Genomic DNA, 60,948 nt, shown 5'->3' on the forward strand with positions numbered 1-60,948 from the left:
TCTAGAGACCAAGTATTTTCTTTGAAAATTTATCATTTGAATTGCAATGTGATGTGAGAGTTAACTGAGTGTAAATAAAAGGATGTGAACTGCTTCATTGTTACATGATGTTTACACTGATCACATGTAAAATGATACCAGTTTGGATACACTGGGTTAAGTGTATTACCAAAGTTACATCCCTCTGATTCTTGTGGCTTTTTAAACATGGTTGCCAGAAAGCGCTGAGGGCTGAGGGCCACATGCGGTTCAAGCTTCCCTGGGCCTGGTGGAAACAAGTGCAGCTGGACTAAGGTGAGGACAGAGGAATGAGAGGCAGGCAGGGGTGGGTGAGAAGGAAATGGAATCTGAGACCCAGAGGCTGCCTAGCAGCAGACCTACCCTGAGGATCCTCACAGCCATGGGAGGGAGCAGGCTCAGGAGCAAGCTGTGCTCAGCAGCAGAGCAGGGCCAGTAGGTATGGCCTCAGGCAAGTCTGGCCTCAACCTGCTCCCACCCAGACCTGGAGTTAAGCCCTGGCTGCTGGACACTGAGGGGTGAGGAAACCTAACCCCTCAGGCACCTCCCGTCCACCAAGAGTGGTCCTCCCAATGAGGGGATGCAGTCCCAGCCCTATCCACACAGTGTTGAGAGGCACTGGGCTCTTGCCTGGCTCCACTCACCCTGGAGGGGCCTGAGCAGGAAAGAGCTTGCTCTGTACACGTTCAGCCTGGGGGACTGTGAGCTGCCACGTGGGGTGTCCAGAGCCGCAGGGCATGGAGGTCTGAGCCTGAGTGCAGGTGAAGGGTGGAAAGTGCAGTTTTTGCAGGAATCGACCTGCCTTGGGGGAGGACGCAGGGGAGCAGAGGTCAGGGGCCAGCACCTCAAGGCACCCGGGCAGGCACTGTGTGCAGAGGGTGGGGAGCAGGTAGGAAAATGAGGAGCAGCGAGAGGAGGGGAAGCCCCAAAGCCAGGGAGACCAGCCAGAGGCGCTGCTGCTGTGGCTAATGCGGTTTCTGCAGCATGTGCAGGAGAGCGGGACTGCGTGGCTGAGAGGTGGATGCTGGTGTGGTGATGGGTGGCCAAATTCCACCCTGGTCTTCCTAATTCGCACTTTATTCACGCAGCTCAGCTCTTGGTGATAAAGGAAAGGAGGCAACTGCTCTGCCATAGGGTGGGGACGGCACCAAGTGGTTGTCCATCTGGGCTTATTGTGTGGGAATCCGGGGGGCTTGAAGGATGAAGGTAACAGCATTACCTACTAACACCCATTCAAGAAAACTGGCGAGGGAGTTCCTTTCACGTCTCAGTGGTTAATGAACCTGACCAGGATCCATGAGGATGTGGGTTTGATCCTTGGCCTTGCTCAGGGGATTGGGGATACGGTGTTACTGTGAGCTGTGGTGTAGATCACAGATGCAGCTTGGATCCTGCGTTGCTGTGGCTGGGGTGCAGTCCAGCAGCTATAGATCCAATTTGACCCCTAGCCTGAGAACCCCCATACGCCGAAGGTGCGCCCCTAAAAAGCAAAAAAAAAAAAAAAAAAAAAAAGGAAAAGAAAAAAGAAAAAACCCAAGACTGGTGAATACAAGGTGGCTATTCCACCAGCTTGGTGTGGACAGCTTTCTTTTCCCTGAGAATAAGATGAAGCGAATAAGATAAAGCATGCAACTCATATGTCAAGCGTGAGTTTTTTTTTGCCACCAGGACCCCTAAGGATGCAGTGCTCTTGGTCACTGTTGCTAAGGAACACTCTACCCCCCTTGCTGCTCCTGTCTGGCTCCAGGGCTCCTTGGTGAACCTGAAGTAAGTCACGAGTCCTAAGCTCGTGTGACTTAGATCCACTTTCCCCACCGCTCATCTGGGCAGAGACTGAGCCCTGAGCACACCAGCCCCACCTGCAGCTTGGCCTGAAGGCTGTGTGCTCCAGACAAGAAAAGGATAGGCCCTCCCCTCTGGCCACTGCCTGGTGTGCTGACAGAAAACCCCTTTCCTGTATAGGTAAATACAGTTTCTGTCCCTGTGAGACCCTATGAAAAAAATCATTGCAAGAAGACTAAGAATCAGAGCTCCCACTGTGGTGCAACAGGATCAGGGACATCTTGGGAGCACTGGGGCACAAGTTTGATCCCTGGCCCTGCATGGTGGGTTAGGGATCCTGCATTGCCGAGGCTGAGGCCTGGGTGGAGACTTCGGCTCAGTTATGATCCCTGGCCCAGGAACTCCATATGCCGCAGGGCTGCCGAAAAAAACACTGAGAATCTCCTGTCTGAAACTAACACTATTTTCTCCCTTGCACTTTATTACAACACATTTATGGTGCTCCAAGGAAACAGCTGTACAATGCATTGTCTGTGCTAGTTAACTGGACTGTACCTGAGTAACTCCTATGAGTAACTCCTGTGAATGTCTTCTCCTCTCAGACACGTGTGACAGTTTAAGCACCTTGGGTATCTCCTGCCTTCAAGCCCCAGGGAGCTACATGCTAACCAGAGTCACCCGTGAAAGCCAACAAGAACTTGGGCAGGAGAGAGCCGTGTATAACTAATGCTTACTTTTCATCTGACTAGATAAAATACTTCTCTCTCCTGTGGTAGCCAAACACTTCCAGAAGTCCTGAAAAAAACATGTGCAGTGAGGCTTCTCTATTTAAACATCTCAGATGTCTTTTTAAATTAAAAAGAGACATGAATGGATTTATACAGCTTAGAAGGCCACAGAATTGCTAAAAAGTCTGACACAGAAAAGCGAGTCCTCCTCCTCCCACCCCCAACCCAACACTTTCTGACCCCAATCATCTTGTTTAGGTCTGCACAGTAACCTCAGCACAGGTCAGGTAGGGGCATGACTAGCCCCTGGGGCAAACAGCAAAGGTGTAAGCCGCTATTCTAGGCACAGCGGAAAAATAAGTTCCTTACCTCCAGAAGCTCTCACGGTCGGGGGGCCCATTAATGCCACATGGTGACAAGTCTGAGAAGAAAGCTGGGGCTGGAGTGGAGATGAGCCCACCTTACAGAAATCTGAGAGCAATAAGGGATGCCAAGCAGACCAAATGTCCTTTTCACAAGCCACGCCACGTGCAATCTGCAGAGGTCACAGACCAGGGAAGATTCGCCCTCGATCCACGTCAAAACCATCTTTTCAGGATTGAGCAAAAACATTTCCTCGGACTTCATCAGCCTAAGAGCTCTTGGATCCACAGCTAATTGGAATCCTCTGTCAAGACACTGACTGTCAAGTTAAGATGCCAGGCACTGGAGTCACACGAAATAAGGTGTGCCCCCGAGTCCCACAAGGAGCACACAGTCTAATGAGGACACACAGGTACACAAGCAGACCGAACACACGTGCACACAATGACACAGCTCCAGGAGCATGAAGACAGAGTCTGGCCTCTGAAAGGCAGAGCAACACTCCCAGGAAGAGCTGACTTTCATGCTTGAAACAGTCTGCAGAAGATGATACTAATTCCATGAGATTTAATGGGTGATTTTTAAAAAGCGATTCTTTCTTCAAATAATTTTCTTATACAGAAGGTTAAACAAACTTTCTTTAATGTAAACTTTCATGTACAGTGTTTCCCAAACTTATTACACTGGGAACACTTTCTCCACAGGCACCTGTATGTATTAGGATATATTTGGTAACATGTGAAAAACAAAGCCAGGAAGAGTTCCCACTGTGGCGCAACAGGATGGGCAGCATCTCTGGAACGCTGGGACGCAGGTTTGATCCTTGGCCTGGGAACTCCATAAGCTGCAGGGTAGCCAAAAAAGAAAAAGAAAAAAAAAAAAGCTACAAGAACAAGAAGCCAACAAAATACAGATGAAAAAATAAGGGATTAGTTACTTCACATAAAACATGTGGGAAGTATTCTACTTGTTCTGCTGGACTAGGAAATTCAAAACAACTTTCCCACAGAGACCTAGGAAATCTCAACAAAATATATTTTTAGATATCTGAAGGCATGTCAGAGTTCTGGGTCTAAGAGCTGAGAGAAGAAAGAGACACAGAGAGATATGTATTCTGTTTTTGACATTAAGGTCCATGATAACGATATAATTAAGATGGTGTGGTACTGATGCAAGGAAAAATAAACTCATCAGTGGAACAGAATAGAGGCCAGAAACAAACACACACACATGTGATCACCTTCTATGTGACAAAGGTGGAAAACTGATATTGTGAGGGAAGGATGGCTTTTCTCAATAAATGGTGCTGGGACAGCCGGAAATCCATAAGGAAAACTTCTACCTTAAACTCTATTTCACGCAACTAACAAAACTCAATTCAGGGAGATTTCAGATTTAAAAGTGAAAGGTAAAACAAAAGATTTTAAAAGAAAACATAGAATATCTTCATGATCTTGGAGTAGACAAAGATTTCATAAAATATGCCGACTATAAAGGAGAACATTGGTAAATTATACAATAAAATTAAGAGTTGCTTTTCACCAAACATTCTCACAATACAATACATTCAAATAGGACTCATACCCAGAACATATTTTAAAAACCAAGTCAATACAAAAAAAGTTATTTCCACCCAATAGGAAAATGGGCAAAACTCAAACATATTTACAAGAGGACAATCAAAGGCCCATTAGCATGTGAAAAGCGCTCAATCTCATTAAACATCAGTAAAATGAAAATCAAAGCCACGAGATACCACCACAAACATGCCAGAATAAAATGAAAAAGACTGACACTACTAAGTGTTGGTGAAAAAGTGGGACAACTGGAACTTGGAAAGCTGTTGGGTAGTATCCAGTCAAGTTGAACATGATGTTCACACTGTGACCCTACAATTCCTGGCAGAAGGAGTACTCAGGCCGCAAAGTTCATGGATTAGAATATTTGAAGCAGTACTATTAATAATAGTTCCCAAACTAGGAATAAGCCAAATATGCATTGGATAATATGTGGTTTATTCATGCATTGGAATACTATACAGCCATGAAAATGAGGCAAGTACAAATACATGCAACAAAAATCTCACATGATGTTGAGCAAATCAGCCAATACAAAATAATACATATGGTTTGACTCTGTTCATATAATGTCCAAAAACAGACAAAACTAACCTATGCACTTAAAAATCCAATCAGTGGCCAACCTTGGGAGGCAGTGACTAGAAGAGAACAGGAAGGGCTTTTGGGGTGCTGGGAGTGTTGTGTGATCTGGGTGCTAACTACATATGCATTTTCTGTTTGTGAAAAATCAACTTGTGCGTACCTGTCAGGCTTCAATAAGAAGTTAAAATCGTCTGCCTGTGCCAGTGATCAGCTCAGACTGAAGAAATGATTCCTCTCTCAGCCATCCTCACATCTGCACCCTGGACTTCTACGTGCCACTTCCAAATGGTGTCAAGCCCAACACACAGACTAGATTTGGTGTACGTCTGGCTACTAAGGGTGCAGGTCTATCAACATATGAAATCCCAGCCTTAATTTCTGCCTTCTGCCTGTGGATCATTCTCCTGCTACCCTCCTCCTGCAGGCACTCTAGCGCTCTCCTGTTCTCTCTGCCCCAAAACCTTCCTCAGGAGCCAATGCTCCCCTCAGGGAATATTTAAGAGGATGGAGCTCCAAAAGGCAATGTTTCCAGCTGCAGGTAGTGAGCAGTCCTCTAGCCTAACACCCAGGAGGCATGCATCATGCACCTGGAACACAGGCCCAACTTGGGGCTAGCAGGTGTTCAAATTTGGGCTTTGCCTTAGTCTCCTCATTAACAGAGGGCTGATGGTGCTTACCTCATACAGCTGTTGTAAGGATCACACATAACTTAGGAAAGTGACTCACATGAACTGGAGGTCAGCAAATGCCAGCTGTTAATGTGGCTTTAACCAAGGCAGGCTGTCCCAAAGGACGCAGGGCCTAGGGTGAGTCTAGGGCCCAGAGAGCTTTGCAGCTAACCCAGCCGTCTCCCCAGGCAAACCCAGGAGGGGTCATGCACAGCACTCAGAGAGGAGGCACACATGCTCCAGGGCTCTCTGGGAACAGAGGGGACATTGAGAAGGTCCCCAGGTGGAGAGTTGGCAGGCCCCCAGCCCAAGCCCCACAGGTACTGCTAAGTCAGTCTATCACTACTGAATAGGCACTGTTGCCACTGCAATGACTATCTTCCAAGAATGAGGGAGGGATGGCTGCTGTCAGAGGGGGAAGGAAGACATCCTGTATCAGGTGTGCAGCGCTTGACATGGACCAGGGAGGTGGGGATATGCCTCCTATTTGACCAAAGTACCTGTAGGTGCCACGGGCATCATGGCACAACTGTGACCCTGGGGCAGTGCTCTCCAGGTCTGGCCTCTACTTTAAGACCTGAGGTAGACAACAAACGATGTTCAGCAGCTAGAATGTCTAAGTGGGTAGTTCCTCCCGGAGGCAGATTCACACAAGAAGTCTTCATTATGAGGGTACCTGAAGCCCTAGCAATGGCAATAAGCTATGGCCAGCTGAGTCTGAGGGATGGCGGTCGGAACAGCCAACAGTGCTTCTGAGGTCCGCCTCTGTGGATTCACATCATACTGGCCTCCAGCCCTGCCCACTTCACACCTCTGCTCTGATGCTCTGAAGCACCATTACTGTGCCATTTAGGCAGCAACCACATTTTCCTGTTTCCAAGTTTGGGGAAGGGCATGCTAGGAAACCCTATCCCAACAACCCATCTTCCCGAATGATCACATAGTTGATTTAAGTCATTCTCTAATCAATCTTTCTCTCCCTGAAGGCAAATTTCTCTGGGTACTCCCACTAGATCAGAGGCTTGGTGGCCCCCAGTGCAGTTACCACCTGCAGGCTGTTGCACCTGTGGATTAGGGCACCTCCCCTTTGGATGCAGAAACTGGAAATGGCCAGTTTCTCTCCCTGAGCAATGGCCTACATCACAGCTCATGGCAATACCAGATCCCCAATCCACTGAGCAAAGCCAGGGATTGAACCTGCAATCTCATGGATACTAGTTGGATTCTGCACCATGAAGGGAACTTCCCTCATGTGTTCTCAGTTACAGCACAAACAGCCAGGGTCCCAACCCAATCCTCCTAATTTCCCAATTTTTTTCCACAAATGCTGTATCTGATCCTCACTTCTACTTTCGTCCTCAGAGGACGAATTGAATGGCAGGTCTGAAAGTACATCATTGGCCAGACAATGAAAAGCCACAACCCCCTCTCCTAAGTTTCCACAGGTCTTGGATGGAAAATGAGCAAGTATTTAGATTGCAGATATGTGGGGGGAGTCCACTCCCAGACAACTCATGCAGCAGGACTTGAGGGAGGAAGAGCAGAGAAGGCAGCAAGGCCATCAAAGCTCTTAGGGCAACAGCAGAACCCCAAAGCCCCCAGCGTGGCTCCATGCCCACCCCCCACCCTCCCAAACCAGCTCCTCAGACCCCCCTCAAGCGCTCTTTGCTCCTCCTATCCACAAAAGGCCTAGCGCTCCACCTTCCTTTGCTACCACCAATGACTCCGTCCTACGGGAATCCTTCTCTTCCCCAGTTATCCATGGAGTGGACAGAGCAGGAGGCCAAAAATATGCTTTATGACTTGTTCAGAATAAACTAAGACATCACATGAGGAGAGTGATAGGGAATAAAAGAGTAGCTTTGCAGAGTCTACCAAACTATCAAAATACTTTCTGGCACTTGCCCCAGAACCGAAATGAACCTGGACATGTAGCACTAAGAGTGCACTATGCCCACCCCCTCATCACTGTCACCAACCTCAGCAGGCTGGTGGCAGCCACCAGTGAGAAGTGCTTTTTATCTTTCCCCAAGTGACTTAATGATGAACCACCACTAAGGCAAGTGACACGTTCTGTAAACTAGTAACAGTTTGGAGACTGATGGTGGAAGGAACAGAAATTAGGTGTACCATGCTGTCTTGCTAAAAGGTCTCCTACTCTAACACCATGAACAATCAACACACATAAGTGAATGAAGAGATGACACTTTTTTTTTTGGCCATGCCCATGGCATGTGGAGGTTCCTGGGCCAGGGACTGAACCCACACCACAGCAGTGACAATGCCAGATCCTTAACCCGCTGCACCACAGGAGAACTCCATTTTTTCTGGGTTTTTTAAGACTACACTTTTTCAACAAGTACCCTGAATAATTATAGAAAGAAGAGTCTTTTAAGAACCACGCATGAAAGAAATGATTTTTTAAAGAGTATGAAATAATAGCTCTTTAAATTTCAATCCACCTAAAAACTAGCAAATTTTCCAAAAGGTGATAAATTAAAAATAATAGTTCATGTAGGCATTAGTTTTGGAAGAGTCAGGTAAGAAGCCCATGCTGACAACTATAATGGTTCTGAAATGGCAAATACAAATCCTGAGTGGGGACGAGATGCAGGTCACTGTGCCAAATACAACGTTGTACTGGGAGCAGGTGCTGCCTCTCCCTGGCCAAAGGGGTACTGGGTTCCCTGGCAGGAAGCCTCCCCCTGCAGTGTCTCTGCCAGCTTCCTTATAGTCACATACCCACAGCAGTGCCACATAAAAATCTGAGGAAAATGTGCAAGACGTTCATACGGGAGGCTCATTAAATCTTGAGAAAAACACCTATGGCATTTTGGTTCAGTAAAGAAATGAATTATATCCTTGATAACTTGAAACATTACTTGCTGTTGTAGGAAATTCTTAAGAGAAAGTCCCCAACATTCCAAACAATTCTATGCTGGAATCTGAAATGTTTTATCCAGTGCTAGAATTGCATTGTATTAGCAAATAAAGTAGCTGTGATTCATAATGAAATCTAATAACTGGCTAAAATATTAAGTATCTTTTATGACCACTTAAAATTTAGGGGTTTCTTTTTCTTTTTTGCTTTTTAGGGCTGCACCCGCAGCATATGTAAGTTCCCAGGCTAGGGGTCGACGGGATCTGCGACCAACACCACAGCTCACGGCAACACTGGATCCTTAACCCACTGAGCAAGGCCAGGGATCGAACCTGTATCCTCGTGGATCCTAGTTGGGATCATTAACCGCTGAGCTATGAAGAGGACTCCACTTAAAACTTAGTTTTAAACTTCAAAATTTGGCAATATGTATTGAACACTTACATTCAATTGTATAGGATACAATTAATTTCATCTTGAAAAAATACTAATAAAACTAAGGAAATGAGCACACACACTCACAAACCAGTACACTCTCTCACCAATTCTACAACTGTAATAAATGTAATACTGTAAATAAGCACCAGACAAAGCAGAGCACTGGGGAAAGAACTCAGTGGCTTTAACGAGTATGTTATAATTTTTATAAGCTAGGAGAATGGATGCAAATGGAATTCTTAGAACATTATTTAAAAATAGACTTTTAGAGACAAAGGTCCTGACTCACTCTTATATACATACAAGTTCATCTGTCACAGACAGCAATGTTGACTTTATACACTGTAGTTTCCAGCAGCATCCTGTACACTGAGAATAATTAAACAAGGTTGTCAGATCTACACAAGATGGACCATTCAAATCTGTACAAGGTGGAACACAGCTGTCCTGGGGCTACGGAGTACGTGATGTGCTCACTGCTGCTTCTCAAATGCAAAAACCAGGTAAATACCTAAAAAAAAAAAAAGAAAGAAAGAAAAGATAGAAGTTGGTTTCTCATATCCTTAAGGCAACAATCTTGGTCTTGCTCATAATTTGCTGGAAATTCTCAAGCAGCTTTTACAGAGGAAAAATTGCATTATTTCTAAGAGTTCTTCAATTATTTTGAGTCATATTTAAGCAGACATGGGATCATATCTGTTTATGTGAAAACAAATATACACTTACTATAATATTCAGTGACATCACAGCCCTGGAGAAAACCAATTCAACAGTTCTAAAACTCTCTACAGTTTGGGGGAATAGCAAAAGCAAAGCAAATGAAAACTTAAAACCCTTATGATTTAATTCTTTTTACCTGGAATAACTGTACTACTGGGAGTGCATGGGTACCCCAAATTTTCTACTCAGAAAAAAAACCAAAACTAATAAAAAATTGTAAAGAACATATGCAACATGCATGTTAACATTTATCCAATTATCCAACTGTTGTGTCGTAGGGCTTGGTAAGGGAAGTGAGCCAAAGCCACGTGATTCCTGAGGGCCCAGCAGAGACATTCCTGCATGTGCCTCCCCACCCCACCCCCCAACCAAGAGCATTCTCCCCTAGGAAAAAGACTTCCTGCTTTGACCTGGGTTCAAAGACATTTGGATGCAACCATGGTTCCCACTCTGCACTCTGAGGTTCAGACTGACTCTATCTTCTAAGAAGATACCAACACATCTTACAGCTAGGAAAACAACTGGAAAAATGACATCTCTTCAAAACATCACAAGGGTGTTAACATTATTCACTAGGACACTGAACCAGAAAGTCAAGATAAGAGGCCATGTGGTGTGCAGTCCTCACCCCTTGCTCAACTGTGGAACAGGGGTGGGTGGACCACGGAGGAGCGCTCTGCCCTTCCAACCCAGCCCACACAGGAGCACCACGGCAGTCTCTCCAAACACTGTTCTCATTATGCTATTCTTTGTCCCTCATCCAAAGGCTCCTTGGTCTTCTAGGAGAAATGAAATGTGGCTGGTGGCAGAGTGGCCAGATGGTCAGGTCACGCAGGGTGATCAACATGCACACTCTGCTTGAGGGTAAAGAAGCAGAGCCCTATAGCAAGCACACAAGCAGAGGCCAGCAGTACTGAGCCTTCCAGCACTTCCAGCGATCTTCCTGCAGCCAAGCCTGCCAGACCCACTCCAAGCACACCTGTACCTACTGCAGGTAACCTTGTGGTCCTGACTGGCCTTAATTGAGGGTCATTTAAGACCTCTAAGGAGTTTCCTTATGGTGCAGTGGGTTAAGAATTGAGAGAGAGGGAGAAGGAGAGCAAGAGGGAAAGGAAAAGAGAAAGAGTGAGCACACGAGACGGGGACAGAAAGAAAGAAAACCAGTAAGATGCAGTGCCTGATTCCAGACCAGCAATTAACAATAGCAGACTTCTGGGGGGTTCCGGTCATGTCTCAGCAGTTAGCATCCACCACTAGCATCCATGACGATGTGGGTTCGATCCCTGGCCTCGCTCAGTGGGTCAAGGGTCTGGCGTTGCCAAGAGCTGTGTAGATCACAGACGCAGCTCAAATTCCGAGTTGCTGTGGCTGTGGCCAGTGGCTACAGCTCTGACTGAACCCCTAGCCTGGGAACCTCCACATGCCGTGGGTGTGGCCCTAAAAAGACCAAAAAAACCCCCCAAAAAACCAAAAAAACAGTAGACCTCTGGAAGGCACAGGTATACCATTTACATTTTTATCCTCCAAAGTCCTTTCACAGATCTTTATATGAGTCAATACTCGAAATGTTTATTAAATGGGTTATCTTTGAGCTTCCCTTCAACATGACCATCATATATTAACATGACGAGTGGGGTGATCTTTTAGGTCCTCAGGTGCCATAACCATCATCCCAGCAATGAGGCTCAGGGCCAACTCCTGCCACACTCATCTGCTGAAGCACAGGATTCACAACTGGCCAGGCCTCAGACTTCTCTTTCAAAGGCAGGGATGCTCTCAGAATGTCTCCATCATGGCTGTTCCCAATCCCACAGCCTCTACAACACCCTGCTCAGTGCTGGTTCACTACATGTCCCAGTACTTCTTACGCCTTCACTGTCAACATCAGAGAGATCAAGCCAAATAAAATACATGGAAGTGCTCCACAGGCCAAAATGTCCAACAGAAATATGAGGTAAAGACAGCACATACGGATGGCTTCGTCGCATGAGCAGACAATGAAAATATTCACGAAAAGGAACGTCTTGCATGTATCTCCTCCTGGCCCTAAACAGCTGTGCCAGACAGGGGAGTCGGACACACAATGGGTTCTGCGCAAATATAATCACCACTGCTCCCCGCCCCAGTCTAATCCTAAAGGTTTCAGATTTTAACTGTCACTTTGAAACAATCTTTGAAAATGTCAGTAAATTCACACATATGCTATACTCACTTGTAGCTTCCCATTCCGATTTACTTAACGTTCCCTAAAATTAAAAAAAAAAGAAAGACAATTTCAGATTGAATACGGAAGTGCACACATGCTTATATTTCAGTTAATGGAGAGTTCCCATAGTGGCTCAGCAGAAATGAATCTGACTAGTATCTTTGAGGATGCAGGTTGGATCCCTGGCCTAGCTCAGTGGGTTAAGGATCCAGAGTTGCCATGAGCTGCGGAGTAGGCTGCAGACATGGCTCAGATATGGCATTGCTGTGGCTGTGGCATAGGCCAGTGGTTACAGCTCTGATTCAACCCCTAGCCTGGGCACCTCCATATGCCACAGGCGCAGCCCTAAAAACACACACACACACACACACACAAATCAGTAATGGACAGAGATGCCCTAACTTTGCTATAAAAATACAATGACCATTACTATTACTATGATCCGAACATACAACAGAAATCAAGGAGGTTAACCTTTAATGTCATTTTCTTACCACTTTTGCCCTGTGCCAAACTCTCTAAACCATTGATTCTCAACCAAAGGCTAAATCTGAATAAAGATGGTATTTTTGTGTATGTGTAACTGGAAAAAATACCAATCTCACATTTTTAACTTGGACAATAAAAAAATAAAAAGGCCTATCTTGAAACATCAAATAACCCCACATGAGGGAGTAAGATTTTTGTGTTTTTATAAGAGAAATCACAAGATAAAGTATGTATCATACAAAGGAAATAAATTGTATTTAGTGATATACTTGATACTTTGCAAAAGCACTGAGTAACAGAATATAGTGGCAAGTCTAGTAACTAATATCATTCTGAAGAAGTAATGAATGTAAATATTTCTCTAAGATGTGAGCAGAAATGCGTTACACAAATATCTATAATTTCTATTGATGACAAAGTCACAGCTAGAGCTAATACCGCTGCTGTGGTTGTCTTACATTCATAATTGAGGAAAATGTAAACTTCCACACAGAAGTCAATGAAAATCAAAATGTAATTTTTCCCCATCTAACTTCGTAAGTCCCTAAATTTTACCTATAAACACTGTGAGTCAGTAGTGTTTTGGTTAAGATTTAATGATATAACAAGGAAACGCTCAAGGCCAAGCCTATAATTTTCCCCTCCTTACTCAAATAAAACACTCCATTCTCAGTTCATTTATTCTATATTATACAGCTATAAAAAGACACCATAACTTAAGAGAGACAGATTAATGTATAGTATCTGATTTGTAATTCAGTGAACCCAAGTACTGTAAACTAGTGAAATAATTTTCTAAGTTTCTATTTTCTATAAAACGTGTTAAAAAATGAAAACTCACCAAAGGTAACCTCACTTGACTGTTCTTCATGTACTTTGCTGCATGTTCATAGTCATCTGCCTTCTCAGAGGCAAGTCTGGAATTCTCGCTTGCAGGGTATGGCTAGGGAAGCACATGAAATTCTTTAGTTGAGACATTACACTGAAATTTACAGTTCAGAATTAAACACACCAAATCACTGAAATAAAATAATTAAGACAATAATGTCTAAGTATTACTTCAGGAATACAAACTACACATACTTCTGAAATATGAAAAAAAAAAGCGAAGGAAATTGTCTCTGAACAAAGCAACTGTGTGGTCGATGCTGAGCATGATCAGAGCACCTGCAAAAAGAGATTCAACACAAGGATCAACAGCATCCTGAATCACCACCAAGGACCACTGGACAGCAAACACTCACACCTCCCCAACTCCCAGTCAAAGGTTTTTTTCTGCTACAACTCAAAGCTGAAGGAAATTACCACCAGAAGAGCTAAACATTCATATGAACATTATGGTGGCTTAACAGCCATGGAAGTATGAACAACAACTAGAAATAACACACATGAAACACTCAGTCAACAGAACCCTGGGAGTTCAAGAAGGAAATATCCAGCCTCCAATAAGGCAGTCTCCACATTTCTATGGGAATCTGAAGAAAGGCCTCGAAAAATGCTGTTTCTAAGGGGAGCTGGCCAAACGTTTATTTAAATTACTTCAAGCATTATTTTTAATCCATTTTAAGTACTGGCTCTTTATATTACGAAGCAAGGTGCTTTGTAATGCACATAAAACAATGAACTACATAAACTATTTTAACAACCATCTACTCTACAAAGTTTTAATTTCTTTTTGTCCTGTTACAACAGACCAGCTAGCAAAGAACCACTTTTAAGAAAATGATCCAGAAATGTTTACTTTGGTATCTTCTTTCCCCCCTTTCTCTATAAGTATCCTACAGCAAGCTCAGACATTAGAAATTTAGCTATCTGTTTGCTATTTTCAAGGTGTTTCATCTTTGGGACATCCACAGTGGCCAGAAGCCAGGGTGCTGCTCAATAATAGCCTGCAGTACACAGAGCAGTCCCAGAGGCCAACAGTCCTGAGAATTCCCAGGTTAAAGCAGTACCTCTTAAGAAAGCAGAATTCATGAGGGCATCCTTCATTCATCAGGTATTTCCTGGGCACCCACCAGAGAAAGCTTTTGTACTCAGCTCTGTCCAAATCATTGAAGAGTCTGGAGGTGGCTCAGATTTACATATCTGTGTAATTTATGTACTGAGTGCGTCCGTGCCCCTGAAAGGAAATCTCAGAAACAGCCAAACAAGTTTACTACAACCGCTCTAGTTCTAAACACTCACCTCCAGGGCTTGCATTCTTTTTAACAGCATTTTATTTTCATTGTTCTTTATCTTTTCCTCATAGAATTCCAGAAACGTTTTTTGGTAGACTAGTTTCATATTGTACTTCTTCGCCATTCTGTCCAAAAAAGATCATTTAATGAAAAGGCTTCCAAAATATCTGTAACTCCTCACACAACAGTGACATCTTCTGGGCTTAACTAAAAACCTTTACAAATTCATAAGAGGATGATGCAAAATGGGTGGAGAGCAACACACCAGTGGCCAGGCCTGTAAGGAAACACGAAGTTAAATCTCACTGGGTCACAGGGGGCTCTGTTATTGTGAAGTGAGATGAAAGGCTCTGAGGTGGGGACAAGGGCCATAAGGAACACTTTTCTACCAACTCCGCCTCATTTAACTTGCTCTCTCACGTCGCACGGAAAATAGCTGCCAACTTCCTTCTTAAAATATTTTCTTTCCTCTCTTGGATTTCCTGGGAAGACACACTACTGACTTTTGTCCTATACCTTAGATTGCTTCTTCCCAGATCATTTTACAACTTCCAAATGTCCAGATTCTGAAGAGTGTAGTCCGGAGGCCAGCTCCCTGTCACCCAACTCACACAGCTTGCAAAGTACCACAGCTGAGGCCTCTCTTCTGTCACTCATTTAGCACACCAGGACTGTAACATACCCGGATCTGAATCCCACTAGCCTGTTCTCCTGCCCACCTTTGCTATTTCAGCAAGTTCATCTAACAGACTCCTACCAGAAACCTCGGAGTTCTCCACATCAGCCCCTCCCATGCCCCTGTGGTTGGTCCCCAACTACAGCCTCTCCGTTTACCTATAAAACCTACTCCAAACAGGCCCACTCTGACTCTGTCATAAACCATCATCCTGCTCCAGCAACCCCGTCCACCCAACAGCTGTACCACTTCACTATCTCCCTGCTTCTATTCTTACACTCAACCAATTTTCCAACTGCAGTCAGGGTAACCTTCAAAGTGCACACGTCCCTTTCCTCCTTGACCCCTTTCATGGCTCTGCAGCACACTTTGGGCACAAGTCAAGTCTGTAACATGGCCTTGAAGGCCTTCATCTATGCAGGAATGCTGCCTCATCTGGAGCCACTTGGACACTGACTCCTTAAGACCCAGTCACAACGGGTTTCCTTCAGCTAAGCTCTGTCCCACCTTGGGGTCTTCACACATGCGGTTCCTTATGACAGGACACTCTCCCTTCCTGACTCCACTGGCCAATGCGTCATCCTTTAGAAGCTAATTTAAACATCACTTGGGAGTTCCCATTGTGGCTCAGCAGAAATGAATCTGACTAGTATCCGTGAGGATGCAGGTTCCATCCCTGCCTTGCTCAGTGGGTTAAGGATCCAGTGCTGCCGTGAGCTGTGGTGTGGGTGCGGCCCCAAAAGACCAGCTTCCTTAATTCCTCAATTATATTACGTCTTCCTGTTAGGCTCTGTGTATCTTTCCCTGCTGCATCTGTCAAAGTTGTTTACTATGTGAGGATGATTTCCGGCAGCAGGTAAACGAGGAGACGAAGAAAGGGAAAAAAAACTCTGAAAAGATAGATGGGAGGGCTTGTGAGGTGACAGGTGAGGGGATGGGGGTGCAGGAAACATTTGAGGACCCCCTGGATTTGTATGTAAGAGGCATGTGTAAGGCAAGAGTCCCTCCTTGGAGGGACAACTGGAGTAAAGTTGAAGTCTCTTCTACTGCAGACAGTTCATTTTTTATCATAAATACCCAAAATGAGCCTTCAGAGATAAAACCAAGTTTTATACCTAAGATATAGCATAATTACAAAGAACTGAGACTCAATGACCAATTTGAATAGGTCTGCCACACATAAAAGCATATTAATGAAATGGCAAAAGGACATCTCAAAATTCCTATGCATTTTCAGACTGTCTCCCTGAATATGCTTCAATAAATAATTTTTTTAAAATGTAGATAGTAAAGTGATGACTTTGAATTTATGTTTATCATCAGACAATTTAAACAGAAAAAGTGGCTAGTGTTTGCTTATCATTAAAAACAAAAACTTTCATTTTATTCTTTATTCTTTTGGGGTATACTCAAATTACCAACTTTGTCAACCAAAAATATCAGCTAACATACAAAACATGTAAAATGACATGCTAAAAATGTTAATTACTTCTTTCATTAAGTTGAAGAACATAACAATTTCTAAGTTTGCTGATTTTAAGGAAAATGTGATTTAAATTTTCAAATCTTATAGTTCATATTTATAAATTGTGCATATTTTCCAATGTTCAGTCACATGCTAATTTTTTTCTTATTACTGTATAAAACTCTTATATACTATGGAACTCCTGAAAATCTGACATCCATAATTTTATAAGCTGCCTGAGATACAATTCAAATAATCACCAACCAACACAAGCAAAAAATAAAGCTCTTCTTTTTCCTCAGTTAATAAAGACATGTTTTTTTGGGGGGGGGGTGTTTGCTTTGTGGGGGAGGCTTTTTTCTGGCCATGCCTAAGGCTTATGGAAGTTGCCAGGCTAGGAATTGAACTTGAGCCACAGGGACGACAATCCTAGGCCATAAGGGAACTCCAAGCAGGAAGCAGTTTGGTCAGCTGTGACATAGCCTGCACTGAACTTGACCCTTCCTCTCTCCCTGTCAGGGAAGCCCTTAGACCAGGGGGGTGTCACAAGGTCCTCAAACCTTCCCTGATAAAGCCCGAAACCCTAGCTCTTCCTGTGTCTGGTCTGCCAGGACTCCTAGGAAATTAGGTGCACCATTGAAAACATTCCCAAATCAAGATTTTATTAACACCAGTGCCCAAGAGACATAGGCAATTTCATAAGATTTGGTGAAAAATAAAACAACTTCTAATATCTATCTTTGTCAAAAGGAGGATCTCTGCTTTGGGAAGACTCATCTTATGTTACTAAAGGTAAAAGCAGCTACTTTTTAAAAAAAATCTTTTGCTACTTGTAGAATCAATTATTTTCTGCCATAAGCTGAGGGCAATAGGCTCTCTTTCTTACCTACTGGATAATTTCAGGAACAAAAAATAAGAAATCTGCGGCACCAACCCTGGGTTTGAGGTTAACCCCAGCCCCCCCCCCCCCCCCCCCGGCCCTTTTTTCTTTAAACAAAGCTATACTTCTTTGGATCCCACTTAAAATAAGATGACTAGAAGTACTGATTTTTTTTTCCTTTTCTTTCTCTCTTATGGCAAAAAGAGAACAGTAGCAGATTAATGACATTCTTACTCATTTAGCAATGGAAAATAGACCAAGAATTCAGGGACATCCACAACACCTTCCAAGTTGAAGTCATACTTGCAGCCAAATAAAGGATAATCTCCTTTCTTCTGAAATTTCACAGTATATATTTCATTTCCAAATGATTCTGTTTCTGAAGCTTCAAGGCGTCTTCTATAAAGGTTATCCCCAAATCAAAATAAAAAGATTAAATTTGTTATTAGGTAGAACTTGTTCTAATACAGATAGCACAATTTTAGGAAGACATTTGATTAGCTTTTAATTGGATTTGAGCTACTTTCAAGAAGCAATACACTAAAAAATCATTAACAATCTCATTAATAAAATTAGGCTGAAAGCAGCTGACAGCTGGTTAAGTCCAGTGCCTCATATCTCATCTAGAATTCATCTAGCAATACCACCTCTGGCTTTTGGCTCGATGTAACATCAGTCTCCAACTTACACATAAAGATGTGTAAAGGTTTGTCTGTAAATCTGGCTTTTCAATTTAAATTTTGAGTATCTACATTAACAGTGTGCTCAGCCCTTGTGTGATCAACATGGCATGTTTTATAAACTTTATTTCTGATAAGCATTTGCTACTCAACAATAAGCTTATTTTGGAAGTTCTCTTGTGGCGCAGTGGGTTAAGGATCTGGCATTGCCACAGCTGCGGTGCAGGTCACAACTGCAGCTTGGGTTTGATCCCTAGCCCAGGAACTTCCACGTGCCATGAGTGCAGTCTAAAAAAAATAAAAATAAGCATATTTCTGAGTGTTTTACAACCACAATATATTTAAAAGTACTTACATCAATTCAAAGCTATTAGGAGTGGTACCAATAAAATAGCCTCCAGGGCTCAGCCTCTCACAGGCATTTCTGAGCATGATGTCAGCCTGCTCGTAGGACTCAAACGAGTAATGGCAGACGAACTGACAACTGCAGATGTCAAAGCACATTTCTGGGTCACGAAACTTATCGATCAAAAGTTCCTGAGACAAATTAAAGTGGGTCAAATTTCTGAAGTTGGCTGCAACATAAAAACTTCTCAGTGAATTAACTTCTAGAATTAGAGTCCTTAAAATAAAAATGGAGATTCCCTTCCTACCTCCTTTATTACATGTCTTAAGGGTCATAATAAAAATATTCTTTCTTTCTTATTCTGTGGAATATGATTCCCATTTTCACAGTGATTTTAAAAACTAGAGATTCTAAAATCACACTTAAAAAAGTATTCATCAATTTTGACATTTAAAGGAGTCAATCCTTTAATTGACTCTACTTGGAAACTAATGAAAAATAATAAACAATAACTTGGGTTTAAAGAAAAACACAAAGCTGGCTTTTGGGGCATTTTTAAAAAATGCAAAAGCATTTTTAAACGTTTCCAACTTCCCAGCAGTGTCCTACCACTTCTCCTTTCCACTTTTACAACTGCAAACACAATGTTTAAGATTAAAGTAATAGCTTCATGAGCTAAAGTCAGATAAGACAGAGTTCACGGGAGGTGCCTTTGTAAGTCTTCCAAACATTAGATGTTAAAGAAGTTCACCAACAGGTGGAAAGTGGAAGACACCAGATTCTGAGATGCTGAGAAACCACCCAAATAGGTTATCAGGTGAACAAAACATAAGTTCAGATCTATTTTAAACATTAAAAATAAATCTTGTATATGCAGAAAAGCAACACATGATTTCCAAAGTCAAAATGATTAAAAGCTAAAAATCCCTAGCAGTACTCAGAGGGTCATTAAAGGAAATTTATCATGAATAGAATTTCTGGTTGAAACTGAAAATGCATGTCCTAACATTTTAACATCTCAAAGCACATTTTTAAAAAAGAGCTGATTTTTAAATCATTTACCCAACCTAAAAACACAAAAAATAGACCAAAAAAATACCTTTGAACAATCAGCAGTAATAAATTCTGCACTGAAAATATATTCATTGTCACGACAACGATTTTTCATGTCCTCATACCTCTGCTGACACTGTTTGACAGAAACATCAGCAATGTCTGGAAGGGGGACAAGAGTTAGTAATGTCAACGAAGGCCCACAGAGCTAAAATGGAAATGCAAAAAAGGGGCACAATCTAGACTTTATCTCAACTGACAAACTGTGGCATGGAATCGTGCCTTAGAAAACAAAAGGCCCCATTATTTTCAAAAGTAAATGCTCCATTATTTTCAAAAGGAATTAAAGCTTTCTCAAGAGGTACTGACAACAGAAAAGTTCTATCAGGATTTTTAAATGCTTAAAAAATTTAGATTCCAAATTCAATTATAAAACCTAACCCTATATGCCCAGCTTTTTACATTTTCTTAATAAATGTCACCTGCCTTTTCCCAGTGTTGAGGTTTGCACTGCTGGTGCAAAAGCACTGGCAGCGGGCACCTTATCATGAACACCAGGTAGGAGAACCAAAGGTACTGGCAATACTTGGTAAACACAGTTTTGACTGCTATAAACCAGCAGAGAAAGAAAAAAGAAAAAAAAAAGCCAATTTCATTTAAGAATGTCGTTGATAAAGCAGTACAAATTAATTTTATTAAATCTTGGCTTATTACACTGTGTGATGAAATGGAAGGTAACACAACATTTCTGCTACACAACAAAGTCTGAAAAGATCTGCCCTTAACTGTGTTGTGAGCTGTACTGGGCACTTTTTCATATAAAATAATTTCACTTGAAAGAAGCATAGACAGACAAGCTGGTTATTCAGACCTAGTAATCTGACAGCCATTTTCCTGAATGAACAAGGTGAGCCTGCCACTTCATGGAAGCAATTTGTTACCAATGATAAATTTGAGCTTTCAAGTGAAAAACTTCCACCTACCACCATGTGCTGGGCATCTTTCCAATAGTTTTTTGACTGATGGTGACATTAAACAAAAGTGATTTCTTGATGCCAACATTCAGAAGATCTGTATGACTTTAGTGAACATTATTTTCCATATATTACAAAATCTCACAGGGCAAAAGATCCATTCAAAGTGCAAAACAGATGGATGGATTTAAATATAACAGAATATGAGGAGTTCCACCGTGGTGCAGTGGGCTAAAAATCCAACTGCAGCGGCTCAAGTTGTTGTGGAGGCATGGGTTCAATCCCTGGCTTGGCACAGTGGGTTAAAGGATCAGGCAGTTGGTACAGCTACAGCTTGGATTCAAGCCCTGGCCTAGGAACTTCCATATACCTCTGATGCAGCCATAAAAATTTAATAATCATAATAATAAACAATAGAACATGAAAAGTCCATCACTTCAGTTTCAGATTCCTCATTGTAACTAACTTTTAAGGAACTACCACTTGTTGGATTTTGATGTGGCAAAGACAAACCTCCTCAATTATCTGAAAATACAATTACTTATCAAATAAAACACATCTCAACATGCTTATGCAGAAACAGGTGTGAGACTCCAGCTGTTTTCTACTAGCCCAGCCTCTCTAAAGGAATTCGCAAAAATATTTTTAAATGCTAGTCTTCCCACTAAATTTTATCGGTCATGAATTAAAAATACTTTTAAAGCCTCAGTTTTAATTTCTATAATTGTACTGTGGTTCTGAAACTGAAACATGACAAGCGCCAAGTGAGGTGGTGCGGGGCACTCATTGTCGCCCATGTGCGGGAAAGAGCATGATGCCTGTTTGCCCCTCTTCAGGGTTAAGACTGACCAGTAGGTTCAGTTTTTGATTCATCTGGTTAAGTCACTTTCAACCTTTCCCCTAATAGGTCTGGCATCTTTTTACGATTGTTGTTTAGATCTATTATTTCAGCAATGGTAGAAAATTTATTTATTATGATTTTCCAATAAAGAGGAATGTTCTCTTTTCAAACATCTGGTTACTTTGCAATATGGTTCATATGGGGACAGAGAAAATAAATAACTCACTTCCCCCCTTAATTTATGAATTTCAGAATAATGAGTAAGCTTCCTTGATCCTTCCAAGGGTGAACAATGAGATTTTCTTCCCTTTGTTCCATTATGCTTTAATCCACTGTAATCACTGTTCTATCTTACCAGTACAAACTAGCTTGTCAATTCTTCCCTTTTTCCATTTGAGCAAATCTCCACCTTTACCACATCCCAGGTCCAAAACAGTGATATCACGTTTTTTTTTTCTGCCGCACCTTCTCTAAAAATTCTCCTAAAAAAGAGAAAAAGTCATAATAAATGAGGACTTTTCCATTTTTACTAAAACATAAACTCTTACCCCTAACCTACTAACTTCTGCCTGACATATAAAATAAACAGATTCATTAATATAATTACTTGCTAACACTTGGGAAATATTTAAAAACGTGACTAAGAGTTAATTAACTTGATCCTCTAGCATTAAAGATAAAAGAGTATATGTCAGATATTTCAGAAGTGAAGCAAGGTTTTTGAAAGTTACTTTCAGAATCAGATTCAATATTAAATAGCAGACATTTAAAATTCTAATTAATACAAGAATACCCAATGCTTCCTTCTGATAAAAGAAAAACCATTCATAATTTTTCGTAGTTCTCTTTCCAAAGCCAACTGTTCAACTTATATACCTAATAAAAATAATTATGGGACAAGAAAGCTTGATTTTGATAAAAGATGTCAAGCCTATCTCCAAAAGAAATGTAAGAATAGTCAAAAAACTATACATACCTCTTAATTTCACCATTATCAGAATTCTTAAAAACTCTGCAGTAAAAATGGAATCTTTTATCCCAATCTACCAAATCACATTACAGCCAACAAGTGTTATCAGAAGGTCCCCATACATCACGAGCCAGATGGTTCAAATAATAGTTAAAGGTATGTTAATATTCTTAGACAACTAAAATATTCAGCAATTCTAAAATTTGATAAAATACTGAGTCCTAGATCTACTCTTCCTGTCACTCTGACTTTAATGCTTTCTATTTCCTATGTGTACTATTTTGACTGCTAGTACTATTCTGTATAGATACTTCTGCCTTTCACTGTCTGCAGGATCTTAATTTCAATAGAAGTATAAATGTTCCATATTTAAGGTTTTGCTACGACTCTTAAGAAAATAGCATAAAATACAATATGGAAACAGTGAAAACAGCAAGAACTATAAAATCTTATTTCCTCACATTAAGACTAATGAGAGGGGTAGTCTTCATGAAACATTTAAAGGTATCTTTTTTCATACTTAAGAATCATACTCAACTATTACCAATCCATAAGCACCAACAAGGAAGAGAAAATGAATGACAAAGAGTGGGTGGGTGTTGAGAATAGAAAGAAAAAAGCCAGTGAGGAAATGTGACACAGAACACCCTGATTACAGGATCAGTAAGACAGGTACAGAGAGAGAAGCACTGAGAGTTGGTAAAATAGCTCAAGAAGAAATGGATACCCAGATGCTGAGAGAGGAATTTCGCTAAGTCCAAGTGTTTCTAAAAACTACCCATTTTCCTATTTATAAAAATAATATAACAATGTGAAAAAATATGGCTGAACTTAAAAATACTTATTCAATAAATAAATACATGAATAGATGACACATCAGGAAAAATACCCAATGATAAGTTATCTGCATTACTGAGGATGATGAATGGAAAAGCTGAGATAGAAAATATTAAAATGTGTTTGAAATGAGTCCAGTTCCCAGTCCTAACACATCTCAGAATGGATAATTTATCTTTAAAAATTAGTAAATTATTGTCAGAATTAATAGAAAGTAGCCACAATTAGCCCTTAATTCATTACAGTGTAACTACAAAAGCACTCTTTTCCTGAGGTTGACTTTTAAAAAACAAAAACAGAAACCAAAATTTAAATATACTAGCTTTAAAAAATTCTCTAATCTCAATTAAGTGGCTATTTAATGTACTCAATACACAAAGCAATAAATATATCTTGAATCATATTTCCTCCACTGACTTGCATTTCAAAAGTGAGTTTCCACAGATAAGATGCTGTCCAAAAAGTTGAATGTCTTCCTCAATCCTTAAAGTAAACTTCATTTTTTCTCCACACACCGTATAAGAAAAACAAGTTCAAAAGACAGTCAACATACATGACCTTTACAGATTAAAAATCTAAAATAAAAAAATCATGGCAACGTCCATTTTCTTGACTATATGGAACTTGAATGTTTAATTCAACAATATATCATTGCTCCAAAACTATTAGAGTAAAACAGATTATTTAACACCACTAAGTAAACTTAACCCTAAATAAATAAGAAGTACAACTGCTTTCTGAAAGCCTGACTAACTTAAGTTGATACCAAGTAAGCACTCATCAATATCTTATGTAGTCAACCATATGTAAATACAAAAGAATTTACCTCAAAGGCCTAGATTTAGTTTTGGCTCCAGTTTTACTTAACCAAGGTCTGAGGATTAAGTGACTAGTACCTAAAAAAATAGTAGCTTTCTGTATGATTAACCATTTGGGGAGAAAAAAATGAGACACGAGCTAAAATTAAAAATTCCAAATTATAGGAGTTCCCGTCGTGGCTCAGTGGTTAATGAATCCAACTAGGAACCATGAGGTTTCGGGTTCAATCCCTAGCCTCGCTCAGTGGGTTAAGGATCCAGCGTTGCTGTGAGCTGTGGTGTAGGCTGCAGACGTGGCTCAGATCCCGTGTTGCTGTGGCTGTGGCAGTAGGCTGGCAGTTACAGCTCCGATTCGACCCCTAGCCTGGGAACCTCCATATGCTGCAGAAGCAGCCCTAGAAATAGCAAAAAGAAAAAGACCAAAAAAAAAAAAAATCCAAGTTATAAATCAAAAACCAATCATACCAATGAGGACACTTTTCATCCAATTATTAAAGTTTCTTAGGTAAAAAATTCGACTTTGGCTACGTTTCTCTAAACCAACTTCCTGGAGTTCATTGTAGTGAGCAGCCACTGCTGAGCTGTGTCCTTCTTCCAAGTTCTGAAAATAAAAGAATGAAACAAAATTAAGAAACTGAACAAGGCGAAAATAAGTCTAAAAGAGCATCTGACCTATATACGGATAAAATTCTACTGAAATTGGTAAACTTTATTAAGCAATGGCATAACCACAGAAATCCCACTGATTATAATCACATGCAAAGTTTTCCTATTCCCTATTGTTAAAAACCAACTCTTTATTTAAAAAGTTTTCATCTTAATCTTTCGTTTGTATAATTTTAGTACCAATGTTTTAATAACACCAGTACTCTTCCAGAGTTCTGATTTACACAATTCAGTAAATCTCACTCAGTGGATGAGGTGCCTACAAGTGGATAAATACAAACAATTATATTACATATAACTGTTGTGGGTGTTAAATAAGATGATAATACACAAAGAGGTTAGAGCTCAATAGGCTACATTCAGTGTCAGTGATTTCTATTATTTGCCTGCTATTAACCTAATTCAACAGTTTCAATTTGTGCCCTCATCTAAGATCCTGAAGCATTCTGTAACAATGCCAGGTAGGTAAAGGGCTTCAGATTTCCCCACTTCTCTGGTCAACCAAAGTGCTTCATCTGATACATAAAATCAGTAGGAGGTTTAAGATTTTCTCTTGAAAAAAGGGTTTTACTGCTAGTCAAAGTCTGCAAACTATGTTTATAATACAAGATGCTCTGTATTACAAGGATTCAAATTCCACTAAGGACAAACACCTGGCCTATCTGCCACTTTCTTCCCTGATGGCAGAATTTTACTCATTCAGAGTAATCCAGATCCACCTCAGATTGTTACAATATAGTAATCCCAGATGAAAATGGCTTACTAACCCTTGCTTTATAACATCCCTGCTAAATACCAGGCTTAGCTAAAATTGTATATAATCACCCTAACAAGAAGCTGGAAACAAGAGTTTATGGAATTACATTAAGAAAAGAATGTAAAGCTGGGTATTATTTTTAAATTTATTTTTTACATGATAATCTCAACTACTTCAAGACACACAAAAAAAGACGAACAACTAATTAAAAAGGAAAAGAGGTAACTCATCTGGACTTTATACTCTTTTGCCTTTTTGAGAACACAAAGAAAAAGCAAACTGTAAAAACTGCCTTTTAAGTTTCTATTCAAAGACTTCTGAAATAACATTATCTCATAAGCAGAAGTTTTACCTAAATAAGAACAACTGAATTATGACTTAAACCCTAGTTTACAAAGATATCTATTAAAAATAGAATATCCTTTTTTTTTTTTTTTTTACAGCTACACTCCAGGCATACCAAAGTTCCCAGGCTAGGGGTCAAGTTGGAGCTGCAGCTGCAGGCCTACACCACAGCCACAGCAGCCAGATCTGAGCCTCGTCTGCGACCTACACTGTAGCTCATGGCACTGCCAGATCCTTAACCCACCCAAGGCCAGGGATCCAACCTGCAAGCTCATGGATATTAGTTGGGCTCCCTACTGCTGAGCCATGAGGGGAACTCCCAGAACATTCTTAAATTATGTAAAAAACAGTATTATTTCACAACTGCTCCACATTTAAATTTGATATATTCCATTACTAAAAAATAAATTCAACACACCTTTCGCTTTTCGGGAACATCCTCAAGTTCTATTTTTCTCTTTTTCTGAGTGCCATCTCCAGTAGAAGGTTCATCTTTTGTAAAACCATCACTTTCCATTCTTCTTTTCCTTGAAATGCCTTCATCATCTCCAGAACCTTTTTCCTCTGGGACAATTCCAGCATCAAGTTTTCTTTTCTTGGATGGAGTGTCTTCCCCACAACTAGAACTTTCCTTTACAAGATCGTCCTCAAACTCCATTTTTCTCTTTTTTGGAGAGCCCACTAGCCCACAAGTAGGAGCCTTTTCAGAAAGCCTGGTCCCGGGAGAGGTTGTATTTTCATCAATACTGAATGAAGATTCAGTTTCTGAATCTATTGATGTTTTTGCCTCTTTAAGAGAGAGCTTTTCACATTCCTCTGCTTTTGCCGAATTTTCCATTTTTGATTACTTAGATGGCACAACTTCATGAACTAACACTGAAATGGCAAAAATTTGATTCTTACTTGTAAACACTACTGCTGAGATTTAAAAAACAATTTATACCAGAAACAAGCCATTTAATTTCAGCGATCAACTAGTTTACAAAAATTCATCTGAGAATACTGAAAACAGTTATCAATTGATATAGACTGCATATGAATTCTTGAAAATGATAATATGGAAGTACTGATTATAATCCTGGAACACTTCTACTCTCTCTTTTTTAAAATTTTATTGGAATATAGTTGATTACACTTTCACAATCTTATCCACAAAAGGAATCATTGGCATTAAAACTGACAAGATAAAAAGAAACTTTTTTAAATAAAAAATAATTTAAAAAGGGGAGTTCCCGTTGTGGCACAGCAGAAACGAATCCGACTAGGAACCACGAGGTTTTGGGTTCGATCCCTGGCCTAACTCAGTGGGTTAGGGATCTGGCGTTGCCGCGAGCTGTGGTGTAGGTTGCAGATGCGGCTCAGATCAGGTGTTGCTGTGACTGTGGGTAGACCAGCAGCTATAGTTCCAATTTGAGCCCTAGCCTGGGAACCTCCATATGCTGGGGGTGAGGCCCTAAAAAGCAAAAAAATAAATAAAAGTAAAAAATAAAACTGACAAAGTCAGTTCCATTTTTATCCTGTCCCTTACTCTACAGTCTTGTTTCGCAAACTATGTTCTGGACACTGTAACAAATTCATTAGGGCACAACAGAACATTTAATTTTTTTTCCTTTTTTGTCCACACTTGGAGCATATAGAAGTTCCTGGGCCAGAGATCAGATCCAAGTCACAGCTGCGACCTATGCCACAGATCTGGCAAAGCTGGATCCTTAACCTGCTGTGCCACAGTGGGAACTCCAGGAAATATATTTTATTTACTTATTATTATTAAAATATAGTTGATTCACAATGTTTTGTCAAGTTCTGTTGTACAGCAAAGTGACCCAATCACACATATTTCCCTGTGCCCATCCATTCCAAATACAACATTTTGCATCCAAAAACCCCTGCAAAACTTAAGAGATTCATACTGCAATCTGACATCTGAAAGGTATCACATACACAGCTTAAGAAGAGCACAATTTTAACTGAGTAGATTGTATCACATTCCTTTAAATGACATCAGAACCTGGTGAGGCTGAGATTTTGCTGGCACCACAGAAAATCAACACAAAGAACAAGAAAAGTCTGGGAACCTACAGCTGACTGCTAAAATACTTATTTCATAATGGGAGTCAGAATGAGATTAGAAATCCAAGAAAGCAGAATGGCTGGACAAAAAGTTTCAAGACTCAGCCAGCAACTTAAGGACCATTAATCTTTTTCAAATGTATTTAGGCCTATGTGTGAAATGGGAGTTGGAGAGAAATAAGTGAACTATTTACTGGATAAGAACTTAATAAGTACTTCAACAAGTTTAGTTAACTCCTACTACAGAAAAGCTCAATAAGGCACTGTGAGTGAGTCTTCAGAAAGTTTACAGCTTATATATACCACTATTAAAACGTTAGGCTGTATTATTAAAACCAAGTGGAGAAGAGAAAGCAAAAGTCCAAAACTCAGTAAGATTCAGCAAATTCAGAACTTAAAAGTTACAAAGAGAGAGACAAAGTCTTCTGAGTATTTCTTCTTCTCTCTAGAGCAGAAATAGTCACTTAACGGAATGGGTAAAAAATCACTCTAAATCAGTAAGGGTTTGAAAGGATATTAGCTTTTACTACCCAAGGTTTGAGGTAACAAAATACCAAGACGTGCCAAAACTGGAAGAACTGAAACAGAGAAAAAGAATTACCCATAAATGTAATTTTATGAATAACTACTTAAAATAATTATCTAATAAAGCTGCCCACCAAATTATCAAGTCCCTAGCTCTCCTCCTTGCTAATTATTTCCTAATCAGAAGTAGAAACCGGTTTTAATTCCAAATAAATCAAAGCAATTTATTATCTTTAGCTATAATTAGTTTTAACTGTAAATGTAAAGCCTAAATTCAGTATTGGGAATGTAAGTTAAATTTATTTATATTTATCTGTGATATTTCCACAGATGAGATGCCCTAAAGACCATTCAGTCAGAATAAACAGCACAGAATTTCAAACGACCCCAGAAATGGGTACGCATGTTTGGGCCCGACATCCCAGTGGAATAATGATTAAGCTCCCGACGCAAGAGGACTGCCCTTCGGAACCCTGGAAGAAAGACTCGGGTAAAGAGTCGATAGACACAGCCGTGGATGCGCATCAACGACCTGCCCGGCATCTCCGTGACCTGCGCGGCAGTCACCCCCGAGGTTGCCCGGGGACGACGGGCCAGGCGCTCGAGCTCCAGCAGGTGAGCTCCATGTCTGAACCGCCAGCCAGCCAGCCAGGTCTCCTCAGGCCGAAGGACGCACAGGGCCGCCCGGGGCGGCCCGGCTCGGGTTCCAGCCTTCCGCGCAGGCCAGGCGGCTGGCCGCTCCGGCTCCGACAGCCTGGAAGTCCTGAAGCCGCTCTCGGGTCTCTCCGACCCGGGCGCGCTCCGCGCCAAGGGGTACCGGTGTCCGCCGAGCAGCCCGGCCAGCAGTCAGAGCTCCCCTTCCACCCGGCGGCCGCCACACACAAAGGGTACGGACCCAGCGCCGGAGCCACACACTCACCGTCTAGCCATCCACGACTCTTGTTTGCGGAAGAGGCGCCTCGCCACGCGCGCGCTGTGACGTCACTACCGGGCAGCACGGGATCACGTGGCCCGGAAGCCCGAGTCCCGGCATGCCGCGCGCCGCGAGCTGAAGGCTCCGGCACTTGGGGGCGTGAGCGCGTGGTTGGCGGGGTCGCGTGGGGGCGGGCGGGAGGCGTGGTCGCCTGAGCCCGAGGCTTCTGGCGCAGGAACCCCACGCTCTGCTGGCGGCTCTGTGGGGCGACACGGCGGGAACTCGGAGTGGTTCGTCTGGACTCTGCTGCGGGGAGCGGCGGCGGTCTCAAGTCCTGAGGTAGCCCGGGCCTCTGAGGGCGGAGTTGGGCCGTCCTCAGGGCCGCTTCAGCGTGGTGCCCAGCGGGGAGCGGCCGGGGCGGGGACCTGGGGAGGACAGAGGGCACCCCGCCCTTCGCTGTGGGCCGGTGTCCTGCAAGCCCTGTGGGACAGTTTTCCAGTCTCAGCTCTGCCACCTTCACCCTTTGCTCTGCCCTTCCTCGCTCGCCGGCTGGGAGGGGCCTGGGAGCCCGGGCGTTTGGACTTGCTTCGGGAAAGCTTTGCGTCCTGCTGCTTCTTGGGGACCGCAGGTCACTCCCTACCGCTGCGTTCTGGAGGGCCGGATCTCTCTTGAGAGGGCGCTTCTTATCTGTCAGACTTGGGAGGAAGGAGCAGCCCATAGCTGTCTTCGAAAATCGGCTCCGTGGTGGTATCTGTGTAGGCTGGATTTGGGGACGGGATGGGTGGGGGGGTCAACACACTTTTTTGGTCCATTCGCTGTAATTTCCGCTGGACGGTTGGAGGTCCTGCGGCACTGAAGCTCCGTACTTCAGGGTTTAGCACCCCATGCTAGGTCGAAACTGTGCCTGTGGACTAAGATTGTTGATGGATTGTGCCGCAGCGCCTCCCACCTGAAGGGTGTAAAAAGTGATCAGAAATACGCTTTCAGTTCTTGTTTACCAAAATTGATCTCTTTAAAAGCAGCTTCGGAAGTGGGTTTACTAGCTTACATAGTTGTCGGTAGGCACCGTTATATTAACAAGTAGACCTCGCTTTGGGGAAAACAACGTTTGCAGTGTATACTTCGCTTCTAAATTGTGGGCATTAACCTTTTTGAGGTTGTTGATCCCTTATACACTTTGGACCAAGAATGAAGCCTATTTTTAACAAACGAGGATGAGCCATCAATTTCAGATGACTGTACTTTTTTTTTAATGCAGTGATCGAAGTTGAGAATTAATTTTATTATTACAGATAACTGCAAAGGTATAGATAGATCCTAGTGACTGAGCGTGCTATTTACATGTACATGCGTTTAGAACTAGGAAATTACATAGCCACATTTGTTGGTTCTGATGCTAAAGTTTCTTAAGATAATTGCTATTGTAATTTTATGGAAAATAAGTAATTTTGACCTTTTAAGAAATTTTCTCATTAGATTAAAAGCGTTTTAACTCTATGTTTATACAAGCTCTAACCATGAATTGATGTTGTGCGTGATCTATATAGAGATAACATTTTGTAACTTTTATATACAAGTTAACTTAGAAGTCAAGTAAATTCAGCTGAGACTATTACCCAACTCTCAGCAAGCCAAACGCTGAGATGCCCAGGTTTGCAGCATAGAGAGGGTTTATTCACAGGGCAGCCAAATGAGATGGGAGAACTAGTCTCAGATTCCTATACCCTAAGGCAAAGGGCTCAAGGTACTTAGGGGATAAAGAACAAAAGAAGCAGGCCTTGGGGTATTTATGGGATAAAGAATAAAGAAGCTGGGCCTTGGGGTCAGTATGGGATAAAGAATAGAGTGTGGTCTGAGGTGGGAGGAGTGTGGTGAATAAGCATTTGGAAAAGAGTGTAAGGTAGGTTACAGATGAGGTTTCAGGAATAGGGGATGAACTCTTGAAGGCAGTAGTGAAGGAGTAAATGGGCTAGATAAAAGTTTTTAAAGGTACCTTTGATGTTATTTTTTTTCTCCCACTATTGCCTTAGTAACTGGTTTTCTGTAAATTTAATTAAAATAATAATAGTTGATATTCTAGTACCTCCGTGTACCAAATTAAGTACACATTGTAACTCCTTTAATTTACATAGTCCAGTGGGATAGTTGTTGTGATTATTTTTGTTTTATAAACGAGGGATCAGTAACTTGGCCAAGGTCATGCAGCTGGGGAGTACTGGGATAGGATTTGGACTCAGGCAGTTTGGCTCCAGACTTTATGCTTATAATGAAACAGTGCCTGCCAGAAGATGAGACTCCGAACTAGAAGTTGGCTGGCACATAGAATTTCAGAAAGTGTTTTGATACTTAACACTTGGGTTATTATGTTCAGAAAGAAAATAGCTGGATAAGGATGTTTTCTTGCTAGCATGTGAACTCTGGCAAGACAGAGATCATCATTTTGTTCAATGGTTTAATCCAAGTGCCTTGAACAGTTTAGTTTTTTGGTCGAGCCTGCAGCCTGTGGAAGTTCTTGGGCCAAGGATCAAACCCGTGCTTCAGTGGCGACCCAAGCCACTGCAGTGACAATACTGGATACTTAACTCACTACACCACAAGAAAAGTTCTAGAAAAAAGGTTTTTTTAAAATCTTATTATTTTAAAGGACATACAGATTTGTTTCAACCCATTTATAAGATTTCTTTACTTGCTGTTTTGATTATTTGGTCCATTATTCACCCAAATTGGTTTGGTTTTCTCCTGGTTTAGATTATACTTTTTGTCAGTGAGAGAAAATGAAGTAGTAACTGCTAAGTTTTCTGGTCAGAGTAAAGGCAAGCAACAGATTCAGTAGATACTATCCCTCTTTTAATTCTTTCCTTCTCAAAGTAAGAGTACTGGGAGTATACAGTTTTAAAGTGTCATTTCTGTTGTAGAGTTGAAGGCCACATTTTTGAAACAGAAAGGTTGTTTTTAAAATGTAGATACAATGTTATAGCTTCCTAGGAATTACAGTGTTCTCCCTGGTAGGAAAGAGATTGTGGAAGGTTGGTTTGTTTTCTTAACAGTTTTGAAAGAACTATTCATTCCTCCAGTCCACTCAACCACAGTGTTCCTACTGAAATTTATTGCCTTTTTTTTTTTTTTTTTTGAGCACATAACATATTCTTGTTTGAAAGGTTTTTTCTGTAGAAGCAAGGGCCAAGTAGTTATGTTGTGAAGTCTTCGGGTTTTTCCTATAGTTGAAAATAAAGATTGGTTGAGAAATCTCTTAAGTTTAGTGTGTGTGATGATTAGTTTTACATGTCAGCTGGCCCTAGGTATTTAATCAAACCACAAATCCAGGTGTTACTGTGATGGTATTGTGAGGATATGTTAACTGTCTACAAATCAGTTGACTAATCAGATAAAGAAGATTATTCTCCTAATGTGGGTGGGCCTCATCCAATCAATTAAAGGGCCAAGTTTCAAACTGAGGCTCTCAGGGATGAATTTTCTCAATTGGTTATGGCATTCCTGGAATTGGTTCTCTAATCTGATTAAATTTCAAGGCACTTTAACTATTTCCAAAATAAAAAGGGCCCTCTAGCCCCTTGATGTGATGTGACAATAGAGATATGCAAAATAAAACCATGGGATACCATCACTCAGATGCTTAATGAAAGACAAGGTTCTAGATGATCATGTATTTGAAGATTTAAAACACTTTTGCCAAATTGAAAAGTATAATGAGACTGACTAGTTGTTTTGCTTCTGGGGAAAGTGAGTGGGGGGGATGAGCTGGGTCTTCAAATTCCCAGTTCAAGATCTGTATAAATAACTTGACATTTTCTGTGTAGACAGAGCTGAGATTGCTGGAAACCACACCCATAGTCTCATCCTTGAAGTGGTTGGATTAGAATGCAAATTGTGTTCCCATTCTGTTGTCTGTATGAAAATGAGAGCATTGACTGGGAAGGAATGAGATCCTCAAATTTGAAGGGGTACTAAACCCCTAAATTTCAATTAGCCGCCTTTGCCAGTAGAAGTGGTCCTTCCACTCCTGTTAAGGAAGTTAACCCTTCTTCACCTGAAGAACCTGTAATGGACTTCCCAAGTGTGACCTGAGGAGGTGTGCCATACTCTTAAAAAAAAGGGGCATGAATGTTTGTTTATGCATGTAGAAATCTGGGGAATATGTTTGGGAATGGATATTAAAGGTATGGAATAATAGTGGAAAGAATGTAAAGTTGGGTAAGGCCAAATTAATTGATAAAGGACCTCTAAGCAGAGATTCTAGACTCATCATTTAAGCTTGAGGGGTTAGAAAGAGCTTTTAACATATCCATTGCTTGGCTGAAGCCTGGACCAAAAGGTGATCTATGCTCAAAAAAGTTGAAATGTCAGACCTTCGTTGATACACTATTGAGGAAGGGATCCAAAGGCTTAGGGAGATTGGAAGGCTAGAATGGACTCATCAAGTAATACCAGCACACCCACTCTGAGAGCGGCCAGGAAAGAGGCCTTTCACCATGAGTGTGAGAATTAAATCTGTGAGGGGAGCCCCAGCATCCATGAAGAGTTCTATGATTGGTCTTTTCTGTGGGTCAGAAATTAGAGTGATGCTCCTGCCTCTGAACGGGGGATCCTTAAATGCAGTGAAGATTGGAAGTTGGGCAGACACTATAGACAGACTTAAAACATTTTATTGAAGTATAGTTGGTTTACAGTGTTGTGTTGATTTCTACTATACAGTACAGTGATTCAGTTACACATTTATACATTCTTTTTCTTGTTCTTATCCAGTATGGTTTATCACAGGATATTGAGTATAGTCCCCTGTGCTTTATGGCGGGACCTTGTTGTTCATCCATTCTATGTATAATAACTTGTATCTGTTAATCCTACACTCCAGTCCATCCCTCCTCCACCTCTCTTCCCCCTTGTCAACCACAAGTCTGTTCTTAATGTCTGTGAGTCAGTTTCTGTTTCCTAGATACGTTTATTTGTATCATATTTTAGATTTCACACACGTAAGTGGGATATGGTATTTGTCTTACCATGTAATATTCATACGGTATTTCTCTTTTTTTTTATTTACTTCACTTAGTATGATAATCTCTACGTCCATCAGTGTTGCTACAAATAGTGTTATTTCATTCTTTTTTTTTTTGTCTTTTTTGTTCTTTTTAGGGTCATACCCAGGGCATATGGCAGTTACCAGGCTGGGGGTCCAATCGGAGCTCTAGCTACCGGCCTACGCCACAGCCACACCAAATCTGAGCCGCATTTGTGCCCTACACCACAGCTCATGGCAACGCCAGAACCTTTAACTCACTGAGCAAGGCCAGGGATTGAACCTGCAACCTCATCATTCTTAGTCAGATTCATTTCCTCTGTGCCATGACCAGAACTCCCCTTCCAGTGTGTTTTCCTGTTTTTCATTTCAGTTATTCATTTTTTGTTGTTTTATCTTTTTTAACTCTTTTAAAAAAAACTTCTACCTTCTCTCTTTTTGCATCCATTCTTCTCGAGTTATTTGATCATCTTTATGATGCCCTGGACTCTTTATCAGATAGATTTACTTATATCCACTTCACTGAGGTTCTTTTTCCCAGATGGTATCTTGTTCTTCATTTAGAATGTGTTCTTCTGACACTTCATTTTGCCTAAGCTGCTGTTTTTATTTCTACTTAACTGTAAGTTTCTTGATCTTGGAGAAGTGACCTTTTGTAGGAGACATCCTGTGCACCCCAGCAGTATACTCCCCTCTCATCACCCAAGCCTTCTATGGTTTCCCCTCTGAGGGCTCTGTAGAGCCTTTGGTTGTGGTGGACTGATTGTGAGCAGTGTGGTTGGTTTAATTGGCCCTGGTCTGCTTGGTTGCTAGGCTCTGCCTTGCTGGCCACTGGTGAGTGGGACAAGGCCACTGCCTATAGAAGCCAGGGGTCCCTGGGGCTAGTGTTGGCTCATTGGTGGGCAGAGTCAGGGTACAAGAGTCTCCAGAGCTGTTGCTTACCCATTTGTGGGTTAAGGTAGGTCCTGGGGTTAGTGCCAGCCTGTTAGCAGACAGAACCAGGTCCTGGAGTTTGATTGCAGGGCCTAGGGTTCCAGAACTGGTGTCAGATGGCTGGTGGTTGGGGCAGGATTCCTGACACAGTTGAGTATGGGGTCCAGAGTGTCCTGCTAGTGAACATGGCTGGGCCCAGCCAGTGCCAGGGCAGGGTCTAGCCTGTTGTGAGCAGGCTGGGTTTGTAGGCCACAGGGCATGGTTTTCTTGTGCTGGTGTCTACTCTCTGGTGGGTGAGTCTAGAGCTGCTTCCTTGGGGGGCAGGGCTGGGGCGCAGGGGATTCTGGGGCTGATGCTGCCCTCTGGTGGGTGAAGCTGGGTCCTGGGCCCGCTGGTGGGTAGGGCGGTGTCCAGGATCTTAAGGCAGCGGTCTGCTGGTGGGTGGAGTATCCCTGCCCAGTTAGTTGCTGAGCCTGAGGTGTCCCAGCACTGGTGCCTACAGGCTGTTGGACTAGGGTAGGGCTGGGCCCTGGGGCTAGTAAGCTAGAGGGAGGATTGCACGATGGCGCTGGAATCAGTGAGAAATTTTGTGTGCCCGTTAAGAGTGAAGTCTTCACCTCCCCCAGCCCTCTGGCACTCCTGAAAGGAAGCCCCACTGGCCTTCGAACCTGAATGCTCTGGGGGCTCATCTTCCCAGTGCAGAACCCCCAGGCCAAGGAGCCCAACATGAGGCTCCGACCTCTCACTCCTTTGGTAGAACCTTTTCAATTGTAGTTATTCTCCCACTAAACATCTTATTGTGGTATGTGTATATATATATGGTGGATTTCGATCGTTTTCATCCGTGGTGGTTCTGCGGGTAGTTATGATTTTGGTGTGTCCATGAGAGGTGAGCTCAGGATCTTAGCTGGTCCTTTCCTTTTTTTGTGACTGAATAATATTCCATGGTATATATTTATTCTAGCATTCCTATTATGTGCTTGTTACACCTTTGGAATTGTTCTGTAATGCTTGAATGCTTTGTTCAGGTTTTTTGGTTCTATGGGTTTTAAAATTTTTTATTTTCTCTTTGCATTTCAGTTTGGAAACTTTGTTGACCTCCCTTCAGGCTCAGTAATTCTTTCCTTGGCTGTGTTGAGTTTAAGTCCACCATGAGCCTGTTGAAGGCATTGTTCATTTCTGTTACAGCATTTTTGCTTTTAGCATTTCCAGGTTCCAAAAACTTCCTGTGGATTTCAGAAGTCCTTTATAAGAGTTAAATTGCATCTTTTAAAAACCGACAAGTTGTTGACTTTCACTGAACTGAATTTTACTAGGTGGATAGCAGGTTTTGCCTTTGTCCCTGCATCTGCCAGGAATTAAGACAATTTCTTTGATCTCCAAGAATATAGACCCCCACAGGGGAAAAGAAAGGGAAAAAGAAAAGTCCAGTATCTGGTCAATTTTCAGTGGAGTTTCTTATCTGGCCTGTGGAGCTCAGGGCTTCAGAAGGCATTCGTGCCTGTGCTGTGACTTGTGGGGAAACAGCACTTAGGTGAAGTAGGACCTAAGGGTTGGGTGTTCTCGAGGCCAGGGCTTCTGAGGGCTGACCTGTGGGCTGGGGGAGGGGCAGTCTTGGGCTCCACTCCTCTCACTCCTGCACTCTTCTCACTCCTCAGCAGCTGCACTTCTGTTTATTTCCTTTGTTGGGCTTCCAAATAAGATTTTGTTTGATGAAAGAGTATTCTGAGTTCACACAATAGAGACCCAAGTCTTACTATTGAAATTTGTTTCAACTCCTTAACTTTTTAGTCAGTGTGTTTTTTATATAAGGACCGAGTAAAAATTAGTTAATTCTTTGCACACTCAGTTATTGTATTTCTAGTGCTGCTTGAATGTCTTAGGCTTCTAGGTGTGAGGAACCGAAACATTCTCTTATAGGGAGTTCCCTGGAGGCCTAACAGTCAAGGACTCGTTATTGTCACCGCTGTGGCTTAGGTTTGATCCCTGGCCCAAGAACTTCTGTATGCCTTGGGTGCTGTGCACCACCCCCCAAAAAAGATTGCTCATGTAATTTTGATCAACACGGGTTTAGTGAGGATGAAGAGGGGGAAAGGGGATCTCATAAATTAACTCATTGGGCTTCATGGAACTGGAATTTTAGGATGTAGCTGCTCTTGAATCCCAACAGCACTCTAATATTTGTGCTTTCTCAGTGGGATTTGTTCCAGTCCTGTCTACCCTCTCCTCCATTCCTTTAACTCAGCTTCTCTCTTTTTCAATTGTGGTTCCCACTGCTTCCGTGTGCCCTTACTCTTGATCACTGTCTTCACCTTTGCTCTGCCTTAGGACTGCTGCATGAGAGGCTCTTGACATACTTTCATACATGTGTCTTACTGCTTCCTCATGCCTGGTCTTGGGTCCCATATCTAAGAAACTTGGTATTGTTGGATTGACTCGTTAAAATATCATGGTGATTTTAGGAGTTCCTGCTGTGGCACAGCAGGTTAAGGATCTGGCATTGTATCTGTGGTGGCTTGGGTTGCTGCTGAGGCATGGGTTCTGTCCCTGGCCAGATGCAGGTGGGTTAAGGATCCAGCATTGCTGCAGCATAGGTTGCAGCTGCTGCTTAGATTCAGTCCCAGGCCAGAGGACTTCCATTTGCTGCGGGTGCAGCCAAAACAATTTAAAATAAAATAAAATTTCACTTGGATTTTAAATTTTGTGCCAGACCCATCCTAGGCAACTGTAGGTAGGTGCTGTTATTAACCTGATTTTACAGATTGGGAACCAAGACACAGGGAGGCTAATAAACTTGTCCAAAGGTTGTATGGTTTATAAATAAGGTTCAGGATTTAAACCCAGGTAGTCTGACCTCTCAGATTGCAAGCTTTCATTTTAAGTTAAACTCTATTGCCTGCTCACTAAAATTAAGTCATGACAGAATCAGGCTTGGAAATTATTTTAAGTGATTTAGAACAGTGCCCTCATCTACAGATTTTCATGCTGCTAGAGAAGGAAAATAACAGGATAACAGGTCACTTTAGTGTGGAAAATTAGCCAAGTCTCATCTCATGCTTTCCTTTTTTTTCTCTTTTTTTCCCTGCACCTGTGGCATGTGAAAGTTTGCTAGGGATTGAACCTATACCACAGCAGCAACCCAAGCCACAGCAGTGACAAAACCAGGTCCTTAATCCACTGAGCTATCAGGGAACTCCTCTAAGTCTCATGATTTTAAAGTTTATTACTACAATTTGGAATTCCCATTGTGGCTCAGTGGTTAACAAACCTGATTAGTATCCATGAGGACACAGGTTTGATCCCTGGCCCCACTCAGTGGGTTAATGATCCAGCGTTGCCATAAGCTATGGTGTAGGTCGCAGTGCAGCTCGAATCCCACATTGCTGTGGCTGTGGTGTAAGCCGGCAGCTACAACTCAGCTCCGATTCAACCCCTAGCCTGGAAACCTCCATATGCTGCGGGTGTGGCCCTAAAAAGACAAAAGACAAAAAAAAAATAAAATTTATTACTGAAATTAATGTATTCTGCTGAAAGAAATTCAGGATTAAGTTCTCCAGATTCCCCATTTGTGTCAGAAATATTTTAGGGACCTGTTCATAACTTCTTCAGGCCCATTCATCTACCTGAGCATTTATAGCTGATTTGATCTGGGTAGGGCTTATGAGGAATGGCACCTCCATCATAGCCAATAACCAGAAACTTTTATCTTCAATTGAAAATATGAACAGACCAGAAATGGAAATTGCCAGTGAGTAGAGGCCATAACACACAGGTGCTAGCTGTGAGAGAATTTCTGCCTTGCCTTGTTGTTGTTCCTAAAGCCTGTTTCTCCTTCCAGAAAATTTAATATACTACTCAGTCTGCCTGCCCTCTACTTTTATTTGCACTCAATCTGAAATCGGTTTGTTCCTTGAAACTGAACAAGTCTTAATGTGTATGCACCAATATTGTGATTGGATACCTTTGGGAGTTGCACTGTCAAGCATGGTAGTCATTACCCATACATTGCCAGTTATATTTAAATGGATTTAGTTTTAGTTTGTATTTTAAAACGACTCATTGTGGGGGCTCTGTGTTTCCTTAGAGAGCTTTGACTGTATGTCTTTTATGCCTTGGTCTACTGAAAATTGGCAGTATCTCTTCCTTCTAGAAGTGGTCATATTAGCTTAGTGACCATAAATGGGCCTGGGATCAAACTAGGCTTAAATCCCAGCTCCTCCATTCAGCAGCTGAATGACACTGGGCAAGTTATTTCTGCTCTCTGGTTCATTGCCCTCAAATGTGAAGTGGTGATGATTGCACAACTGAATTATACTAAAAATCATTGAATTTTTACACCTTAAGTGAATTGTATAGTAAGTGAATTATATCAATAAATATTTTCGGGGGGGGGGGTCTTTTTAGGGCCGCACCCTCAGCATATGGAGGTTCCCAGGCTAGGGCTCAAATTGGAGCTAGAGCTGCCGGTCTACGCCACAGCCACGCCAGATCTGAGCCATGTCTGCGACCTACACCACAGCTTACAGCAATGCTGTATCTTTAACCCACTGAGGCCAGGGATTGAACCTGCGTCCTCATGGGTACTAGTCAGATTTGTTTCTTCAGAGCCATGACGGGAACTCCAAGATGTTTTTTTTAAAATGGGAAGAAGTGGTTGGGAACCACAGTAAAGGATGCAAACTGGAAGCTTGGAAAGAGGCTTTTAAATAATGCTTTCACTTTCTTTTAACTTTTTTCGGGGAGAGGGCCCACAGTATGTGGAAGTTCCAGGCCAGGGATTGAACCCACACCACAGCAGCGACCAGAGCTACTACAGTGACAACAGTGGATCCTTAACCCACTGCACCTCCTTTTTCTTTTCTTTTATTCACTAACACAAACACATGTAATAATCCAGTTATCTGAAAGTTAGCTTCTGGGAATTTCAACTCCTGGAAACTGCCCTGTAAAGGAAATCGATTTAAAAGGAAAAGAGAAAGCCTACATTAAAGCCATTGACAGGACTCACTCAAAAGTAACAAATGGTGCTAGAGAAAAGCCTCAAAATAAATTCAACTAAAATAGAGACCAAAAAGTTCATAGTAAAAGTTTCTAAAGAAATTAAAAATGTTTTATTAAAGTTTATTGGTTTATACTGTTGTGACAATTTCTACTTTATAGCAGAGTGACTTAGACATATATATATATACATTCTTGCTGTATTCTTTTACGTTATGGTCTATCTTAGGGGATTGGCTATAGTTCCCTGTGCTATACAGTAGGACCTCATTGCTTATCCATTCTAAATGTAATAGTTTGCATCTACTAAACCCAAACACCCCGTCCATCGCCTCTCCCACCCCCACCCCTGGCAACAACAGATCCATTTTCTATGTCTGTGAGTCTGTTTCTGTTACCTAATTTCATTTGTGCCATATTTTTAAATGTTTTTATTATAGTTGATTTGCAGTATTTTGTCTGTTTCTGCTGTACAGCAGATGACCCAGTCATACATATATATATATACACTTTTTGTCATATTCTATCATGTTCTGTCACAAGTGATTGGATGTATTTCCCTGTGCTATACAGCAGGGCCTCATTGCTTATCCATTCTAAATGTAATAGTTTGCATCTGCTAACCCCAAACTCCCAGTCCATCAGACTCCCTCCACCTTGGCAACCACAAGTTTGCTCTCCATGTCTGTGAGTCTCTTCCTGTTCTGTAGATAGGTTTATCTGTGCCATATTTTAGTTTTCACATATACGTGATATCATATGATTTCTTGTTTTTCTCTTTCTGACTTCACTTAGTATGATAATTTCTAGTTGCATCCATGTTGCTGTGAATAGCATTATTTCATTTTTTATGGCTGAGTAGTATTCCATTGTGTACATGTACCACATCTTAATCCATTCATCTGTCGGTGGACATATGGTTGTTTCCACACTTTGGCTATTGTGAATAGTACTGCTATGAACATAAGGGTGCATGTATCTTTTTAAATTATAGTTTTGTCTGAATATATGCCCAGGAGTGGGGTCGCTGGATCATATGGTGATTCTACTTTTAATTTTCTGAGGAATGTCATACTATTTTCCATAGTGGTTGCATCAGTTTACATTCCCATCAAAAGTGTAAGAGTGCTGGCTCCCTTTTCTCCACACCCTCTCCAGAATTTACTGTTTGTAGACTTTTAGATGATGCCATTCTGATTGGTGTGAAGTGATACCTCATTGTAGTTTTGATTTGCATTTCTCTAGTAATTAGCAGTACTGAACATCTATTTTTTTATGGTTTCCTTTGCTGTGCAAAAGCTTGTAAGTTTGATTAGGTCTCACTTGTTTATTTGTTTTTATCTGTATTCCTTTGGGAGACCTAATAAAACATTTGTATGACTTAGATAATATTTTGCCTATGTTCTCTTCTAGGAGTTTTATAGTGTCATGTCATTTTTTTAGGCCATTTTAAGTTTTATGTTTGTGCATGGTGTGAGGGATGTTCTAATTTCAATGATTTACATGCAGCATCCTTGTTGAAGGTTAATTGACCATAGATGTTTATTTCTGAGCTCTCTGTTTTGTTCTATTGATCATATGTCTTTTTTTGTACCATTACCACACTGGTGGGTTTGTTTTTGTTTTAGGGCTGCACCTGCAGCGTATGGAAGTACCCAGGCTAGGGGTCAAATAAGAGCTGCAGGTGCCCACAGCCACAGCAATGCCAGATCCAAGCCACATCTGTGGCCTACACCGCAGCTTGCGGTCACTCCAGATTGTTAACCCACTGAGCAAAGCCAGGGATCTAACCTGCATCCTCATGGATACCAGTCAGGTTCTTAACATGCTGAGCCACAACAGGAACTCCGCACTGTTTTAGTTACTGTAGCTTTGTAGTATTGTGTGAAGTCTGGGAGAGTTATGCCTCCTGCTCCCCACCCCCCAGGATTGCTTTGGCAATTCCGGGTCTTTTATGATTCTGTATAAATTTTTGGATTATTCTAGGTCTGTGAAGAATGTCATGGGTGATTTGATAGGGATAGCATTGAATCTGTAGATTGCTTTGGGTAGTATGGCCACTTAACCATATTAACTCTTCTGATTCAGGAGCATGGGATATCGTTCCATTTCTTTGAATCCTCTTTATTTTCTTTGATTAATGTTTTAGGAGTTCCCGTCGTGGCTCTGTGGTTAACTAATCCGTCTAGGAACCATGAGGTCGAGGGTTCGATCTCCGGCCTTGCTCAGTGGGTTAAGGATCTGGCGTTGCCATGAGCTGTGGTGTAGGTCTCAGACGCAGCTCAGATCCTGCGTTGCAGTGGCTCTGGTGTAGGCCAGCGGCTACAGCTCCGATTCGACCCCTAGCCTGGAAACCTCTATATGCCGCAGGAGCGGCCCTAGAAAAAGACAAAAAAAAATGTTTTATAATTCTTGGCATTAAGTTTTTCACTTCTTGGGCAGGTTCATTCCTAGGTATTTGAGGAGTAAAACACCTGTGGGGGCAGTTTTAAAAGGCTTTTTTTTTTTTTTTTTTTTTTAATATTCCCTTTGTTGTCTTTCATTGTCAGTATAAAGAAATGCAACTACTTTTTTTTTTTTTTTGCTTTTTAGGGCTGCACCCATGACATACGGAGGTTCCCAGGCTAGGGGTCCAATCAGAGCTATAGTTCCCAGCCTATGCCACAGCCACAGCAACATCAGATCAAGCCGAGTCTGCGACCTATACCACAGCTCATGCAATGCCAGATCCTTAACCCACTGAGCGAGGCCAGGGATTGAACTTGCAACCTCATGGTTCCTAGTCAGATTCATTTCCACTGTACCATGATGGGACCTCCTGCAACTAATTTCTGAATGTTTATCTTGTATTCTGCTACTTTGCTGAATTCGTTGATCAGTTCAAGTAGTTTTTGTGTGGTATCCTTAGGGTTTCCTATGTATATATATATATATAGTATTATGTCATGTGCAGATAGTGACAGTTTTTTTTTTCCCCTTCCAATTTGGATTCCTTTTCTGTCTGTCTGTCTTTCTTTTTTTTGGTCAGATTGTTGTCGCTGGGACTTCCAATACTACATGTAATATAAATGGTGAGAGTGGCCATCCTTATTGCAGATTTTAGCAGAAAGGCTGTCAGCTTTTCTCTGTTGAGTATTTATTGGCTGTGGGTTTGTCATAAATCACTTCTATTATGTTGAAATATATTCCTTCTATACCCACTTTGGTAAGGGTTTTTGTCATGAAGGGATCTTGAATTTTGGCAAAGTTTTTTCCTACATCTTTTGAGGTGATCATGTGGTTTTTGACTATTCTTTTAATGTGATGTATTACATTGATAGATTTGCGTATGTTGAGCCATCCTTGTGAACTTGCGATGAATCCCACTTGGTCATGGTGTATGATCTTTTTTAATGTGTTGTTAGATTTAGTTTGCTAAAATTTTGTTGAGAATTTTGCATTTATGTTTATCAAAGATGTTGGCCTATAATTTTCGTTTATGGTGGTATCTTTGGTTTTGGTATTAAGGTGATGGTTTTGGTATTAAGGTGACATCATAGAATGTCTTTGGTAGTATTCCTCTTCAATATTGTGGAAGAGTTTGAAGGATTGGCACAAGTTCATCTTTGTATGTTCGGTAGAATTGGCCTGTGAAGCCATCTGGTCCTGGACTTTTGTTTGTAGGAAGGTTTTTTTTTGTTTTGTTTTCTTTTTATATCCACTCCTGCAGCAAATGGAAGTTCCCAGGCTAGGGGTCAAATCAGAGCTTTAGCTACAGCCTGCACCACAGCCACGACAATACCAGACCTGAGCCACATCTGTGACCTATGCCAAAGCTTGCAGCAATACCAGATCCTTAACCCACTGGGCGAGACCAGGGGTCGAACCTGCATCCTTATGGACACTATGTCAGGTTCTTAACCCACTGAGCCACGACAGGACCTCCTGTGGGGAGTTTTTAAAGTCACATATTGTATTTGATTTCTAATTATTGGTCTGTTCAAATTTAGTATATCTTCATGATTCAATTTGTTGGGCTGTATGTTTATAGAAAGTTGTCCATTTTTTCTAGGTTGTCAAATTTTTGGCATGTAATTATTTTTTAGTATTTTCTTCTAGTATTTTGGATTTCTGCAGTATGTGTTGAGATTTCTCCATTTTCGTTTATTTGGGTTCTCTCTCTTCTGCTGGGTGAGCCCAGCCAGATGTTTGTCAATTTTGTTTACTCTTTTAAAGAACCAGCTCTTGGTTTTATTGATTTTTTTCTCTCATCTTTTATTGATTTTTATTGATTTTTCTCTCATCTTTTATTGATTTTTTTTCTCCCATCTTTATTATTTCCTTACTTCTTCTGACTTCAGGTTTTGTTTGCACTTCTTTTTCTTTTCTTTTTTTTTTTTTTTTTTTGTCTTTTGGCCATTTCTTGGGCCACTCCCACGGCATATGGAGGTTCCCAGGCTAGGGGTTGAATTGGAGCTGTAGCCGCCAGCCTACGCCAGAGCCACAGCAACGCAGGATCCAAGCTGAGTCTGCAACCTACACCTCAGCTCACGGCAACGCCGGATCGTTAACCCACGGAGCAAGGGCAGGGACCGAACCCGCAACCTCATGGTTCCTAGTTGGATTCGTTAACCATTGCACCACGACGGGAACTCCTGCACTTCTTTTTCTAATTGTATGTATGTATGTATTTTGCTGAGCCCACAGCATGTGGAAGGTCCTGGGCCAGGGATCAGAATCCACACCACAGCAGCAAGCCAAGCTACTGCAGTGACAATGCCAGATCCTTAAAACTGTGCCATAAAGGAGCTTTCTTTTTTAATTCTTTTAGGTGGTAGGTTGGGTTGTTGGAGATTTTTCTTGTTTTTTGAGGAAGGCCTGTATCGCTATGTACTTCTAAGAACTGCTTTTGCTGTGTCCCATAGATTTTGTATGGTTGTGTTTTCCTTGTCATTGTGTCAAAGTATTTTTTAGTTCTTTTTTTGATTTCTTCATTGACCCATTGGTTTTTTAGTAGCATGTTGTTTAGTCTCCATGTAGTCTAGTTTTTTCATATTTTTCCTCTATAGTTGATTTCTAGTTTTATGCCATTGCGATCAGAGAAGCTTGAAATCATTTCTATACTCTTAAATTGGTTGAGGTTAGTTTTGTGTCCCAGGATGTTCCATTTGTACTTGAAAAGAATGTGTGTTCTGGGCTTTTTTTAATGTAATGTCCTGAAAATATAAATTAAGTCTAACTCTTCTAGGAGTTCCCATTGTGGCTCAGTGGAAACGAATCTGACTAGTATCCATGAGGAGGCAGGTTCGGTCCCTGGCCTCACTTAGTGGGTTAAGGATCTGGTGTTGCCATGAGCTGTGGTGTAAGTTGCAGACACAGCTCGGATCTGGTGGCATTGCTGTGGCTGTGGCGTAGGCCTGCAACTACAGCTCAGATTCTGCCCCTAGCCTGGGAACCTCCATATGTCATGGGTACAGCCCTAAAAAGACAAAAAAAAAAAAGTCTTAACTCTTTCTATTGTGTCATTTAGGATTTCTGTTGCTTTGTTGATTTTCTGTCTGGTGGATTTATCCATTGATGTGAGTAGGGTGTTAGAGCTACTATTATTTCATTCCTGTCAATTTCTCCTTTTATGTCTGTTAGTATTTGTTGTATGTATTTGGGTGCTTCTGTATTAGGGGCATATATTTTGACAAGTGTAATATTCTCTTCTTGAATTGATCATTTTATCATTTTATAGTGTCTTTATCTTTCTTTTTTTTTTTTTGCTATTTCTTTGGGCCGCTCCCGCGGCATATGGAGGTTCCCAGGCTAGGGGTCTAATCGGAGCTGTAGCCGCCAGCCTATGCCAGAGCCACAGCAACGCTGGATCCGAGCCACATCTGCAACCTACACCACAGCTCACAGCAACACCGGATCCTTAACCGACTGAGCAAGGGCAGGGACCGAACCCGCAACCTCATGGTTCCTAGTCGGATTTGTTAACCTCTGCGCCACGACGGGAACTCCTCTTTATCTTTCTTTATGGCCTTTGTTTTCAAGTCTCTTTTGCCTGATAAGAGTGTCGTGACTCCTGCTTTTCTGTCATTTCCATTTGCATGAAATATCTTTTTCTATTCCCTTTTTATTTATTTATTTGGGGGGCGGGCAGCTTTTTAGGGCCACACTTGCGGCATATGGAAGTTCCCAGGCTAAGGGTTGAGTCAGAACTACAGCTGCTGGTCTACACACCAGCCACAGCAATGCCAGATCCAAGTCACATCTGCAAACTACACCATAGTTCATAGTAACACCATGTCAAACCCACATCCTCATGGACACTAGTTGGTTTCGTTTCCACTGAACCACAATGGGAACTCCTCATTCACTCACCTCCAATCTATGCGTGTCCCTTGCCTTAAGGTGGGTCTCTGGTAGGCAGCATATTATAGGCTCTTGTTTTTCAATTGGTCTGCCAGCCACTCTATGTCTTTTGATTGGAACATTCAGTCCATTGACATTTAAGGTAATTATTAATACATATGTATTCATTTGTTTTATTTTAGGCTTGTGTTCTTTTGTTTTTTGTGAATCTATTTTTTGTCTTTGATTTGTGGTTGCCTTGCTTTGCAAGTATGTTAACCCCTTCCTATGTCTTCGTGCCTTAGACTGAAGTCATAATAGGCCCAAACATATTCTAAAAAAGTATACTATTCTTCCTCACATTTTATGATTTTGATGTCCTTTCTACATCTTCATGTGTATCCTTCTGCTGTTCCATGTATTTATCATCTCTTTCACAAATAAGTTTTTTTTCCCATTTTAATCTGTATACTGGCTTATTTAAGTGGTAAGTTTCCAGTTGTGATTTCCTCCTTCCTGTATCTTCTTGCTTCTTTTCTCTTCAGAGGAGACCTTTGAATATTTCTTTTAGGTTAGGTTAGGTATTGTTGTATTATAGTTTTTGCTCGTCTGAGAATTTCTTCCTTTCTTCTCCTATTCTAAAGGATAATCATTCTGGGTAGAGTATTCTAGGTTACAGATTTTCCCTTTCAGAACTTTGAATATATCTTGCCAGTCGCTTATGGTCTGCAGTATTTCTATAGAAAAATCAGCTGATAGCCAAGGTTTCCTTGTAATTAACTCTTTTTTTTCTTTCTGCCTTTAGAATTCTCTATCCTTAACTTTTGCCATTTTTATTGTAATATATTTTGGTGTATGTCTGTTTGGGTTCATCTTGTTTGGGACCTTCTCTGCTTCCTGTATCTGGATATCTGTTTCTTACTTTAGATTTGAGACTTTTCAGCCATAATCTCTTCAAATTTTTTTTTTGCTTTTTAGGGCTGCACCTGCGGCATATGGAGGTTCCCAGGCTAGGAGGTGAATCAGAGCTACAGCTGCCAGCCTATGCCACAGCTCACAGCAGTGCTGGTCCTTAACCCCCTGAGCGAGGCCATGGATTGAACCTGCATCCTCGTGGTTGCTAGTTGGATTCGTTTCTGCTGCACCACAACGGGAACTCTTTCAATCTGCTTTTCTTTTCCTGGAATCCCTATTATACATAGATTGGCATGCTTTATATTATCCCATAGATCTCTTATATTTCTTTCATTTTTTTTCCTGTCTGCTGTCCTGATTGATTTCCATTATTCTGTTTTCCAGGTCATTTACTCAATCCTCTGCATTATTCTGCTGTTCATCGCCTTTAGCTCAGCTTTTGTTTTGGCAAATGAATTTCCTAGTTGTTCTTGGCTCCTCCCTATAATTTCTAGTTCCTTTCTAAAGGAGTTCCTGTTGTGCTGCAGTGGGAACAAACCTGACTAGTATCCATGAGGTTCAGTCCCTGGTCTTGTTCAGTGGGTCAGAGGATCTGGTGTTGCCATGAGCTGCAGTGTAGGCCGGCAGCTACAGCTCGAATTTGACCCCTAGCCTGGGAACCTCCATTTGCCATGGGTGCAGTCCACCCCCCAAAAAATTGTAAAGTAAATAGTCTGTATTGCTGTTGACATCTGTTCTCAGTTCTTTCAGTATTTTTATTACCTCCTTTTGAACTTGCTGTCTGTTAGACTGCAGGGGTCTGTTTCATTGTTTGCTCCTTCAAGGGAAGTCTCTTGTTCTGGAAATAGTTTCTCTGCTTCTTCATTTTGCTTATATTTTACTTTGTGAGTTCAGGGGAAACAATTATCTACTGTAGTCTTGAGGGGGGGCTATTAATATGCAGGAACATCCCTGGGTAGATTGTATGGGTTTACTATTTTTTTTTGGCGTGAGTGCTGCTTTTAATTTCAGTGCTTGCTGTCTCTTTCCTCAGCATGTGCAGGTTATCCCCTTGATTTGAGGGTGTGCAGGTGCACAATCTGCATGCTCCCAGGGAGGTGGGTGCCAGTGGGTGGTGCCTGGTCTCACCCTTGGCAGCTCTGGTGAACCCTGGGGAGGTCTATACAGCAGGTTATACCTGGTCAAGGGGCCCTTGGCAGCAGCAGGCTGTGCCCACCTCTGGAGGCTGAGGTGGTAGCAGCAGTTTGCACCTGTCCCTGAAGCCCACAAAGTGGTGCCCTGCTGCCTGAGAGCCTGTGCATGTGGGAAAAGAAGTTGCTGTGGAGGTCCTGCCCCTCTTCCTCTTGCACTCCCACCCCCACCCCCCAGCAGCGGTAGGTTGTATCTCTGGTGGGCTCAGGCCTCCTCCAGCACTCCCTGGGCTGTAGTGCCCCACACCCTAGCCCCCTGGGGCTGGGCTGTGCCAGGTGATAGCACCAACGCATGTGTGGCTCTCTCTGATTTGCCCTCCTCAGACTGGCTGCTGTACTTTTCTCCCAGGCTTTGAGGCCCCCTGATTCTCTCTCTCTTTTTTTTTCCCCCTTTTGTTCTACCCAGTTATGTGGAGATTTTCTTGCCCCTTTGTGGAAGTCTGAGGTCTTTTGCCAGTGTTCGGTAGATGTTCTGTGAGAATTGTACGTGTAGATAAGGTTTTTGGATGTATCTGCGGGAGAAGGTGATTTCCATGTCCTACTGCTCTGCCATCTTAATCAGATCTCTCCAGGAATTTTTGTATTAGACAAATTTTAGGTTGTAAATTCTACCTAAGCTAATTCTTAGAATAAATAACCAGTTGGTTTTTTCCCCATGGTGTAGGCATGGCACAGATTTATAGACAAAAGAGATAGGGGTGGTAGAAGAGAGCACAATAAGATATCCTTAATGTTTGAGTTTCACAACACAAAATAAGTCAATTTTGTAAAAATAAAGGCTTAATCATTTCTCTCTGTGGCCTTTCATAGTCGTTGAATATTTAAATCATTCTTTAAAGCACATCATTATCTTTTCTTTCCTCTTTGCTTGTTATACTGGTCTGAATCCTCTGTCACTTATCATTGGCTTTACTTTTTTTTTTTTCTTTAAATCTTTTTCTGTGCAAACCCTTGTATCAAGGGCTCACTCTTGATAGATGGCTGCGCTGGAGCTGCTCTGCTGCATATGAAGCCCTGATCCAGAAGCAGGTCATCCACGAAAGGTTTAGTGCCAGGTTCCCCACAAACATGTGGTGAGTGAAGCTAGGAGCGGCCGCCTTTCCAGCTGCACCCCATATCCTGGGAGGAAGGGCTCTCTGCACCAGACCTTGGTCCCCACGCATGGCTGGAGGCACTGGTGGTGACCATGGGGGACCAGCTTTTCAAGGCCAGCTGCGCCCCCAAGGTGCTGCCCTAGCCTTCTTCCCGGGCAGAGTTCTGACTTTGGCTTTGCTTTTGATGCAGCCATCTCCAGCATCACCTTTAAAGATTTCCTAGGAGCCCATTCTGTTTGTAGGATTTCCAGTTTCATTTCACAGCTCATTTCCCTTGTGTTGTTGGGTTATCTGTGAGCTTGATCAAAGCTGAGCACATTGATTATGGGTGGATGAGTCTGGGTCAGTGTGTTAGTAGGTGTTTTATATGATGACAGTCCACTTTGAATCCCAGACAACAAACATTCAGGTAAAATCATGTTCTGTATTTGTTCAAGCGCTAATTTACTGAGGTGCTAATGCAATGTTTGTTGGCTCTTATTTAGTACACAGTCTAAAAATAAGATCATCTGTTAGCACGAATTAGACGTGTAGAGGTAACTAGCATGAGGTGGGGTTAGATTAGGGGTTCATCAGCTCTACCTGATGTGAGGGAGGGGAACTGACTTGCTGTCTGTACAGAAGTGCATACAGTAATTCTGTCTTAGCAGTGGGGAAACTTTGTGTCTAGAGAAGCTAAGTAATTTGTTCAAAATAATGCCACTATTAACTCAGTTGGTCCCATCTTATTTCAGAGTCCATGTTCTTTTAAAATTATACTATCCTGTCTTTCTGACAAAGTTTTAGCTATCCGGAAAACTCTCTTCTCGCCAGCCAATAATGTATATGATTTACAATTTTAATATAATTTTATGTTATTTAGTCATTTAGCAAGATAAATGATACTGATAACAACTAATCATCAGATGTTAAGGTTTGTAATAACTAACACCTATATGTAATGCTTGCTAATTTATATAAGCACTTTTTCATCATAAATTCCATATAATTCCTGTGACAACCTGTGAAGTAATTCTTGTTTTACCAGTGTGTTTAGGCTTTGAGTCTAAAAGGCAGTTGCATGGAATTATGACCCCAAAACATTAGGGCTCAGCTCTTTCGCTTCCATATCTGATTTTGTTTCTGTTTTTGTTTCCCTTTTTGGCTATGCTGCACTGCTTCTCTGTAGGATGACAGAAGCCCTACAAATATCTCTTTGTAGCAATAAAATTAGCCTCAGAGCCTTGACCTCCATGTTGTCTGCTGGGCTGGTTTACTATGTCACTTTTAAATGATGTGTTTCAATTAAATTATAAAATTGTGGTATGTTAGAACTATATACCTTAATTTCTGCGAATTTAGTGACAGTATTTTTTTTAACCTCTTAATAGTTAATGATTTATTTTTTAAGTGAATTGATTTCAAATGGAAATGTATAATTTTTTTTAATCTAGTCTCTATAGAAGCCAAAATCCATCGATCTTCGTTCTTCACAATGCAATGGAACGTACCAAAGACTGTATTCCGACTGGGACATAGGACATTCATGGAACCACATAAAGCAGGTCTTTTTGGACTCTGTCAAAACGTAAAGGGACCATTGCTTTTGTATAACTCGGAATCCAGAGTGGTTTTGGCACAGGGCCCTCAGAAGCGATGGCTGCTCTTACCTGCTGCTCAGTGTTCTGCAAAGGAAAGGAAGCCATTCACTGCTCACCCACCCCAACCAGGGGTCCTTCACCACAAGCAGCGGGAGCACAAGCTCTTGCCCAAGAGGGTTCTGTCATCCAGTGCCATGTCCCCAGGAACTCCCTCGGAAAAAAAGGAAGAGCCTGATCCTTTACAAGACAGATCTATTAGTCTTTATCAACGGTTTAAGAAAACATTTAGACAATATGGAAAAGTTTTGATTCCAGTGCATCTAATAACTTCTGCTGTTTGGTTTGGAACATTTTATTATGCAGCCATAAAGTAAGTTTTTGCTTGAGTGCTTTTCCCTCTATTGTCAGAATGTTATTCTTCTTAATTGTACTAATGAAAACCTTTAAGTAATTTTTTAAATGCTTTAATGTCTTTAAAGTAGAGGAATGCTACTTTAAACTGTATCATCTCATTTCATCCTCATAGTAACCATAGGAAGCAAGTAGTGCAGTTATTCCCATTTTATTTATGAGAAAACAGATTAAGCAAGAAAAAGTCAGAACTACTTAGTTATTCCCCATATAACAGAGTCTGATTTCAAATCTCAGTCACTGTGCTTGCGTCCCATCAGCATCTAGGATAGCACAGAAGTCAGCAGATTCTAGAAAATGGGCAGCACCATGACTTATATCTGTACTTGTATATTTCTTAAAGTGTTTATGATTGTGAAAAGATAACTTATTTTGCCGTATGTATGATTTTGGTTGGAAATTAGTAAGATTTTTGCCAAAGACTAGCTAATATCTGTTACAAACACAGAAATGAAAAATTTACAAACTTAGGCTTTGGTGTTACATCTGGTGACTGTCAAGGTATTTTGTTCTGATTAGAAGTTGATTTGTGTACTTAAAAACCTTGTTCAGAGGGTAGATCTCACGTTAGGTATTTTTGTCACAATAAACGTTTTTTTAAAAAGTTAATTCGATGGGTAGAGCCTCCAGGTATTGTAAAGCAGAATTTCTAAACATCCCTTTCTTACTCAATACTGTTTGTTCCTTTTAGGGGGAGATGTATTAGTCACACTTTTAGGAGCAGGCGTACATGTAGAAACAGATTTCCAGCGATTCCCCGTTTGTTTCTGCCACCAGCAGAACTGAGTGTGCGTCCTGGGCCCAGCCTGGCTGCTGTCAGGCTCTTCTTGCTGTGGCCTGGGTGTGACCGAGCAAGTAGTGTGCCTACCATCCTGCAGGGAGTTCTCATCAGCTCCCTTAGTGGGTTTAGAATTATTTTATGCCTTCCAAAGTCTACTGATATTCAGTGTTTGGCTATTCTTAATGATTTGATACTAACATATTAAAATTTTAATATAAAGCTCACTCATTGGAATTAAAGATGATGGAATGGAGACTGTTCTTATTCTTGGGAAACATGGGGTTAGAAATGTTTCTTTACAATAAAAGTTCTAAAAGGCTTTTTTTTAACCTTGTGCAACTGATGCTGTTCTGTTTTTCTTCTTATCTTTCTCTCCATTATGTTCTTGTTATTCAGTTATTCCTTCATTATCATTATTTTCTTTGCAGATATTCTTATATGTGTGTTTTATGGAATTGCCTTTTTGTTTATTAATGACATTTTCTGGACATATGTAATATTTATAGAAATCTTCAGAACTGCCCTCAGTTTTTTTAACAGCATAAAATTGTGTACCATTTTGCATAAAAATTCATAGGCATTCAGTTCTTCTATTTAATTAATGGCTTTCTACATATGAATTTTCTCTTCTGAGCCACTGGGGATTTTTCTGACTCAGTATTGTGGAAGCGACGAGTTTTTTGGTGTTTCTTCTGCCCTCCTTGGGTTGCCTTTATAAGCATTCAGCCTCCAAGGGTACTTGTGTTCCTTTTACTTGTCCTTGCCTTCAGTAGGAGTTCTGTAACTTAAAAAGCAGACACCCCCCACCCCACCCAGAGAACCTAGTGCTGTTAATTAGACTTATAGGACTATTTCATTGCTGTCTGCACTGGTGCAGTTGTGGTGACACTCTGCTGTCCCTGTGGAATGTACCTCTCTTGGTCTGGCCCTTTCCCTCTCTCTGTGACTGCCTGTATGTGAACATGGTGGACTCTCTACTTTAGAGTTATGTCCTTACCCCCCACAGCCTGCCCTTGGCTCTTGGTTAGCATGGGGGTTTGGTTGCCAGAGCCACCTCTGCCGCCCAGCTGTGACCGTTGATCCAGTTCTGTTACAGCCTCACATAGTAAGGTATATCATGTCGGATGTGTTGCTTTTCAAAATAGTCCCTAATGTTTTTATTATTAAGTCCTTAATACTTGAGGAATTGAAAGTCGATTTGTTCTAAATGAAAGTCTTCTCACAAGTGATACTGAGAAAATACTGGGTATGTTCAAATGGCAGTGTCTTTTTCACTCAGATGATTTTATTGTAAAATTGGAGTTGACTGTGTCAAACACAGGTTTTCGGGTCAGCAGACTAGAGACTGGCTTTATTTGATTTGATTTTGGCTGGACAGAATTCTCTGTTACTTGCTTGTTGTCTACTTACTATTACAACGGGGGGGGGGGGGGGGGGGACACAGTTTGTAACACGAAGGCTTAGCGTTTGACGTGGCTACATGACTGACCAGTGTTGGTTTGAGTCACTGTCATGACTGGCGTGGCTGCCTCTTGGCATTGCGGAGCAAATGCCACTCTTTGTTGAGTTACCTCAGTGGTAGCGATCTCAGGCTTCGGAAATGTTTTATTTCAGTGAGATGTAAGTTGTGTCCACTCAGGTTTTGTTTTAAACTAAGCTTTGTTGCCTCTTCTCTCTGGAAAAGTTGGCAGAGATTGTACATTTTCTAACAAGGACTCTGGTCCACTGGAGCTCTGTCCCTGTGTTTGGGCCTCATGTTTCTAAAGTGACACATGCACCTTGAGCAGAATCCTGACTGATTTTCAGTGCACTTCATCCAGACTGTGGGCCTACTTTGGCATCAGCAGTTTGTGAGTCAGGCTGAGGGAAGTTCATTGTAAAATGTGACAAAAGTGGATATTACTGTTTGGATCAGACCCCCCTAATTAATATTTCATACGTAGTAATTCCAAAGGAAATGAAAGTTATGTTTTTAACTGTCATCAGATCAATAGTTTAGAAAAAAGTGAGACCAAGTGCTTATTTCATTTTACGTAGGATACTTGTGCAAGATGTCTGACGTCATTAGTTTGTTTTTATGATAGTTTTTTTTTTTAAGTCACTTTGTTTTCTCTTTCCTGGTTGCCTCTGTGGCATATAGAGGTCCCCAGGCCAGGGAGTGACTCTGAGCCAGAGCTACGGCCTAGGCCACAGCTGCAGCAACGACGGACCATTAGCCAACTGCGCCACAGCGGGAACTCCAGTTTTGTTTTCCATTTAGCCAAAATATTCCCCCCTCCATGCTTGCTGTTAAATATGTAGATTTTCCATACTGGACTTAGTCTGAACTAGGAAATGATTAGTGAAATAATTTGCTAACTGTATTGGTACTAGAAGATATGATCAGCATGGTACTATACCCAGCAGCTTGATTATATCCGCAGAATAGCTAACTCTTTCTGCTATGCCCAAGTCTGGCTTCAGTGGGATTCTGATGTTACATAAGAGATCTGAAAGGACGTGATGGTGGAGATAAAAGACTGGATTGGATTTGTAGTTGATTTTTAAATTTGAAAGGACGTGATGGTGGAGATAAAAGACTGGATTGACTTGTTGATTTTTAAATTTAACTCTTTCAGGTTTCCTTCAGTCATCTGGTTTCCCCTTGTTGATGGTGGGTAATTCTTGTTGATTATCGTCCATGTCTATTGAGAGTAGTCCCCATCTCCTAGTATTATAGACAAATCAGAGGGACGGCTTTTCTGCAGTCAACCAAATTACTTTTTACTATTAAAAGTAAATTAAGCGATTACAATTACCATGATAATAACGGATCTAGGCAATTCCCTTTCTTGGTTACGAAGAGAAGGAGTACAAATACGGAGGAGCAACCTGTGGCCCTCCCCTAACTGGCAGCAGTGACTCCATGGCCATGCACTGAGACGCACACAGAAACAGCCCTGCAGCTTTCCTTTGGAAAACCGTTTACTCCGAATCTAACAGTGAGAAAACAGGCAAATCCAAGTGGAGGGCTGTTCTACCACACAACTGGGCTGGGCGCTTCAAAAATCTCAGCATCAAAACAGACATCCTGACTTCCTCCTCAACAGAAAGTGCTAGGCACCCCTTCTGGAGTGAGGGAACTAGGAGCAATGACAGGATGGTGACAGGGGACACACGGGGCAGTTCAGGGAATTTTAACATTAAATGATACACTGTCTTAACTAGATGCTGTCAGGTATGTTAAGCTTCCCAGCTATAGTAATTGTGTTTTACGAAGGAGGACAGAACAAGAATCTGGCTGTGAGTTAGGGTAAAGGAGCGAAGTGAGGGAGAGAGCAGGGAGCGGAGTGCCAGTGTGGCAAACTGCTGACACTCAGAGAAACAAAAAGTAAATTAGGGCTTAGCAGCTCAGAGTAGGAGTGTTTCTGCCTTTCTCCCTCCCTTGAAATTTATTGCAATTTATGGTAATTGCTTCCTCGCCTGCCTTTTAAGTCTGGTGATAGAATAGAAGATCTTTTTAGAATAACTGAAGTTTTCATCAGACCCAAAGAGTCCTTTGTTCTTTGCATAATAACACAGTAAGTGGTGTTATAATTTCATTGGGTTTTATGATAATGGTACAGTTTTGATGGGTAATTTGGAGTTAAAAATCTTAATGTCTTGAAGTTTTGAGTTGGATCATTCTAAGGAACTGAAGATCCTAAGGTCACGTAAATGAGTCTGACCCTTTTCTGTTAGGTTGCTTGATGCTGTTGATTTGCTCTGATAAATAATTTTTCTCAGTGTGCTAATGTGGAACGTTCATGAGCAAAAGCTGTGAACAGTGAGACACAGTAGACGGTGGTCTTCATGCATGTCTTGTTCTTTAGAGTGAAATTAGAGTGCTTGGTGATGGATGCACAACTGACTTTTAAGCAGAGTTTGATGTTTTCAGATAATCTTTTGAATATATTTATCCCCAAAAGTTTGTGTATATATATAAATTACTTTCTGTTTCTTTCTTAGAGGAGTGAATGTCGTTCCTTTTCTAGAACTTATTGGGTTACCTGACAGCGTAGTAAACATTCTGAAAAATTCCCAGAGTGGAAATGCACTAACAGCATATGCCCTGTTTAAGGTAGGTACTGCTGTGGGTAGACGGCTCCTCATACCAACACTGCAAAAACTGTGTGTAGCTCCCAGAGTTACCTTTGTAACTTAAAATGCTGTATTTCATCTCATGTATCTAATGACTAAATTTTTAAGTAAAATGATGGTTTAGGAAGAATTTCCTTAAAAATAGGTTGTTTGTACCCTGCTGTGATGAGACAAATGTGAAACCTGAGTTTTCAGCATGCAAGTCATGTCTTTGATGTCTCTCCTATTGATAGTGTCTTTTCTTTCTTCAGAGATCACATGCCACCTGACTTATCAGTGAAATTTAGCATTTATTTTACTGTTTATAGTAGTTTATCTTCCTAAAAAGTAAAGTAGTAAAAATAAATCTAATTGTCTTATGTGATAAACCTTAGACCTAGTTGTTGATGTTACATGTTTCAATTTGGAATTGTCTTCAGGACTATTCTCTAGATTCAGACAATGACATCTTTGTACATAGTATTTACACCTTTGGGGGTCTTTATTTTGGAAAAGGAGACTCATTGTAAATTGTGGGGTTTAGCCATATTAATCTAATTTTTCTCAGTTGACAGAAAATTACGAGGTTCTACATAGCTTCATCCTAAGAAAACAGAAAACATTTGGAAACTAGATGTTATTTTGCTTCTGTTGTAAAAAAAATTCTTAGGTAGTACTCAGAAGGAACATTGTTTTATTCTGTCATCCTTATTAAACTTACTCTGAAATGTTGGGAGGTTTCTCTTATAATTTTGACTCGAGGTACTCGGGGGCTAAAGCTTAATTGCTGAGTTTTTCAACATAGTACTCTCATAAATTATCAAGTTTTTAGTTACAGTGTGTAATTTAACCTTAACAAAGCCGCTGTTATGATGGTGTAAACCATTTCCCTGGTTCTAACTGCTGCCTGTCCTGTGCCCTCATCTCCCTGTCTGTGCATTGGGGTCTTTTTAATGTCTGTTGCCTTTGGTTTTGAGCGCCTGGGAATTTAGGACCACATCTTCTTTTCCTCTGCGTTCCCACTGGGCCTGCACTGTGTTCTCGAGGCACGTGGGTGCTCAGTGCCTGTGTGCCTGCTTGGAATCAAAACACAAGGCTGTGCTTGCAGGTCTTCTGGAGTCTGGTGACTGCTCACCTTCCTCTGAGGAGGGTCCTCCAGGGTATTTTCTGTGACCTTCAGTTTCTCAGGTCAAGCAGCAAACACTGAGGCTTGTTGTCTCAGGATGTGATGCAGCCTCTCTGCTCTTATGACTTTCATTTGTACCAGTTCATCTGCTAGTTAGTTTGGGTCTTTAAATCTCTGGTCAGCTGACCTACATGTGTCTCTTATATATGTGCCATCTTACTACTTTTTGGCCTCACGGAAGTTTCTGGTTGGGATTCCAGACCCAGCGTGGACTGTAGTGAGAAAGGAGCATTAAGCCTGGAAAAGTCAAAGGAAAGAGATATGGAAGTAACTGTAAACTCAATTCAGTAAAGAACAAACATTTGGCCTGTGCTTGCCTCTCAGCTTGGTTCCTGTTTACACATGCAGCTGGGCAGGGCTTCTGAGCCCTGAAGACACATGTCCCATTGTCAGGAGGGTCCTGAGCCACCTTTGGTTCCCAGTGAACCTACACTCAGGCTCACTGGCACAGGGGTACAGATCTGGGTGCTGCCACTGCGAATGTTCTGTAATCCTGGGTCAGCATCTAGGTAACAGGTACGTAAAGAATGTTAGGAGGGAAAATGCCCAGGCCGTAAGCATGTTAGCCTCAAGAGGCAGTGAAGTAACTGACAGTCTGGTTAGTAACCAGAGTTAAGACAGCTGTCATCATCTGTATTGACGCGCCCTTTTGCCTGCTCCTGCAGATTGCGACGCCTGCAAGGTACACCGTGACCTTGGGAGGGACCTCCTTCACTGTGAAGTACCTGCGCAGCCATGGCTACATGTCGACACCGCCTCCTGTGAAGGAGTACCTGCAGGACAGGATGGAGGAGACCAAGGAGCTGCTCTCAGAGAAGATGGAGGAGACCAAGGACAGACTCACTGAAAAACTGCAAGAAACCAAAGGAAAGGTTTCCTTAAAGAAAAAAGTGGAATAGGGGGCCTCATAGGCCAGGTTTATAGACAATTCTTGCACTTTAACCCTTTGGAGACTATGGGCAGAGATTCATGCTCCTGATTATTTTTTTGGTTAGCGGCCTAAATATAGCAGATCTCTGAGGGTTAAAGAACTAATAACTTTTCAAAGGTAAACATCACTAGAAAAGTCAGTGTTTTTTAAAAAAGAAATGAACCCAGCAAAAGAATTCCACAGTAGCAGCGGTGAGCAGTGGTCTTTGTTGCCAGAGCCCTCCTCCTTTTGTTTTCAGTTGCAGCTGTAATTCATGCAGACAAGGCAGCCTGGGAGCAGGTGGTACGGCCCTAGGCAGGTTTAATACTGCGTCTTCATCTTTGTTGTTCATTGAGGTTTAACTATATTCCATTCTCAGTGTGTAGACAAACTGTTAACAGACCTGCCTACTAAATAAGAGATATTTAGTCTTTCTCTAAAAACAGTGTATAACAGTATTTTAACATCTAGTTATGTGGATTTCATATGAAAAAAAGCTGAATGAAAATTGAGTCGTATATGTGAAGAAGATATATTGGTTATGTGTAAATGAAAAAATTGACCCTTTAAAAATGATTTTTACCTGAAGCTTGTCATAATCAAATTTCTTAAGCAAGTCTGCGTGGTCACAGCACTTTCTCACTCAGAACGTAAAACTGTTGTTCCTGCACCATGTTGTCTCCAGCTGCCCTCTCAGAGGGAAAGGGAGAATCATCAGAATCCAATTTCTTTTGGAGATCAAACACCCTCAGCAGCACCTGAGCTTGTGGTTCTCAGCAGTGTGGGTTTGAGGATGAAGACTGTGTCTCCACCAGCCAGTCTGTCTTGATTTTATTGTGGAGTCAGTGTTAAGATTGCAGCTCGGCTTTTCCCTTGCACTGAAACATCCTTGCTTGAGCATTTTACTTGAATTTCTTTAATCACAAAGCTGTCATTAAATTATCTGCTTAGAATGAAATTGACTGTCAGGTGTGAAAGTTGCCACAATTGTGTGGGTGTGTTCGAGGATGTGTGTATCTATTTCATTTTGCTCTAACTGCCCTTACTTCACTTCTAACCTTTGAATGGATGCTGGAAGAGGGAGCAGTCTCTTGTAGACTGCTCTTGATTGGATAAGGAAAGAGAATTCCGAGGGCTTGTAGGAAGCCACCCCTGAGGTCTCACTGCTGTGCCACAGAATTTCGTGTTAAATATTGTGTGGCCAAACTGAGAGAGTGCTTTAAAGGGAAAAAAATGTTTACGTTTGATGCACCTCATCAGCCTTTGGGGGTACTTCTTAAATGAATACACTCTGGTGAACTCTTTCTTTGTGCGGGTGGGCAGACAGGTGCAGGGCAGGGCTCACTGCTGCACTCAGCCTCCTCAGGCAGGATGGCTCCTGATACAGCCCAGAGTGTGATTTCAAATTGACAGCACATTTTCAAATCAAGAACCGTGAACATGTTTTAGCCTATTTATTAAATAACTCACAGTTTTGCAGATACTAAATGCTAAGATAGATATTAATAGGTTTCTTGTTTATTTTTTTAACGAATTGTTACTGCCTGTTTTAAAATCATGTGTTATGTGAAACTTTCTCCTTAAACAATTTCCTTTTACTTTTCACCTTGCACAGGGCATGCTTTCCAATGCAGACAAATTGAGTGTCTTAGAAGCACTAATAATCCTGGGTGCCTGCCCTTGGCTTATTAGCCCATTTGAGAGTTGTTGCCATCCAGTTTTACAGTTGTGTTCATCCAGTTACAAAAAGTGAGATGCTGGGGAGTGCTTTGTAATTCTCTAGTAAAAAACTCTCTGAAGGCGTTAAGTTTTCTTGTCATTATTTGGTACTGGGAACATTTGATCTTTAGGAGCTGCTGCTATCCCGTTGCTAACCTAGTCCTTAAGGGAAGCTATAGAAAGCGAAAGGGGGCTCTGGAATGTGCAGGGAGGAGTAATTGCAGCAGGCAGCTACAGGAGAGCCCTGCGTTTCAAGTTCACTCTTCCAGAGCATGTGGGGTAAGTACCCTAAACCCTGTTTCATTTACAGTAAACCTGTCCTTGCTGTG

The 60,948-nt window shown here is 41.6% G+C and overlaps 2 protein-coding genes across 5 annotated transcripts; one reads left to right on the plus strand and one right to left on the minus strand.

Moving 5' to 3' along the window:
- Positions 1–9,202: 9,202 nt before the first annotated feature.
- Positions 9,203–29,529, minus strand: RNMT (RNA guanine-7 methyltransferase). Its single transcript, XM_047793590.1, is given in 12 exon segments — positions 9,203–9,551; positions 11,973–12,006; positions 13,297–13,398; positions 14,640–14,757; positions 17,888–18,052; positions 18,689–18,870; positions 19,779–19,894; positions 21,903–22,002; positions 22,004–22,029; positions 24,638–24,773; positions 26,359–26,816; positions 29,455–29,529. Coding segments are annotated over 11 exon segments (1,437 nt in total). The 5' UTR covers positions 26,779–26,816; positions 29,455–29,529; the 3' UTR covers positions 9,203–9,513.
- Positions 29,530–29,615: 86 nt separating this feature from the next.
- FAM210A (family with sequence similarity 210 member A) lies at positions 29,616–60,707 on the plus strand. Of its 4 annotated transcripts, none has more exons than XM_047793605.1 (4): positions 29,616–29,787; positions 51,368–51,884; positions 56,694–56,805; positions 58,656–60,707. In XM_047793605.1, the coding sequence occupies exons 2-4, from the start codon at positions 51,409–51,411 to the stop codon at positions 58,887–58,889; spliced, it is 822 nt and encodes a 273-aa protein (XP_047649561.1). In that variant the 5' UTR covers positions 29,616–29,787; positions 51,368–51,408; the 3' UTR covers positions 58,890–60,707. The 4 variants fall into 4 exon arrangements, with proteins under 4 accessions (XP_047649561.1, XP_047649563.1, XP_047649562.1 ...); XM_047793607.1 differs by lacking the exon at positions 29,616–29,787 and adding an exon at positions 29,860–30,076; XM_047793606.1 differs by lacking the exon at positions 29,616–29,787 and adding an exon at positions 49,766–49,913.
- The last annotated feature ends 241 nt before the right edge of the window (positions 60,708–60,948 follow it).

Source organism: Phacochoerus africanus, chromosome 8, assembly GCF_016906955.1.
Source record: "Phacochoerus africanus isolate WHEZ1 chromosome 8, ROS_Pafr_v1, whole genome shotgun sequence".
Lineage (NCBI taxonomy): Eukaryota > Metazoa > Chordata > Mammalia > Artiodactyla > Suidae > Phacochoerus > Phacochoerus africanus.

What these genes read in the sequence shown, in the direction of transcription:
- FAM210A (XM_047793605.1), top strand. Translation starts at nt 51,409, where the DNA reads ATGCAATGGAACGTACCAAAGACTGTATTCCGACTGGGACATAGGACA. An exon ending in TTTTATTATGCAGCCATAAA is followed by an intron (nt 51,885 to 56,693) that starts GTAAGTTTTTGC and finishes TTTCTTTCTTAG; the next exon opens with AGGAGTGAATGTCGTTCCTT. An exon ending in CAGCATATGCCCTGTTTAAG is followed by an intron (nt 56,806 to 58,655) that starts GTAGGTACTGCT and finishes CTGCTCCTGCAG; the next exon opens with ATTGCGACGCCTGCAAGGTA.